Source organism: Numenius arquata, chromosome 3 (genome assembly GCF_964106895.1).
Source record: "Numenius arquata chromosome 3, bNumArq3.hap1.1, whole genome shotgun sequence".
NCBI classification, from domain to species: domain Eukaryota; kingdom Metazoa; phylum Chordata; class Aves; order Charadriiformes; family Scolopacidae; genus Numenius; species Numenius arquata.
In genome coordinates this window covers 56557812-56624780 of record NC_133578.1, presented here as the reverse complement: position 1 = coordinate 56624780, position 66969 = coordinate 56557812, and the positions used below count along the sequence as shown (strand labels likewise).

The 66969-nt window shown below is 40.2% G+C and overlaps 3 protein-coding genes across 3 annotated transcripts; 1 reads left to right on the top strand and 2 right to left on the bottom strand.

The window, feature by feature from the left end:
- Positions 1 to 13141: 13141 nt before the first annotated feature.
- On the bottom strand, positions 13142 to 40179 carry DCAF13 (DDB1 and CUL4 associated factor 13). The gene is made up of 11 exons (XM_074145311.1): positions 40065 to 40179; positions 38062 to 38261; positions 36678 to 36785; positions 34841 to 34930; positions 33774 to 33929; positions 32964 to 33041; positions 28477 to 28559; positions 26358 to 26522; positions 22735 to 22870; positions 14883 to 15046; positions 13142 to 14093 (listed from the first exon to the last, which is right to left on the bottom strand). The coding sequence occupies exons 1-11, from the start codon at positions 40132 to 40134 to the stop codon at positions 14006 to 14008; spliced, it is 1338 nt and encodes a 445-aa protein (XP_074001412.1). The 5' UTR covers positions 40135 to 40179; the 3' UTR covers positions 13142 to 14005.
- A 153-nt stretch (positions 40180 to 40332) lies between these two features.
- Positions 40333 to 57286, top strand: SLC25A32 (solute carrier family 25 member 32). Its single transcript, XM_074145210.1, has 7 exons — positions 40333 to 40520; positions 44329 to 44479; positions 45557 to 45642; positions 46740 to 46900; positions 53179 to 53292; positions 53842 to 53987; positions 55633 to 57286. Exons 1-7 carry the CDS (start codon positions 40349 to 40351, stop codon positions 55766 to 55768), a joined length of 966 nt encoding a protein of 321 aa, XP_074001311.1. The 5' UTR covers positions 40333 to 40348; the 3' UTR covers positions 55769 to 57286.
- A 2585-nt stretch (positions 57287 to 59871) lies between these two features.
- On the bottom strand, positions 59872 to 66484 carry CTHRC1 (collagen triple helix repeat containing 1). Its single transcript, XM_074145211.1, has 4 exons — positions 66332 to 66484; positions 62860 to 63081; positions 61726 to 61942; positions 59872 to 60317 (listed from the first exon to the last, which is right to left on the bottom strand). Exons 1-4 carry the CDS (start codon positions 66482 to 66484, stop codon positions 60175 to 60177), a joined length of 735 nt encoding a protein of 244 aa, XP_074001312.1. The 3' UTR covers positions 59872 to 60174.
- Positions 66485 to 66969: the final 485 nt, after the last annotated feature.

Below are 66969 nucleotides of genomic sequence, written 5' to 3'. Positions count from 1 at the left end.
AGGGAATCAAAACATTGAAAAGGGATTCATGTGCACAAAAGCTTGGCTATTTTTACTAGCAGCATTAGTCTAAGAAAATATACATTCTTTGGGTACAACTATTACCTTTCCTAGGCTACAGTATCTTACAAATTGACATGAAAAGTATGTTAGGATTCCTGACAGACAGCAAAGATGTTTAAGACATCAATGGATGATAACTTTATGTTTTTATTTTTATTTCCAGCTTTCCTGATGGTAGTGAGGTAGGAGAAGCAGCAGCTTGGACGCATTATCTGTTTTCACAGTGGACAGAGAATAAAAAGCATTCTCTATGAAGAACTGTCTTGCAAAGGAAGGGATAGAAGGGAAGAGGTAAGAAAATGTGAGCTAATTTTTGACATTTCATCTTGTACTTCAAAGAGGTATGTCAAAAAAAGTAAATGTAGTGAATTTCCTTCTTTGAATGTAAAGGGAGTTATTTCACTCTCAGTTTGCAAGGAATCTCTTAGTGAGACAATACTTTAGACTATCAGCTGTTAAAGCCTGCCTTGTCTCTTATAAAAGGGATCACATCCACTATGAAATTAGTGGTTGACGCTTTCAAAAGCAGGGGGTTTATGAGTTGGAAAGGAAAAGAACAGAACAGGTAACTACCCTAATACCTAGAAAGTACAAAACACCAAGCTAAAACTGCTGCTTAGCCTATATTTCATTAACCACTGTACTACAATTCAGATTAGTGCTACAAATCCCAAACAGGATACACTTGTGCAGAATGACTTCCCAGCCTCATCTCTACTTTTGCACAAGGAAGATTTCCACCGCAAATTTACGTGCTCTCCCACAGAGCAAAAGGAACAGGCATTGAAGATTTCTAGCACTGACCTCACAGTGGATTTAATTTGTTCTACACTTTAATTTAGGGGGGCAATAAATCCGTTGCGTGTGAAAAAATCAAGAAGGTATCCAGCTGCACTAAGAGTCAGATGTTTATAGTTGTCTCAGTAACGCAGTCCTGTCCTTACAATTCTTGTCTCATTACTGTGGTACTTCTCTCCATAACAATGGATACATTAATAATATTTTTTTATTTTCCACCAAGGTGTTAACAGTAAATATCCAAATAAATTCCCCTCGTTATCTATGTGCGTTCTTTCCTATATTTCTTTCTTGAATGTGAGCTGTTCTGATGAGTAGCTACCTTCCTGTGTGCAGATTCTTCCCCGTGCCAGCTATTTCAAAGGATAGCAAGCAAGAAACTATCAATAACAATTGATGGCATTTTGTTGGTGATATTATGGATTTCATAGGTATTTACCTGTCATTCACCATCATTTTCAAAAGCATTACTGCCTGTCAGCAGTTCAAAAACCATAGAGTAGCCTGTAACACACCCATATCCAAAACTCAGTCGTAAAGATATAGGAAAATGAGTTATATATGGAAATAAAGCATTGCTACTTATGTAAAAATCACTGCACCCCAAGAGGGGTGTAGGACAAGTCAACATTTCACAAGTCAGCATCAAAAGCGCGTACTTTTCTGATGATCTAGTTTTAATAAAACTGGCACCTTGCCTTCTCCAAGGAAATAACTATTTACAGCAGTGACCTAGGGGTTTTCCCTCCTTGCTTTCCCTAACTACACAGGCCATGGATCCAGTCTCCAGGTTGCAAGCTTTACTAATGATGTCTTTTGTAGAACAGAATAGACTATTTCAGTTGAAAGGGACCTAAAATGATCACCTAGCCCAATTGCCCAACCACTTCAGGGCCGACCAAAAGTTAAAGCATGTTGTTAAGGGCATTGTCCAAATGCCTCTTAAAGACTGACAAGCTTGGGGCATCAACCACCTCCCTAGGAAGCCTGTTCCAGTGATTGACCACCCTCTTGGTAAATAAATGCTTCCTAATGTCCAGTCTAAACTTCCTTAGCGCAGCTTTGAACCATTCCCATATCCTGTCACTAGATCCGAGGGAGAAGAGATCAGCACCTCCCTCTCCACTTCCCCTCCTCAGGAAGCTGGAGAGAGCAATGAGGCCACCCCTCATCATCCTTTTCTCCAAACACTAGACAAGCACGAAGTCCTTAGCCGCTCCTCATTGGACATTTCTTCCAGCCCTTTCACCAGCTTTGTTGCCCTTTATTGACCAACAGATGAGACATTTGATTTGACTTCAAAAGACAACCCACTTCCATACAAAAAAAAAAAAAAAAAAGTCATTTAGGCCATTGTCTGCAGCAGAACATCGACAATCTCATTTCAAAATAGGCAGTCAGATTTTGCTGATCTGGCTATTACTGAGAGCACTTCCATTGCTCAACACCTCAACCTTTCTGTTACAGAAGAAAAATGTACATTCTTTCTATCCTCCAGCAGATGCAGCCTAAGATTTACAGACAGAAGAGCTGCATCTAACCCATAGTAGCAGACAACCGCAGGCCAGCTAGGGACGACACTGCTGACTCACATCCCGAAGGCAACAAGGACATGTTGGGCACAAGGCTGCTTGCTTCTCTCACAAGGAACTGTTTCTCATTTCTAGTCAGAAAGTTGCCTCCTGTGACTTTTTCCACCCTATGTAGCACCTAAGGCTTTCATATACTCATCTGCTCTTGCCCTAAGTCTGCACTGTTACTGCCCATGATTTCATATCCAGCAACTATTTAACTCCATTGCTTTAGGTCATGTTTTTTTCTGATGAGAAGCATATGCAAAGATGTCTCAGCTTTGCTTTACTCATCAAAAAAATAGCTTAAAGAGGAAAAGATAAACCTCTTCAGTACCTGACCAAACCCTTTCATAGGGAGAAATATATTGTGTCTCTATCTGGTGATGCCCACACGTTCTCATCAATGATCTTTTGCTGCGTTCAGACCTTCATCCTCAGAAGCAGGATGAAGGTAGCATGAAGGAATTCTGTTTGTGTTTACATTGTTTTTTCCTATTTGGTTCTATACCATGTATATACTGATTGCCTCTTGTACTTCCCAGTTTTAGTACAATGAATTCTACATTATTTTTGAAAAAAAAAAAAAAAAAAAAAAAAAAAAAAGAAAAATCACTACTACTTTTTGTCCCCAAATTGAGTAAAAAAATACATGATGAGAGTAGGGTGCAACAGGGCTAATCACTGGAGAAAGCAAGATCTGGGGTGATAGGAGGCAACATTTGCATGACTCAAGGAGTAGAAATTTCTACAGGGCATAGATTCATGAGTCAGAACCACATATAGAAAATAAGCAACAGACAAATTTTGATTTATAGAGATATAATTCTATTGAGAGTTTCTGTTAACTGGACCATAAACCATCTGAAATTCACTCCTGTGGTTTATAACATCACTGAAACCTCTTGTTATAGTCCATTATGCATCTTTATTTTCCCTCATATTCTCATACGCACACAAATGTAGGAGTCTGCAGGACATGAAGGATTAGTTAAACACTGAAAGGACCTGCTTTATCAGATTTCTAATCACATGCTGTTTAGAAGCATTTTACTTCAAGACATTATGTGAAGAAAAAAGCATTTCAAAAAATCAATAATAAAATAGTCCACCAGTCAATATATAACAGTTGTAGTATTTTCTATGTAAATTAAATTAGCTGATGGCTGAGAATAGGATTTTCAAAATCCCCTAAGCACCAGAAAGGAACAAATAGAGGAAAAGCTAAATTAACCTGCTTAATTCTGAGTATACTAGAATACAAATTGCCAGAATTATGCAGAGTACACACGCGCACACACACGCACACCCCACACAGAAGCAAACCCATATTTCTTCCCCATTTATGAAATTAATACCTTGCTGTGTTGGGTTGCTTAGGAGACTCCGATCCAAAGAGTTAGCTCAGCAGGATTATGTAAACTCCCGACAGGTCTACCAAGGCTGGGTACATCAAAGATAGAGGCCAGACAGAAATTTCTCTCTCGATTCTTCAAGCGTGGGAGCTGGATGCAAGGCTGACCACCTTCCTCCTTCAAAAATATTACTGGCTAAGTCTTCACTTTGTCTCCATGACAATTTCCATCTGAGTTCCTTGGATTAGTGGATAGTCCCAAATCTGTGCAACAAGCATCAGTCCGATCCTGCCTCAGCAAGGAGCTTGAACCTTGAAGAAGCTGCTGCTCCAGAGTCACTCCATGTTACGTATAAGATCCTGGCATGTACATACAATGCTGCAAGCTGGAAAAATCAGCTCAAGTTATGAGGGAGATGGAAAATTACAGTATTGATATTCTCAGCATGAGTGGTACAGATGGTCAGGAACAGATTGTATCAAATTGAAGAACAATAATAAAATCATGAACTACTCAGGTTCCCCAGCTGGAGGGAAAGAGAGGGTTGCACTGATTGTGAGTGACACCGTGTAAAGAGCCCTGCGAGACAGACAAGGAACCAATTAACAGCAAAGGAGCAGGTACACTCTTCAAGGTAATAGGTGAGGATGAAAACCCTCCAAATGCTACCACGATACAAAACCACTTTCTGAAACATCTTACAGAACCTCATTAGCAGCAGCAGGCCCTCATTGATATGGCTGGGCACGAATGGGAGAGTCGGGACAACTAATTATGGATTGAACATGACTCGGATACCTGGAATTTGTTCACACAGCAGCACCAATGAAGAGCTCATCCAACTTTGATAACTAAATCATCCATTGATGGCAAGAACATGGTCTTCTCCCCCCAAAATCACATCAGGCTAATTGTAACAAAAACACAGGCATAGGTTTTAACCTAATGTTTGGGCATGTAAGTCGTACATGTCAACAGTGAGTACAACATATGTGCTGCCATCATGAAAATAAATTTAAAGAAAATACTTGCAGAAGCAGCAAATAAGAAAATCACCACCCAAATATATAGAATTCAAATGTCAACTGTTAAAGAACAAGTTTTCCACAGATAGGCATAATTTTCAGCTTTCACATAAATGAATTCTAGTAAAACATGTTAGTAGAAACAAGATTTTTCTGGTATTTTTCAATGGCTAGAAGAAAGGAGGGGTGTGTCACTGCAATGCTACAGAGTGGCATCATCAGAGATGGACCAACAAAGCAGAACCTCCCAAATGCTTAGGCCAAAATGCCATTAAAAATGGAAAAAGGGAATAAATGGTTATAAAGAAAAGACAATCACATTTGCAGGCAGCAAAAAGGGGGCTCCTGAGGATTGTCTTCCATCCACAAAGAGCTTGCAGGTGATTTTAATCATAGCTAGGATGAATTACTAAAAAAGAAATGAGGAAATATTACCATCCAAAAAAAGAAATTAAAGAGAAGGCTTTCACTGCATATTGAAATTGCTCTGTCACCTGTAAAAAAAATAATAATAATTAAAAAAAAAATCGATGATACAAATAAGACAATAACTGTGAGAAAATCATCTTACATTAAGCTGAAAGTAACTTAAAAATGAAGAACTGGAATGCACAGTGTAGGGAAAAACAGAACAGATCTGCTCAAAGAAGGCAGCAAAAAGGAACACAAAATGATGCTCTAAATCTTGAACTAAGCACAAGAGAATAAGTCCGTTGTAGAAGAACGTAAAGGAAAAAACATCAAAAAACTACCTGAAAGACACTTTTAGCGATTGTAAAACTGACATAGCATCACAGCCCTCTACAGAAAATTCTTCTACATACTTAAGCTGAATTGGATTTGCAACATCACTGCATCTTCAGGTGCTTTAAGAACAACAGGTAACTTTTGGCAGCCTGATCTTATGCTGACTGTGTTTTCAGGCTGTGCACTGTCACTGAACAACTGATGCACACCAGCAACGCGTGGCACATACCAAACATACCTAGATTATGTTGACTTTCATAAAGCTTTCAAGAGGAACTATGATTTTTTTTTTTTTTTTAACCCTTCACAATACCCAGAAAAATTTGTGGTTTTCATTAAGATACCAGGTGGCTCAAGATCTAACCAGTTATTTTGCAGTTAATAATGTATTTACTGTATTTTAGAGGTAACAGATCTTCCAGACAGTGAAATTCTGTGGTCAGGTCACGCACGTGTAGGTCTGGACATTGCTGATGGTATCTGGCTCCTGGAGACAGTGATAAAAAACACACCACTATGGAACTGTCAGAACTGAATAAAATGTCCTGAAGTCAGAAAGTCAAAAAACAAAGGTGGCGAAAACCAGCATGACCTCAGATGATTGTGTTGTTCCATGAGAGAGAAGTCTTTAAGAAGTGTTGTTTATTAGCTCACTTATTAAAATGGCAACTTTTGCACGGTTGCATCTGTGGGTGACTCAAGTGGAAAGCTTTGCTTTTCCATGGCTGGCCTCCAACAGGGAAATCTAACGCCCTCCACGACGAGCTGGGAGTCTTTTGTAGCTATGCATTAAACATACACCCGCAGGTCAGGACAGAATGGATGGAAAACTGCTTTCAGCATTAGTATCCCCCTTGGCTACTCAGAATAAGGCAGGCCCCGCGCGTGAGCTGGGCACGCCTTCACATCGTGCCTTTACAGAGGGACGTTTTCAGCAGAGTAGTAACCGAAGCAGCAGTTTTGCAAGAAGATTTGGAAAACTGTGAAGGCATTGGCCTGTGATAGCACATCTTAAAGTCAACTGAACTCTTCCACTTCTGGTGATATGACAAGTGGGTTGAATTGAGAAAGAAGATAACATGGGAACCTGACTGATCTGCAGTTTCTTCCTTCGGATACCTCTTGCTGAAAGACTTAACCACTGCACACCATTTCTGCTCTTCCCAACTTGTGAATAAAATTTTCAGTTACTAAACATTTTAAGAAAACTTTAATAGGTGGGGTTTCTTTGAGCGTTTAGTTCTGATCTGTTCTGCCACATCTTCCCATCTGCCACCATAAATGCATCCCTTAGCATGACTACTCAATTGAATTTTGACTCGGTCCAAAATTCACTATGACATTTTTTCAACGTACAGAGGTCAGTGGAAAATCTCTTATTCTCCACCTTATTCTGTGGAGAGTCTTTTGAAGCAATACCGTAAAGGTATTTGTCTTTTGAAGCAAATTACTATGCATTGTCCATAATTTAAGGAATTGTCACTGAGCCAGATTCCTGGTTTTATTCTTTTTATTCCTGGAGGGGAAAAAAAAAAAAAACCCTGACCCTCTTCTGATTAAACCCTAGTTTCAAATCACATTTAGACACCCAATTACTGTATTAAGTTTATTCCACAGTTTGACATCAATATCATAATCCAGTTACCTACTCCATGCTGCTTTAACTTGCGATAGTGAACATTTTCTGTTCAAGATATTGTACCGCAGCCACTGGACAGCCATAACTGACAGGATTATGTAAAAACAGTGGCTTATCATGAATGTCCTAACGTTTTCTGATGTTAAATACTCACTTGAGAGTGACGCAACTGCAAATATTGCCAGTGGTTTTGTTTGCCAAGGTTATATTTTGCCTTAAGTGATGCAAAAGAACACAGGCTCCATTCCTGAAATAGCTGGTCTATAAATATGATACCTTTAGATATCCAGCTGAGCCAATGAATCTTTTGCCTTCAGACTTAAATGTTGGATTATCCCATTTGTGGGGGAAAAAAAAAAAAAAAAAGTAGGCATTTTAGATACTTTGCCTTACATTCTTACAGCATAAGAGAGATTGATTTTTCCCTATTGTCTTTACTCAAGCTGAGTGAGAAAATTGCTGACACGCTCCTTCCTTTTCCATCTGTGCCTTGCAGATCCCCTGACTCCTGCCATGCCAAACCCCACCCCTTTGGCCAGTTTGAAAAACCTTGTTATATTCTGGTAATAATCCTTCCCCTTTGGCTCTCCTCTCTTCTCACCCTCCAAGCACTTTGGAGACCAGGTTTCCTTTCCCCCAATACATCCCAGACACTACACACACCATAGTGTGGATTCACAGCCATCTGCAGATTATTAAAGCCACCATAGGTCTTCCAGAGCTTAACGATCTTCCTTTTGAAGGGATTCAGGGTAACGTCCCACCAGATAATATTACCTGGCAGAAATAATCTCAAGAAAGAACTATTTCTGATTCCTGGTTAGCACAAGCTAAGGGATACAGCAAAGTCAATGATGACCATAGAGGAAGCAGGAATTTCTGAGGCGCTATTTCAGGAAGCAGGGATGTGAAAAGAACAAAACCAGAAGAGAAAGCAAGCCGTACTGCTGGGAAATCTGCAATCCTCTGACCAAACCATCTTTACAAATAGGAAGCAGCGGTTTCATCCTCAGGTACTAGTCAATCTCTACCCTAGATCTCAAAGTGCAGAAAGCCAGCAAACAGCTGTTCTTGCAGGACGGAGGGAAAGGGGAATGAGTAATGACCCAGTGCTGCTGCCTGGCTACCCAGGGCTGTTTGCCCCAGATAGTAAAAGCAGGAGCGCTCAGACCCAGACTCTGCAGCTGTTGACAAGGTCTGGCTCCACCATGAACCAGTGGACTTGCCTCCTGCAGGTGTTTGATGCAATGGCCCAACAGATCCCCTATCCCTTACTTCCTCCCGCCGTTCACTTGTACCTCACGCCATGACTGTTTTGCAAATTAATGGTAATTTTCAGGCTGCTGGAAAAAAAAAGTCAAATTCTACAATAAGGCTCTTAGAAAAAAAGTCATATCTTCAATAATTCCACTCTTCTTCAGCACGAGTTAAGAGACTTGGATGTCTGTCTTGTAATAAATACATGAGTGCAGCACGTCTACTAAATCTATATTAAATCTGTGGTTTTCTATCATATTGTGGTTTTTAATCACATTTTTACAATGGCAGTCAAAATACCATCTCCATCCATTTATCTTCTTAATAATCAGCAATGCTCCTTTGTCTGCTGAAAGATCTTTGGTTTTGCCCACACAAGCCCTAAAAGTAGAAAACATGATGCAACATGCTATAACTCCTGATCGCATCCATCTACCCACTGAGAACACATCGTTTGCATCTGCTGAAACTGCTCCAGACTTGGACAAAATGGAATCGTTAAGTAAACTAACATTTATTATTATAATAAGAACTTCAAAACCTAAGCTCTTCCACTTTATATCCTAAAATCCACAGAGATCCCAGATCAAACTTTCAAGGCACTGAAAAACAGCCGCTCTGCTTAAAGTCAATATAACTGTAATCACCTTGGAAAATAAGTCCTTAAGTTTGTTTCGAACTGTGTATAAAGAACACGATCTTCAACTTAGAGGAAATGTGTATTTTTTTTTTTCATTTAATATAGTAAGGAATGACACTTTTAGCAGTTTTTAGTTGGTGGTATTTGAACTATGATCTTTGATTTTGTCCTAGAGTTCTTCACGTACCTTCTAAAGCCCCAGAAGTCCTAGGTGAGCACATCACAGTCTTTTTCTTTCTAATTAAAGTCCCCCTTCTTCAAATGTCTTTCCATCTTTCTCTAGTGTAACATTGAGCTCTTGAAGTTTCCACAAGCTATTATCTGCAGAAATGTCTTTGTCCTCAGTTACAGAACCTCATTCATCTCCCTTCAAAAGTTTTTAGACTTTTACAACGCTGAATAGCAGACAGGAATTTCCGGAAGGTGTTCACTTGTCTCTGGTTTTGCTCATCTTAAACCTAATTGCCTCTGTGTGCGATTCTGTCCAAATCTAGATACATATGCAAGAGTTAACTAGCCACCCTTCATATCACAATGCTAATTATAAAATAGAACAAAGTTTGAAATCATAATATAAATGCCTGAAGTATAGGAGAAACGTCCCCTAAAATATCTATTTAACCCCACCGAGTACAGAGCAAGATCAGGTATGCAAAGCTCTTCACCCTGCCTGTGCCATAGACACCTATACCAACTTGGTCCACTCTTGGTCTACTCTTCTTGGTCCATTAGTTAGGCTCAGAAGGCACTGCAGATGTTTTTCCATATAACAGAGCACATTAGGTTATCTGACTAAAGGCTAAGCAAATTAAACACACGGCCATAGCAAGGATCAGAAGAACCATTAGTGAAACCTGAGCACACTAACTCACTAGTCCTAAAAACACCGGAGGGTGATTCAGATCATTGTCCCTGGTGCAGCGCCCACTAAAACAAGGGTAGGAAACTCCCCAGAGGAGGTTGTGCAAACTGAGGGATTACCTAAAGGGGTATGAGACTGCTTACAGGATACAGGAGAGTGAGAATTTAGGGACAGAACAGGGAGAATTTGGGGACTACATAAAAAAATTCCATAATAAATTTTAAGGGGATTGCAGCAATGTGCAAAACGTACTATGGGATGTTTAAGAAAAGCACCAAAGATGTGTAAAGGGAGGGACTAAGGCAGACTGGAGAGAAACAAACATGAAAAAACCCAGGATAAAGGGAGGCAGTCCCACACAACCAGCTTACCCATTACACATCAATGCATGAAACCTGCACTTCATGGCTGCAGTCCAGCTGATACTCTTATCACCCTATTTCTCACTGGTCTGGTGTGCACGCACGTGTCAAGGCCAGCAAACTTCAAGTGGGACTAGCCCATGAGTAGGGCAATAGGAGTACGAGCCACTGGAGCAGGAGATGTTTGAAGGACTTGAGGCTTAGAGGTAGGAAGAAGGTGGAGCTGTAACATCTGAGTGCAGCCTGTGTTCACACAGGTGCCAGGGAAGGCGCTGCCCTCTTTCCCCATGTTGGTTTGGGGCTGGCCATGGGTTTATTCTATGTGTGTGTAGGTGCACACAGGTGTTGTTTGTCTTGTTATGGGCTTGTGGATACAGAGTCACAGCAGCCTGGGATCCTTTGGATGGGGAGGGGAAAAATCCCCTGGTCCCAAAGGTCAGGGGATTCTGCTACCACAAACAAAATGAAGAACCCCTACATGGACACTGGCAAAAAAGCTCCTGCGGTATTTTTTACTTGTTCTAAAATTTTTATCTATTTCCATATAGACCTCAGAAACCCGAGTGGCAGTTTAGCTTGTTTTAGATACCTAGAATATACATAGAATAAAGAAATTAATTTATTCAAATATCTATTTCATTACATAGCCTGCCTATGGTAAAACAGGAATAAAGTGTTGATGACTCCATAGATGCTTTATCATGAAGCAGCTAAAATTCACCAAGGCTATGAATACTGATTTAAATATTTCTGTATAAAAGAAGTTATTTCTCTTTCAAAACAGTCTTTATAGATCTTCCCAAAATGCAAATACCTACAGAAATTATCTTTTTTTTAATCCACAGGGTATGTAGGCACTGCATTTGGTTTAGAAAAGAGTTCATCATCTCCCCTTTTTTTTTCCTTCCTTCAATCAACCATGCCAAAATTTTGAAGACAATCATTAACATTTTCCTTATATTTTCAGTATCTCATGTGATGCTAAGGATTTTATTTTACATACACTCAGGTATACATACATGCAGATGCATGTACCCATATTCTTTTTGCATATAATGATTTGATAAATCTAGGTAACCCCTTTAAGGTGGTTAAGATGAGGCCTGATTACACCTCTCAAATCACCGAGGGGAAAAAATAAAAAAAAAAACAACAAATAAAAAAAAAAATAATTAAGAGCTCCAGCTCCTTTAGTGTAATTTCTAAACCATTTCAGTGATGGCCTGTTACAGACTTGCACTTCTTGCAAGCAGAGCTACCTGTTGGCAACTACTGATACTTAAGTTTAGAAACCCTACTCTGGGTATCATGGCATTACATATTTTCGGTGGATGGCCACAAGAAGTGCTGGAGACCAACTGTAAGCGTTTCCAAAAGGGACAAATCAACAGCATACAAATCCATGACCAGGGATCCTCTGAACAGACACGACTCCAAACGCCACATGCAAAATTCCAAACAACTGACTTCCAACCAGAAAGCCCCAGCCCACACCTATACTGCTTTTACAACTAGAATGTTTCTAGAAGTCATAGCAAGACTTTGGAAAGCCGACTTTTTCCTGGCATGCTAAGAAGGTTCCCCACTTGATGACAAGACCAACATCTCTGAACAAGACCACACCCACTGAATTTGGAAAAGGAATTCACACCAAAATACACAGCCTCTGAGTACTCCTTAAAATTCCTTTTTTCAGCACGCTGTTACAATCTCTCTAGCAACATCTTTAGCCAACCCCGATCCTTTGAGTTGCTCCACTTGGAGGCCTGTCTGAAAGCAACAAAGGTCCTTGAACATAAAGAGATCCTTTGGACGCAGCAAATGCAGTAGAGCTCCACACCAACACCACACTGTCACCAAACTAACTTCAGAACTGAAAGCTCCCTAGTTATATTCAGAGTTCTACAACAAAAGCTAATAAATTCCAAGCGGCAGGACTTGTTCACACCAGAAGTTATCATGACTCAACAAATCCACAACCAACTACATCAACTCAAGCTAAACTGACAAGGCTGAAAATTTTTAATCACGTTCCAGAAGATTAGTCTGGTTTTGCAAATTGTGCAAGACTTGACTACAGCTGTGTCACAAGCCATACTTTGGACCGCACACTCTCCCTCAATTTTCTCAGTGTTTCAGGAAGGAAATAAACCATATTTGGCATGGAGTGCGCTGTATTAATACAACAGGCACACAGCCAGCACCAGTCTATTCCCTGATGTGTTCCACTGCTTCTCAGCAGCTCTTGAGATTGGTCTCTCTTCCTGCATCACCCCATAAGGCAAGTCATCCAGAGAGTAAAAGACACATTATGGCCTCTTACCACCAAACAGCCATAATTTTGCCATGATCATCCAGGAATCTTGCCCAAACAGTGCTGGAAGAGACAAGTGAAAGAGCAAGAACTAGAAATGCATATGGGTGTTAGTGCCAGTAGATACATTAAACAGGATGCTATATGAAGGCAAGTGATCAAAGTGCTCAATTTCCAGATTAAAAAAAAAATTACACTATAAGGTTTATTCTAATTAAGTTCATAAATTTTCTTGCACGTGAGCTCGCCAGAGGGTGGGGTGTAGTTACAGATTGCACAGCAATGCAAAGGCTTAAAAAAATCCTTTTATACAGAAGATGCTAAGGAACACTTAACGGTTATTAAATCTATCGTATTTCTGCAAGAGAAGCCTTCAGCCTAGAAGGCCTAGTCAAATTCCAGCAGAGTTTTCCGATCACCTTAGTGTCTAAAAGCGTGAGTCTATCCCACTGGAAGAGAAGCAGACCATTTCCCAGACAAACAGTAAAAGAAATCCAGGCTACAGGAACCTTGTGAAATGTGAAGCTTTTATTTTTTTATATATATAAACCCCAAATAGAAGGCTTGTAATAAATCTCACCTAAGGAAGTTTCTGGGTTTTATATAACTTGAGTCATTTCTATCCAGATTTTAGAAGTTTTAAATCAGCTAAAGAGAAAAGGTATTTATTCAACTATGTCATTATTAATATTAGCAACTTCAACAGTCTGAAGTTTTTTCCAAGTCATATAACAATAATTAAGACAGAAATTTATAAATATTTTTACAGATATCTGAAAATCCTGTTGAATTCCTTTTGGATAAAAAAAATAATATATTATACTGTAATAATTATAATGCAGTATACTTATCAGTTGGAATAATCATGATCTAGTCCGTTGCCTTAAGGTCACTTGTACTTTATTAGATTTGTTTAAAAAAACCAACCAGCCAAACCAACCCAACCCAACCAATATACGGACAACTGATTTTATAACTCTGTAAGGAACAAAGGTTTTTTTGCGTCTGACAAATCTGAATCTATTTCAGCCTTCTTTTGTAGTAACAGTACCAAGGAATAAGATTGGAACTACAGATATCCTCCACCAACTACCAAGTTATCTGCATATATCAAAAGGGTCAAACTCCAATACACAGCGTCGGGGCAGTAACCTCAGACATGCAAATGGCTATAAAAGATTACAGGGCCAATTCTTACAACTGCCCAAAGCAGATGATGGCTTGAGAAACCAGAGCATGTGTATACTTGGAAGAAAAAGCCATGTTTCTGGAGCCATGTGCTGTCTTACCAATGTCCATCAATTTTTTTACAGTAGATGCAGTCAATAATGATATTCTCTTTCATTGTGACATTTTGCACATGTGAAAACAATTATTTCACTACTGCCACAATATGTTTCTTCCTCTCTGGCACAAATGGCATAGATCCTGGTTTGCTGTGCTTACGACGATTCAGTTCCCTAGAAACAAAAAACAGAAGGGTGAAGTTCAGTAGTCAGCACAAAGATTTAACAAATACTAAATTCCTCCTTAAGTTACTAATGAGTTATACTACATTAAAAAAAAAAAGAATTGCTCTGCTTTTATTAATCAAAACCCACATCCTTCCTCTTTTAAGAAGGATTGTCCCTTTCAAAAATAATTTTAAAATTGGCTAATTTCGAAAAGTTTCAAACTGAACCTTTCTTGGGAGCTCAACGGGAACTCAACTTGGCTTTCATGTCAACAGGATTTACTGCTCAAGTTTGTAGAATCTTTCTAGCTGAGAAAGATGACTAAAACCTACCACTTTTTGGTTTTACTGTTAAATTTAATGGCTACAGCAAAGTATGCCACCTTCTGCTCCTAGAAATTCCAATATGGCCATGATCCAGCTGATGGAAAACACACTTAAACTCCACACACTTAAATCAGCCCATTCTGTTTCCATTGCAATGATGAATCATCTCATGCTTAACAGAGCACTGTGGCTTCTTCCAACATGGTATTTGCTCCCATTTCCTCAGTGAATTTTTGGGAAGCAGTCAGTCCTCACTGACACTGGCACTTGACTGCATTTTCCTTATAATCAGAGGTTAATCAATCCTGTACTTCATGAGGACTTATTCAGATGTTAAAAGTAGCTCATTGTTGTTCCTCCCACACACCGTAGCTCTATCACTCCCATACATTGCTGCTACAGCACTGCAGTGATGCGTTTTGTTAAGATCAAGAGAAAACAAAGCCAGAAGAGGAAGACAAAGACGTACTTTCGCCGACGAGCTTCTCTCATGATACGTTGCTCCTTGATTTGGCAAAATATACTCTTGGGCAAGTGACGGTGTTGAGCAATGCGTCTGATCTTCGGGTGATACTGGAACTTCTCCTTCAGCTTCTGATTGTAATTCATAGCTGCCTTCTCTCGTGGTGCAAGCTATGGGGAAAGCACCACAGACAAGCGTTATAAAAGAACAGGGATTTAACTGTCATGATTTTCTCTGCAAAACAAAATTTTAACTTTTCTTTCGAATGAATTCCTTCTAGCAAATGGCTGTAACCACATGAACATCAGAATTAGAGTAGGTAAGTATTAAAAAGTTACAATTTCAACAACACTCCTGTACTCCAACACAAAATATTATCATAATTTCAAAGTTCAATTAAGTAACTGAATTTACTCCCTGATAATCAGATTTTAATACGCTGTAGAGAAAAGGGGAATGGAAATAGCTGATAGTAAAACCTCTTTGATCAGAGTCTGCTTGCTTTCCTAACCTCTGATGATGATAAACTTTTGCTGTGAAATAAAGATTTGCAGGCATTTTAGTCACTAGACAGTGTAAATTAAAATGCTATAAATGAATTGTCTTCATTAACAGCTTTACAGACAGCTCTTTAGGTGGCTTAAATCTTACCCAGCGCCTTGATCCATTAGGAAGCACAGTGCATATATCAGATTTCAAGTATTAGCTTGACTATATGGCACACAGGGAGTTCCAACTTTCATCATGCAGCTAAAAATATCTTAGTATCAAACACATAAAATACAGGTAAGCTAGTATTACCACAAAAGACTTTAATTTTATCCATGTTTAAAAATCACGTATGAGCCAATATTAGCAGCCCTGAAAGTGACAAATGCCTTTTCTTGACAGCTACCTACAGAGGATATTTTTTTTTCCAACTAGGCATGTTTCCTTTGGTCCTAATATTTATTGAAAGGGGGAAAAAAATAATCTGTGTGTGCTGCATTTTTGTTAAAAGCATGCACTGCTTCGCAAGGAATATCAGTCTCTATGTATTTTGGATTTGCTTGGACCTCTGGGAATTTCAGCTGCCTTTCAGTCTAGTGAGCTTTCATATAAACAGAAAATCTGTTAACATTAAATATTAACAGAGGATAATCCTATCATCATCTTCCTACCCTCCTGTCCAAAATACACTCTAACTCTAGCATTTCAGACATGTTAAAACCCTTCATATTTTCAAACAAGCAGTGGCACAAGTCTTTTGCCCTCCCACATTCATTTCATCCACTACTACCTGCACCTAAAGTATTAAAAGCAAAACAATAGTTCAGACAACTTTATTTGTTAGTTTCTCGAGAAAAAACAGAACCTGACTTTCAGACACTAACAAAAAAGAAACAGTAACAAAACCAACAACTTTATTACACACACAAAAACTTGGAAATTCTACCTACATAATTATGAAACATGCTTTTCCCCAACTTTGAAATCAGCAATTGGCTATTCTCCACTCTGGAGGTCACTTTTAGAAGTGACTTCTATTAGAATATTCAATGAATTCTGAAAAAATAAATATCACACTCAGATAATTTTGGTCAGAAATACCATTTATGGTCTGAAAGCAAGTATTAATAAAACATATGGCAAAGGAGTTTCTCCTTCGGGACAATAAAGAAACCAGGTACCAGATGCAGAGTTGTTCATCGCTCAGAAAGTTCTTATTCAGGCATCAGAGATACATAATGGTCTTAATCTCTATTTCTCCACACCTTCTTATTCATAAAAACCAAATCCTTCTGCTTTACTTACGTTTATCATGATCTCTCAAATTGCAAGTGAGCAAATTTTACAGCCTTAACCCACTAAAACTATTCCCTCCCCCACCCCACTGAAATTCCTTCTAGTGAGCCAGCCTGAGTAGCTGGTTCACTCTTAATAAATCCCAGGTGTTTCCACTCTGCAGAAAACTGCCAACATAATCCAAATTAAAGAGGTTTTATTTTAATTAAATGCAATGATTTTCCTTTAATTTAAGAAGAGCAAATTGTTGCCGATTTCGTACAACCTTGATGATTCTACAGACAAGAGGTGAATCTGTAAATTAAAGACACATCCAGGATATCCTATTTAAAAAGTTAATATAGTTTAAGAGGTGGTTATGCTTGAGTCCGATTCCACTTTTATGTGTATGTGGTGTATAGAAAAGCATGAAGCTGGTGACTTTCCATCCAACTATGGAATGCCAACACCTCACATACCAGGCTGTGCTAAGTGCACCCTCATCTACATGATGGTAAAAGAAAATTTTGCAGTAATGACAAATTTCTGTCTATTTACGAGAGACAGCAGATAGCAAAGAAAGCAGACTGCAATAATGCACTGAATTCCAACCTCTCTCTTGCAAGTCATTTTACAAAGGTCAATGTAAAGAGCTGAAGAGAACAGCAGTACTTCCCATTCTGCTTTGAGCTGGAGAAGGTGCCATGAACAGAGCACAGTTTAGCAGGATTAGAGATTTTGCTTATAGAGACTAGAAACTACAATATAATAAATTAGGATTTCTATGACATCATGAGTGGAAGATACGCTCAAAGATGATGCATGACTCTTATCATACATTCCAAAAGTAAATGTGTAACTTTCTTCCTTTATCATGGAAATAGAAATTATGGGGCAGAAAGACAGCTGATTTGTGCCATTACCACAGCAACTTCACAGCACATATCTAGAGTGAAAAAGGGGGAAAAAAAGAACTCTAAAATGTAACCACGTTGTCAGCAATAGGAAAATGTGTCCTCGAGTAAACTGCTTATGCTTCTCTCCTCCCTCCAGATGACAGAGACTGGTTATTTTTCCCATCTAAGCAGAAGGAAGGTAAGCATTTTTCCAGAGCCCTGACTGAAGGGCTAAAATCACCTTTAACAAAAATTTCTCCTTTTAAAGAGGGCTGTATACGTACTGTACAGTATTTAAAACTCTACACTATTTAGACTCCTGTAATTCAGCATGAGTATATGAAATGGCTGTTTATCTATCCTGCCCAGCTTGCCCTTCTAGGTTAGGGCAGACAGAGCACAGATGCAACATTTTTAGAACACGAACATATCCCAGCAGTTTTCTACACCGTAGCTTATCTTTATTTCCTTTTTTTTTTCCCCATTGCTTTGCTGAAAACACATTTCTAAATTTATTGCCATAAAGTTTATTACTCATTGTTTCCTTGGACCAAAAACTTACAGCTTCTTTACATCTAAATGGATGACAAAAAAAAAGGTAATGCAAATGTTAAGAGCACAAAATTATAGCTAAAGGGATGAAGTTATATGCATGGAATCACAAACCCAAAATCACTATGAAAAGAATGACATGTCACACAATATCTGGTACTGCTTGTTATCAGCCTTATCTCACAAAATGGAACTGTATACTAGAAGCAGACTGAAAGGATATACAATTACTTACACAGTTTTGATGCACTCCTGCTAATGCACTTTGCTAGATCAAAACCATGACTTGTAACTGCACTTTTTCCTTTTTCAGTCCTCACTCAAAAGCTGCTATTTCTGCATCTTGTAAGAAAGCAGCAAACCTACGCTCCGCTGTTTCACTCACTCCTGACACCAATTTTACACTTACTGAAATATAAATCATTCCCAAGCAGAAAGTCGTCTTCTTCAGTTGTCCAGTGCTCTGCTCTAATACTACTTTGGAAACAAAACAGAGCCAAATTTTGGAGCTGTTACTCACAGAAGTGATGTTACTAAGCATTTACACTCTAAGAACTGCAGGTGTAGATTTTTTTTTAATAACACGTCAATAGATTGAAGAACAATACAGCTTTTTGAAGTTTTACTAATGGCTCATTGCTTTCACTACAATTCAAAAAACCCCAATCTATCACTTTCTTTGTATTAATTAGATTAATTCTACTCTATTAAAGCTGCTTTTCCAGCCTTGTCATTCAGATAAGGCTCTATTTTTCTCTTTTCCTCAGAAGCCAAAGTCATTTACCTATTTTAAAGCAACTTCTGCTGTAGCTCCAACAGCGAGATTTGGGGTTTGTTACCCCTATGCAAAACCCATGCAGACTTATTTGTCAGTGGAGTGGAGACACAGCATGCCTCTGGCTCCTCCAGAGACTCTTACTCTTACTTTAATGTTTCACTGATTTTGAATAATGAGTACGATGCCAAATACATTAAAAACCAAAAGAAACATGCATGTCAGAACTGATGACTGCTAGGGCAGCCAAGGTTCAGAAAGTACAACTTTCCAACTGCATAAATGTTCATCAGTCACAACATAAGCACAATATATTCACTATAACTTCCGTGGAACCCAGCAACACTAAAAACAAGTAAGACTAAGTACTCACCAAAGGAAAAAAAATAACATGTTTGATTGCGATTTTTCTTTCAGGATGCTGGTTTCTATCCATCCCCACCCCAAAAATATCCATCTTAAAATACAATGTATTACAAGATGTTAGCGTTATATCATAAATACAGTGACCTTTGGATGAGTCATTCAATCGAATCTTCTCAGCAAAGAAAAATAGCAGACCAAGCAACTAAGCATTTAAGACACATTCTGACACTTCCGACAGAATTACTGAATGTTCAGCTTTGAATATTCAAAATGTTCAAAAAATAGCTACAGACTATGGAAGAACTGGACATTTATAAAATGAGCAAGCATATGTCTATGAAGATAAGAACACCAATCCTCTACAAAAAGAGGGACCAGGTACTAAAGAAAAACAGTGGAACCAGATAGATAATCATTAACTGTTGCCGTGTTAAGAATCACAGGAATTACCAGGTTGGACTGAACAAGCATTGGCACAGTTGCCTGAATCCAAGCAACATTTTCAAGATATATACAAGAATGAGATAAGCCATAAAGCTTCCATTTTCAAGTCCTACTAGCAACAACTACTCTTGAAACATTTGAAAAGTAAAATTTCATAGTACTTCTGAAAAAAAAAAGTTTAACAAAACTATAGCAGCTTCAGTTACTAATTTAATATCTACATTGTGTCTTGCTAAATTCAAGGCTTCAACATCATAATGCTTAAACACATTTCCACACAAGAGATGAAGATGTGAAACATTACCTCTTCTTATTACAACATAATTCTTTACAAGGTCATTAGCATCGTCCATGTGAAATGAGAGCAGTTTTTCTACATAATTCTCTATGTCCCTTGTAAGTTCTTCCTGTAATTCGAAATAATTTTGCTTTCTTACAATATCTTTTGATGTTGCAAGGTGGTTTTTTGAAGATAGGAAGACAAGTTCTGTATTCTAAATGATGGGATGATTTCTGACAGTAAAAAGAAACCAAACACAAATCCAACAAAACCCAAAAAAAAACCCAAAACAAAAAAAAACACCAACCACATACCACTTGACCTGTGCTATAGGTAGCTATTGACTTAGTTCTCTTGAGAGCCAATAGCCAAAGAGCTTTGACAGAAATGCTTACAAACGCTTACGCATATGCATGCCACAAAAGTTGCATTTGTATGACCCCACAACAGAACTGAATTGTATGCACAGTCTCCAAGAGGCATGTTAAGCAGCAATAACATTTACAAACAGGAAAAAAAAAAAAGGCAGGTTCTTTTATGTAGGATTCACTGTCAGGTCAAGGAAGACAAGGGTATTAATGTCCAATACCCGATAGTCATAATTGGTAGCACCTTTTTTAGGCCCATCCATGGCCAGTTTTCAGGGATGCAAATAGTACAGAAAACAGCAGAATGTCATTTACCACTCTACATTTTGAACACTTAAATATCTAAGTTGTCCTTCTGGTACACAGTATTTCTACGATGCAGGAGTAGTTGGGTTTGCCCATTACTTCCCAGAGCCAAGTATCCTTACTCTTTCATAAGAAAAAGAGCCGAAGACATCTAATAGTCAATAGAGTGAATTTGCTGTTCACACCTGAAAATACTAGGAATCATTCTATATGAAAATAATATTTTCTACATTCTTTTTACCCACTTGTCCTTCATCCATAGGGCAAAGGGTAAAGATGCACGTCAAAAACACCAGACAATTCTGTAACAGAACAACATCTTAGAGAGAGACAGCATGCTCTCTCACTAAGAATATAGTAAATAAAGACAGAAAATTTCAGTTAATACTGTAGAACCAGGTGAAAAGGGCATTGCTATGAGCATATGGATATGACAAGAAGAAAACAGGCATTATTTCTGCCCAACACCACACCATCTAAGCAAATTCAACAAAAAAGTTAAATCAAAAAGTAAAGTCTATAATGAGCTTTGCAGCGTCCTTGGAATTAGCAAGTACGGGACAGATATTTAAACGCTTGACTGAAGACCTACATGGGAAAATACTAAGAATCAATTCAGAACAGAAAAAAAAAAAAAAAAATCAAAAAAAAGCATCCTCAACAGAAGAGTTATTCCATTATAGAAATTAAGCTTAAATACTAGTTTACAACCACAAATACTGTGCAGGCTACAAAGCTGTGTTTTGTTGTTTTGGGGTTTTTTTGGGGTAGGTTTTTTTTGTTGGTGGTGGTTTTTTGTTTGGTTGGTGTTAGGTGGTTTTTTGGTTTTTTTTTAAATCTATTGCTCTATAGCAAAGATGAGAAAAACAGTAAGACTTCCAAATACCTATGGTAGACCATAGCTAATGATATCCACATTGTTTTAGCTGTGCTACTCCACACCCAGTGCACAACAGTCCATGAATTATCCCATTCCGCACTGTAGCCCTAAGTACTCCTGCCACTCCCATGCACCTCCACCTCTCCCAGCTCTGCTCCACTTCCCTCCTACTAAGATGCTATCACTTGATGGAGCTTCAGGTTACCACAAGCAGCCCTAGACATGACTATGCAATAAATCCATCCCCTTAACTGTACAATATTCTTCCCTGAACTACAGCTTCCCTTTCCTCCCCCCTCAATCTTCCACAAGATCAAGCAGAAATTCCCTCAAGCATTGTTTGGCAGCTATGCTGATGGACTCAGAAAAAGCAATGTCAGCACCTCCAAAATATCCTAACAATATAAAGCTACATAAAGGGATTACTCCCAGCTGACAAAGTATCAAATTCATTCAATACTTAAACACAACTGTGCAGATGAATATATGCAAGGGGTAACTGTAACAGAATGTTTTGGCCTTGTCTATACGTAAACGTTTGAACAAGTGTAAGGGAACAGACATGCATCTAATTAGACTGATGTCTGCTCCTACTAGGAACACTTCAACCAAACTGACTTACATTGAATTAGATGGACTTCAGACACCATACTAGTTTGCACACTTGATATCGGAGAACTGTATAAGTTAACGGCAATCTAAGTTACGCATCGATGCAAATGGCCTATTTTACAATGCATACGTTTATCACAGTATGAACCCCACATGAACCAGTCACATTCCAGTCAAAGTTTTTAAACGTGGTAACCCTAAGCTTCAGCAGAACGACTTATGCACAGCAAACCAGAACTTACTGCTTTTTCTTTAGTGCAAAGGGATGAATTCTCACCTGTAGCACCCAGGTAAAAAATTCTAATCTATTTAGAACTGATGATTATTGTTAACATTAAACAAGACTGAAAAAAAAAAAACCCCTCACCTCACCTAGCCAATTCTATGATTGTGTAGCAATAACAAGGCATGTAATTTTTTTATTATTATTGTAAGTTGCAGTAAATGCAATGAGCTACACTGTGCGTGTCAGTTTTCAAATTAAATAAAAACTACCATTTTACATTTTCCCCTTTAGAAACAAGGTTTTAGAAGCTGAATAGGCTGACCAGTTGTAATAACAAAAAAGCCTCAAACGTCGTCTTATGGTAACAAAAGGCAAAATGCAACTCTTACCACTCCCAGTTTTTCAGAAGCATTAGCTTTCCACAGACGAATATTCATCTCATCTGAGCCACAGAGAATATATTTGTTATCTGAAGTCCATTTTACAGTGATGACGTGCTGCATTCGCTTCGTGTGATATACCTCCCTAAAGCAAAGAAAAACATTTTGAAATGATCTATCATCACTTTTCCCATCAACATTACCTTTCAAATAGCAGAAAGCATTCTGTTCAAGGCAAAATATAATTTTTACTTTTGTAGTTTTTTTGAAATCTTTGATAAGATACTGTGCTGATGCTAAATCTAGAGAGAGAGATATTAAAAGAAACGATGGCTAGACTGATAAAGTACCAGCTAGAATAAAATGCTTTTAAAGTAAGTGTTTTCATAGAAGTTACAGTAAATAGCTAAAGAATAACTCCTTTTGCAAAACATGCCACAGATGTACAATATGATATGCATCATATGCACAATATAATGTGCATACCATTCCCGAAATAATTTAAATTAATATGCTGTTGCACTGATCAGGCATTACAGAATGGGACTGCAGAAAAATGGGTGCCAAGGAATCTGACAGCACCACTATGAACAAGAAAAAAAAACAGTTACTAAACACCTCCAGCTATCCATTTATGAAATGGCAATGGACTGGCTATTCTTCATTGTGATTTCCCTCCTTTCCCCAAAAATGGACTTCCTTATCATTGTCTAAAGGACTCCTAGGAAAAATTTTATAACCCTGAAAACTCAGAGGAAAGTCTCCAGTCCTGCAAACAAAAACTCAACAAGAAATATCAGCTAGTATAAGAGGATCCAGAACAGGTATGTGGCTATTAAAGCATAAATTACATTTAATTTCTGCCAATTAGGCTCCTGCTCAACAAGTACTGTCACTTGTTGAAAAATGTTTCTTGCTGTTACATTTAAACCAATATTTAAAGGAAACTCATCTAATTTTCATTAAGTATGAATAATATTGTTCTGCTTGATACATAAAGTTATTCTTTTATTTCTGCTATAAAAATATAGGACTAAGTATAATTGTTGGTAATTTTAATTATTTATTAGCATTCTAAAGACAAAGAACAAGTAAGGCCTACTTACTGTCCACTAATACCCACTCCTTTGGTATATCAGTCATGTACTGCAGCTTATAGACCCTTCTCTTTCTTCTACCTAGTTATTTTTACAAGTAAAATCCAAGTAGTAAGGGAAAGGAAATATGGAAACAACACCTATTCAAGAGCCGTGGAAAAACTAGACTGGGGTCAAGCTTGAGGGGTTGTGAGAAAAACAACAGTAATCAATATACTACCTTAAATAAGCTCTGATAAGCTTAACCACCTCTCGTAATTCACAGTTAAGTGATGCTCTACAAGAACAACTGTGCGGAAGAGTGAGCACGAGTACTTTCAGAAAACATTAATACTCACATCAGCATTTTACTGATGTTGCTGTTTAATAGCATGTGTGCACAGATGCATTTTCACAAGCATTCCTATGTTTACTTTTATTTTACTATTTGGCTCAATAACAAAGCTTTTCTTCACCCACCTTTGGGGAACAAACTACTTTTCCTCTCCTTGCTCTGAATTTTTAGCCTTTGCCTCTCCTGTTGCTGCCATCACAAGTTATTAAATATCATTCTCAGGGAAGTTATTAAATATCATTCTCAGGGAAAGAAAAAACACAAAACGTGGCCAAATAACCAGGATCTGTCATTTAAAAAGTTCACATAGACATCCAGTTCCATTTACTAAGAATTTACTAAATTTAATCAACTTCATAATAAATCTTATTTCTTATGGCTAATCAATTTCCTAATTTAAATTTTCATTTTAAAATACAATAGAAAGCAATGGAAGTTAGGAGTTTTTCAGATTGGCAGGAGATCAAAAGTCAAAACCGGAGTACTGTCAGGATCCTTGTTCACAGATAATCTTAACTGCCCCCTCACTCTTCCAAGTGGGATCAGACCTTCCATTTGAAGACATTTCATGGGATTAATTTCAACTGTGTAACTCTGAAAAAACCCAGCTTCTAAAGAATTTTAAGTGTCCCAGTTAGCTTATATGAAGCTAAGTTCTTCACTTGTAAGGCTCTTCCTCACTACATTTATGGCCATCACACAGAAGAGGAAAAAAAAGAGGGGGATAAAGAGGATAATTCCTTCCACAGACTTTGGCAACAAACTGCTATAATGTGGAATAAAGCCTTTTACTGCTGCATTATGGGGTCTGCAAGCTTCCCCTCAATGATGTACTTTAACTTCACATATCTCCACTTTTGTGAGCAGAACTATTGCATAGAAAGGAAAATCTGCAGAACACAAGAACTGCTTAATACAAGAATTATAAAAAAAACTCAAACCAAAACAACCCAACCCACAAAGGAACTGTAATACTTAATTACATTTAAAATATTATTGCAAGACAGGAAGAAAATAAAAACTACTCTTAGATTAGTTATAAAGAAAAATGTAAACAGACAGACCCTGTCAATCTTTAATGCAGTATAGGAGCATACAAACAGTTACACTGAATAATGCATACATAACTGCATCAATCAATAATAAAAACATACTCCTCCTCTTATCAATATTTCAACATTGCCACCTCCTAAACCACCTAGAACTTGACCTAGTAGCAACTTTTTGAGAAACCAAGTTTGCAGAGAGGAAGGCAACTAGAAGTAAAATAAAGTTAAGAATAAAGAAAAAAGGGGAAGAACCGACAGAGAATAACAAAGGTAGGTTTATGAAGAACAAATGATACCAGACAGATCTGATAACTTCAATTTTCACCAAATTGAAAAAAAAAAAATAGTAACAATGCACACACAGTAGATCAAATCTGAACCTCAGCAAAATATTTAATACAGTGCCTTATGAAATCTTACATGAAAAACTAATTCAAAGTGAATTGTATTCAAAGCATTGCCACATGAATCAAAACCTGGTTAAGAAAATATGAACAAAAGGTAATAAGCAGACAAATAGATCACAAAAGTGTCCCAAACTGATCCTCAGGAACTCATACAACAATGAATTGTCTTTAGCAATCATCTACAGAGGACAAAGACAGTCCTTAGATAACCAAATGCTACAATGTTGTAAGGCACTGCAAACTTAAGTGGTGACAGATACAGTACAATGTAACCTAAAAACATTAAAGATATATAAAGAGGGAAATAAGATGGGATTCATCTTGGTAAAATACAAATGAGTATGCCCAAGAACAATAATCCACTGTAATTTTAATCCAAAACTGCCTAAGTATTGGTAAAATACAAATGAGTATGCCCAAGAACAATAATCCACTGTAATTTTAATCCAAAACTGCCTAAGTATTGGTAAAATACAAATGAGTATGCCCAAGAACAATAATCCACTGTAATTTTAATCCAAAACTGCCTAAGTATTGCTATCTCTTAAGCAGTTCTACTCTAATGCACACTCCAGAATTATCTGTCAACTACGTGACCTGCCAACCTCAAGTCATATACAGAATAAGATTTCAATATTCACAGGAAGTGAATGCCCCAATGAAGATATCAATGAATGAATTAAGAACTTTGAGGGAGGTCACAAGAATGAATGACAGCAAGAGAGAAAGGTGTAAAATCACTCACCTGCTGTGACCTTTGTCTACAGGAAAAATGCGGACAGACTTATCAAAGCTGGCAGAGACAAATTCTTTCCCAGTGGGTGAATAATCCACATCAAGAACAGCAGACACGTGATCCATATGCACCATCACAGGTGATTCAAGAAAGCGCATATCAAAAGTATATAAGCTTTAAAATAAATACACCAACAGCTTAATATCTTAACAGCTCCTAAGTAAATAGTACATTTTTGCTGAACAGCTACTTTAATCATACATAAAACACACTTAAGGACAGATGCATATTACAGAGGGAACTCTTTAAAACTGCTCATTACACATGAAAACAAAGAATGATGCATTGTTTAGGGCTTGAAAAAAAGTTTATTAATCAGAGGCTTTAGTTATTGGATCAGACCTAGATATCTTGCTCACTGTCAAAGAACAGATGGTCTCCACTAATCCCTTCATCATGTCTTCATGGGTCACTGACCAAACCCATTTCTCCAACCACCACACTGTCCTCCCTTACTCCATCTTTAGCTGTAAGTATAACCTGAACTTTGACAAGCAGCTCTGAATCATTACAACGAGCCTATCAGCTCTCCAAGGTTTCTAGATATTCCCATATTGGGAACTCCTACTAGTTCAAAATCTTCTGTGAAGTTCCCATTTGGTTGGTACCCTCTCCTACTGCCTAATTGTCTTTAAACCAGACAAGGAAAGCAAAGCTCGGTCCTTCACTACATGGAGCTACTAGTTCAGTAGATCACACTACCTGCGAAAAAGCATTACATTAAAAATGAACACACAGCTTGTGGACCACAGCTGGTTTGCTCTTAAGCACTTCAAAGCTCGGGTGAGGTCTACCTGTACCGCCTTTGAATCAGTAAGCCCACTGACACACAGCAAGGCATAATGACCAAGCAGATCATTAATTTGCCTAGGGCCAATAAGAAAACGTGCTTTACAGACAAAGCATTTAATGAAACCTGCTTAAGATATACAGTTCAGTAGAACTACTATACAAAACACTTGTGATTTAGCTGGTTCCTCACACTCCTTGCTGCAGATGAATACATAACTAGAATTAATTCTATGTCTCTTATTCAAGAGACACTCACTAGTCTCACTGGCAACTATTGCTTTTTCCTTCTAAATTCCCCAAGAAAAAGTATGCTAGCATCATATTCAAAACCACTACTCCATGTAATCAGGTAACACTTGCATATGTGTTGCTGATACATCTATTTGCCATTGCACTTACATGAACTGTAATAATTTGCAAGAGGACAGTTGCCCCTGACAGTAACAGCTACCATTTTCAGTTTAGCAGGGCAAAGGGGAAAGATTTATACACAAACAGACTAGATAACCTGTTAGCCTTAACACACCATAACCAAAGTAAGTGAAAAGCAGGACATTAAATACAACACCCACTTTCAAGGTCTGAGCCAGATCTCATTTCCTTGGAAAAAGAGCCTTAAGTGATAAAATTCCTATGTTCTAGAAGAAAACAGTGATCTATTGTTAGATTGCTGACTTCCTGGAAAAAAGGATGGGAAGCACATTTTGCACTGGCCTAGTTTTGAAGAGAGAGATTTTTCAATATCAGATTAGCTGTTCACATGAACAGTATTGTTCAAAAGTGAAAAAAACTGCTCTGAGACACTGAAAGGATATTGCAGTCTCTGGAACTGTTTCACAAAAGACTAGTTTACTTTTTTTTTCTTTTTTTAAGAAAGGGTTTCATTAAAATAGCTTATCAGTACAATATATCAAGCTTCACAAGAGCTGGCATGAAAATAAACACTTATATTGCCCCAGACTAGACCAACAATATTTATTTTCCAGGTCCCATTGCAAGTTACACTTGCATTGGTTCAGCTGCATTTTTGGTAATTAACACTGCTTTTTTTTCCCTGGGTACTGAAATTCAGAGGAAGAGGCAGTCTACTATCAATTTTTTTATTATTATTTTTTTAAATCAGTGAGCCTATAATTATCTAGTTATTACTTAAATGATTCAAATTTAGAATTTAGATAGGTTTTTAAAAACGTATTTTAGCATGATGATAAATCACTAAAATACAGATTAAAAACGTAACATGATCAGGATTATCAGAAAGCAAGGTCACACTTACTTGTAATCTTCATTTGCTGCAGTAAAAATGAAAGCTTCCATGGGGTTCCAACATATTGTGTTTGTCCTCATATTCAAGATTACCTGAAAGATATTTACACATTGCTACCTTGTTATAGGCAGTAAAATACTCGCTATATGCAAAGCTTCCTATATCACTGGAGACAAGCACTATTTAGATATAGAATTATGGCAGAGGAATAGTGACATGACAGAATGTTTCCTTCAGAGTGTTAGAACTGGGACTTAAGACTCCCTGTCCCTCATCATATGCTCACTGCTTTGTGCTACACTGCGTCCAGCTCTGCAACGCCCAACATAAGAACAAGGACCTGTTGGAGCAGGTCTGGAGGAGGGCCATGAAGATGATCAGAGGGCTGGAGCACCTCTGCTATGAGGACAGGCTGAGAGATGGGGTTGTTCAGCCTGGAGACGAGAAGGTTCTGGGGAGACCTTATAGCAGCCTTCCAGCACCTCAAGGGGGCCTACAGGAAAGATGAGGAGGGATTCTTATCAGGGAGTGTAGGGATAGGATGAGGGGTAATGGTTTTAAACTGGAAGAGGGGAGATTTAGGTTAGATATTAGGAAGAAATTCTTTACTGTGAGGGTGGCAAGACACTGGAACAGGTTGCCCAGAGACACTGTGGATGCCCCATCCCTGGAAGTGTTCAAGGCCAGACTGGATGGAGCTTTGAGCAATCTGGTCTAGTGGAGGTGTCTTTGCCCATGGCAGGGGGTTGGGACTAGGTGATCTTTAAGGTCCCTTCCAATCCAAACCATTCCATGACTCTATGAATTAAATTTTCCTCTGTAAGTCATCTTAGAAGCAAATTCTTCTAAAGCGGTCATTTAACACGTAAACATGTTGGCAGTGAACATGTAAACAAGAAACTTCTGAAAAATTTCACTTCATCATATTTACAAGAACCTTTAGTTAAGTAATCTATAAACATGCCTAATTAAAGGGTTATTTCAAAGGATATAGTCATTAATTGATGCTGTGAACCAGCATTTGTAAAGCTAATATAACATTTTGATATTCTCCCCAGTTACTACCAACCCTTCATTATTTTATCTCTGAAATTGCAGTTCATGAGTTCTCCAGGACAGTTGCCGTTTCTTGTTGAAGCCCTAAGCAATGTGTGTAGAAGTTATTGCATTGTAATCTACTCACCACCACCACTGTATTAGCAGCGAGTCATTTGCTACACATTGATAAGATTTGCTTGCTGCTAGTAAGCAGATGGCTAGAAAGGGGCCAGCTTGCCTTCAAGTGGGAGGAAGGCAGCCGACGACAGCCTAGTAAGACCCTTCTTTACTAACAGTGGATTAGACATGAAGTATTAAGAAGCTATATGTTGGATGCCCCCACCTTGGAGGACAGCTGTGGCTGTAACAGCTGGGCTCCTGTGGGAGAAGGGGAGGCAGGGAGGAGGTCATCAGATACCCCGTACGACACCACAGCTTTGGCTTCTGCAGAGTCTTAGATGAGCTTTCAAGCATTGTATTTAAAAATAAATCCCATACAGTACGCCTGACACGAAGCAGATGCATAATTACAGAGCAACTTATTAACAAACTGAACAACTCTAAACAGGATTTTCCACAATGCTCCAGGCCAGCCATAATCCTACTTGAAAATCCTGAAGTTTGGGTGTTTAATGCCATGGTACTCCAAACTCATTTTTGTTCTCAGCTTACTATACCAAACACCATAAATTTACATACATATACCAAAATGTAGTTGTACAATTACAACTTTTACAATAATGAACACAATCTCAAAGCAAGTTAGTAGTGAGACCCCTACTAAACTCCCCCCCCCCCCCAAAAGATCGTTAATTTTATGAGTATGTGCATATTCTCATTCTCCTGAAGTCCTCATTTCCCAGGTGACATTACCCTGCTCAACAGGAAGTCTGTGCTGCAAAACACCGCTCATTGTCAGAAACTACATGCAGTCAGAACTGAATGTTATCAGAATCTAAAGTGATCTCTGCTTTAAAAAGTGACTTTACTGAAAGGATAGGCCACCGAAAGGCCCTATGTTTACAGTAATGTGACAACTAGAATTTTTTTCAGATTTCAGTATTGTTCTTTATAAATTTGTTTGTTTTTATAGTTATAAACCTTGCACATATCTGGGAAGCTAATAATCAAGGAGCGTTCTTTATTCTTCCCTGTCCAAGTTTTTCAGCCGCTGCAAAATGAGTACACAATTAATGTTAAAATATAACGTGTTAAATCATGCCACAAAATAACTCTGATATTGCTGAAAAATCCAGCTCTTCTTCAAAAGGGGTCAGGTTTGGTCAAAGACCATGCTGCACACGTTGCTTCACTATTTTTTCATCCAAATTTGCAACCATTCAGTTTATTTCAGCAGTGGCATTTGGAATTAAAATGGGACCTAAGGAAAGGATTCTCTGAACAGTTCTAGCATTATATTCAGTAACAACTACATACAGCAACCTGGGCTGGGAGCGATTTAAGTTACTGTAAATATGTTAATAACAGCATTTCAGAACTATCTAAAGCAGAGCCATCTCCTGACACTATTTTTTAATCAACTGTAGATACACTTTGGCATTTCATAAGAAAAAGTCGTTATTAAGACAAGACAAAGTTGTGAAGCCCCTGAAGACTTGGCTATCTTGGTTTATCTATTTTAACTGTGAGCGCTTACTTACAAAGAGCATCACCCCAGAGATTGAGGTTAATTATTTGTGTGATCCAGTTTTGTGTTAATCTGTTCTCCTTTACTACCTACCAAAGAATGTTAAAAGCAATAGAAAACACAGTTCCTTTCAGCTGTTTAAATGCTAACGTCTATGTTTAAAACACCCTAAGCTCTCCTGATCCCACAGGTTGCACAAGAATGACTTTTAAAGTGTACCAACTTTTATTAAATCACCTTCCTCTTGTCATGCAACAGGAGTGTTTCCCTTCATCTTTTCCCAGCTTTTTTATACTAGTTTTATTTTGCACTTAGGCAGCATCTCACCATCTCATCCGTTCCTCTTTGAAACTTAAGACTGCGAAACTCACAGACAGGACAAATGAGCGAGACAGCTACTGCTTCATGTGTACAGAAGCTGAACTCCTATTTCCTGCTGAGTGGGAAGGGACTCCCACTGAGTTCCAAACTCAGGGTAGCATGAGCTGCTTTGCGATCAAACACCAGAAACACAGCTGTGCTAGGAGCCAGCGCCCATACAGAGGTACGGTGCCTCTAATAAGCAGCACTGTTCTCTTGGGAGTTACAGAGCTCTTGGCTCTCAATGCAGAAAGGGACATTCAACCTGCCTCTCCGCAGCAGAATCATCCCTATCCCAGCAGGAAACCCAGCACTATATCCACATATGTAAGGAAGTATTCATCAATATTTTACTCCTATAGCAGAAAATGAACATAAGCATGCTGCTTACTACACGAGATACACATATATAGAAGCACATGTATGTATACTTTTATATATTTGGCATATATACATATTTAAAATCCTATTAGATTCAAACTTAGCTCAAAGGCTCAAACCACATCCTATTAACTTGTAACTACAGATCTATAGCACTGGCAGTGTTCATTTTGATATTCAGGTCTCCAACCGGCATCACTGACAGTAAACAAGCACTGTCTCAGTGGCCCAAATGAAATATCACTAAAAATTGTTGGGGCACAGGGAGAGAAAGAAATACTGCTAAGTAAGTAAAGTATCATTATAGTGTTCTAGTGTCTATCAGTCCAGTGTCATTGCAGACAGTACATAACATACCAGGACACCGAGTGTATACTCACAAGCCAGAATATCATACTTCAAGAAAATTGTTAAAATAATTCTGGAGCTCAAAAACACTGAACTTGGTTGAGGTTAATATGTGTGTATGAATTACTGGCTTCTTGTTTCAAGTAAATACATACATTCTTTTAAAAATAAATAGGAATCTTTATGTCATTAGTAAATTCCACATATAAATACAATTTTGATTCACTGCAAAGGACTTCTGAGTGTTTATACTAGGTGCATCGTGGGGGGTTATCTCCATGCAAAAGAAAAACACCTTTTCAAATGCAGAGCAAGGCTCTCCAATGGTGGAAAGGAAATGCCTTAGAAGTTACCTTGTTTGCTTCTGGCAAGGAGAAGAAAAAAATTATATAAAAAAAAAAAAAGAGTCACACATACACAGACAGAACACAATATAGGAACATAAAGTTCTTATTGTGAAATTGCTGTCAGGTCAGGCACTTTATCAAGAATTACAACAGAGTAAGCATGACAGCTCGCTTGAATGCAGAAAAGGGCCCTTCTAACTCTGCATGGTTTAAATCCCAACATTAATTCAAACTCAGTTAAAAGACTCAAAATTAGGCAATGAAAACTCAGTGAACTCACAGTTCAGAACTTTCCTTTATCATCATGAACAGACTATTTACATATTCATATGATTATTAGTGCCATTAGCTTCTGTTAAAAAGAAAAAGATTACCTTCTTTAATGGAGTTGATTTTCTCATATCATATAACACAATATTTCTGTCAGAAGCACAGCTTCCCAAAAGGTACGTCTGAAAAAAGAAAAACAAAAAACAAACCACAGAAAATCAGTGTGTAGGGTGTTCTAAACACTTCTAGAGCATGGCTAACAGCTTACATTAGATACCTAAGCTATTTCACAAAGCTGGTAGTCAAATAGTTCATTTTTCAGTCAAGGAAATACATTCATTGTTCCTTCTGTGCAGCTATTTATTCAGCACAAACATTTTAAATAGCTTCCCCTATAAAACTGTGAATCCACCCAGTCCTCCCTACTTCAAAAGTAACAAGCAATTCCTTGTAAACACTTAATTGACAAGCAGAGTCCAGCCAAGAAGCATATAGAAATTGCTGTAGAAGACCAGATGCAATTGTTTTGCCATAGAGAGGCGGAGAAGTTTTGGTTATGGGGGTATAGTACTGGAACAGATGAGAGCTCCACAGCCACATAACCACTACATTGTATGGCTGAGGTACAGGATTTGGATTGCTGTGGGCAGGACGGAGACCATCCCACATTTCTTTCTCCTCTCCCCCATTGTTAGAGACAAAAGATAAAAAGATGACAATATATGGTACTACATTCCAAAGCAATATAGCCATAGGGAAAAAAAATAATAATATGCATACACCTCCCTAAAGGTTACGTTAAAACATGTCAAAAACTAAACTTGGAAAAAGCCATTAAAGATTATGCTAGTTGAGTTTAGATCTTATATTGGAAAGCAATATTTTTCTTGATCAGTATATAACAGAAACATTACCTCAACAGGATTAAATTTTACACTGCTTATGCTATCAAAACCCCATGTCAAAGAACACATGGGACTTGTCCTTTGCTCATCCCAAATGTCCACTTGATGGCCACAGGTGGCAAAAACAGCATCCTTCCAGTGGTGATCAATTCCTGTATACACTGTCTTTAAAAGAAAATACAACATCAACAAAAAAAAAAAAAAACCAAAACAAATTTACAAAAGCAATTGTATAAGTAAATATGCAACTGTGTCCCGTTACAGAAAAGATCAACACATCATTGCATATCAGGTCTCCCATGTTTTTATTCATTTATATTTCTGAAAACCAAGTCACCACTGCTACCAGAAACTCTTATCAGATGTACCCTTACACAATAGACTAGCTTTCTGTGTACTCACTTAATGAGCGTGCATGTCCTTCTTGTTAATTTACAATGGAGTCAGTATTAGAAGCTCCTTCACAAGGTCCTGGTTGACTTTTAAGCAAATGGAAGTTTTAAGGGTACAACTACAAATTTTCAGTGGGAACCTGAACAGATTCCATAGTTTGAAACTCTTTAATTATTATATTGTCTATCTACTTACAAAAAGCATTTAATGGCATTCTTAAAATAAGCTATCATAAATTGAAGGTGCTGAAGTATCTATTTTTAGTCTGCTTTGGTCAAAAAGAAAAACGTGCAGTTAAAATTTTTCATTGAATGGCTGTGATGTATTGGCAGGAAAAGAAAGTTGTTTAATGCAGACTAAGCACTGACAACACACATCCAAAGAGATGTGTGAAAAGAAAGATCTGACCAGATCACAGAAAAGGGATGATTAGTAGAGACAGATCTAAGCAGTCTCTGATGGCATTTGAGAGACCCCTTTCTGGTTACATGTAAAATAAATGTAATAAAAGCTTGAAGATACTTTAAAAGTACCATTATAAAATTTGATGCCATCACCTTACAACCCATTATAGTAACAGGTGACCTAAAATTATTTCTCTCTCCTCCAAAAGCTAGATAAGAATTGGTTCAAAGTTAATTCAAAAGAAGAGATGTGGGAAAATCGAAACTTAGATTTACTACCTTTCCAAGAATTGTGTGAATAGGTTCTTCTTCTTCTCCATATTCCGGGCTCTCCATTTTCCACTGCTTCACAGTTTTGTCATCGCCAACCTGAAAATATTGGAGAAAGCATGCACAGTTTTACATAAGCATATTCTGTTTATTTTACTAGATGTGCTTTGCTGTTAAGTACAGGCAGACTTTCAAAAGATAATTATCTATGACATACACAGAAGTAAAGTGCTGCCTATTCACTGTTCTTTTTCATACCTCTAAGCTGAAGATTAGTTCTCCTTGTCATAATATTTCACTAGAAACTGAGAAGGTACACGTACATCATCTGGCTGGAATGAAGTCAACATTCTTCATAGCAGCCCATATGGCACTGTGTTTTGGATTTGTGGCTGATAAGGCACCAATGTCTTGGCTACTTCTGAACAGTGCTTGTGCAGTGTCAAGGCATTTCCCTGCCCCAGCCCCAACTCTGTCAATCATCATCCCTGCTTCCCTGGTGTGGGCAATAGACAGGAGGGGACACAGGCGCGACAGATGACCTGAACTGGCCGAAGGAATATTCCATTTCATGTAACATCATGCCCAGCAATAAAAACTGGGGTAGTGGAAGAAGAAAGGGGAGGTGGGCTTCCAAAGTGGCTGCTGCTCCAAGACTGTCTGAGGATGTCTGCTTGTGAAAAGAGGTGACCGATTTCCTGTTTGCCACCGTTTCCCCCACCACCACCTCTCCTTTACCTATTCAACCATCTTTATCTCGATCCACACATCTTTTCCAGTTTCCAAGAAATACTTCCAGGGTCGAATAAGAAAAAGGTGAACTGGAACAATGACTATTTTTTTAGGGTACATTTTGTGATTCTTAATCAAATAGCACCTTAAACTGCAAATTATCTACTGGATGTCATTTTGATGAGCATTCAAAGAGTTAAAAGGCACTTTCGCCCTCAGTTGCTCCAGTTACCTGGTCCTAACACCGTGCTACCTCTTGCACTATGGCAACGCACGCTTTTGCATGGCTGTGCAGTGACCTGGATCAAGCAACCTGGCCAAAAAAAAATGTTAGCTATACAAGTTTAAATTCCTGTTCTGACAGCACTATTTCTGTTTCTTTTTCCTCCTCTCAATTTTCAGGCAAAGGGATTGTCAAAAGGGCATTCTAATTTGGAGTCACTCAGAATTTTTTGCTGTTACTTCCCCTACATCCTAACTACTGTCCTCACGTATGTACTTCATGTATGTCCTGGTATGTACTTCAGAAAAGATATAGTACTGAAAATAGCTCTTCTATGCCCAGCTAAAAAAAAGCAAAACCTCAGGACACTCTAGTCTTCAAAACCAATTCTTTTTCTTGTATCATCTTACAATTGTTTTAATGCAAACAGGAAGATATACTATTTCCAGACAGTTTACACGCAACTAAATCAGGTGTGGTTGATATAAGTTAATAAAGTTTAATTAACGTGGAACCATCTTGACTTAATCAGTTTATCTTTAATCATAGTATATACAAATGGTTACTTTTTAAAGTGTTTGTATGTCTTTCAATGGACATAATCTATCTACTACTTTAATGAAAACTAGTTTACTTAAGTTTTAGTTACATGACCATCTGTTAGCAATTTTCTGGTATTTATCCCTTCCACAGTCTTGAATAACATCTATATCACAGCATCAAAAAAAATTCATCAGAAACAGAATTGTCAGGTTCACTGACAAATTTAATAAACGTATTCATACACTATTTAAATACTGTATGGCAGAGACTAAGCTGCTCATTGGAAAACCGATGGTGAACAGGCACCCCGTACTGCTACACTGTACTAAGGAGACACATTATACTTACAGTAAAGAATGATGTACCACAGAAACGAGCACACATGCCTCGAACAAAGCCTTCATGGGCTTGTATAGTACGAATACACTGTCGTTTGGTCAAGTTCCAAATTTTAACCTGTTAAAACCAGAAAGTATTCTGTTGTTATTCAAGTCTTCTACAGCCCACAACTGCAGCTCACAATTCAAGTATAACAGATCACACATGTTGTAATGAAATGGCATAGCTTGCTTGAACACCGGCCAGATTTTAAGTTAAACTACTTTTTCAAGAAGGGAATAAATAAGTATTTTAACAGTGCGGCTCTTTCCTTCTTACCCCTTCCCCCCACCCAAGCTATATACTTACTGTAGTTTTGCATTCCCTATTTTTGAACTAGAATTCTTGCTAAGAGACAGCAACAGTGATAATTTTTGCAAAAATATCCCTCTAAAGAGAAAAGCACAAGGAAACAGCCTTTGGAACCAACAGAACATTTTCAGTCCAGCTGCAGTAGTACATTTTATATAGATGTCCACCTCTCACAGAGGTTTCAGTTTCAAAGTGTTCGGGCCCATTTAAAAAACAAAGAAATGCAGATTTTTTTTTAATATTTGTATGTATTTATAAGTACACAGTACTTCATGTGCTCTATCAGTGGATAAGAAATCTGGTTAATCTTCCATATCAACCCTGGAAAGGTTAATCTCCTTTATACTACTGCATGACCTCCTATGCACCTTCTATAAAAAGCAGAAAGCAACGAGCTACCCAGAAGACACCTTTAAAATATGCAAGTACTTTCAAACAAACAACATAAGGCTGAGAGAGGACAGAAAAGAGGCAATTTTTTTCTGCAATTGACTCCAATTAAAATGCTCTTGCTTGCTATTTGTAATATTTATGCAAAATAATAAAACAAATAGAGGGTTAGCATTTTTAGGCAACATGGTAAAGTATTATTCCACAAAGTTTTTGGTTGTGTGCCCCTTCCCCCTAGCTCATCTGACTTCATATAATCTTCTGAACCTGCAGCAGTTTAGGGAGGGGGAAAGGGAGGGTCACACGGGCAGCAAAAAGCAATCACCATGGACTGTAAATACTAACATTCACTGCTCCAACCTGAGGAGCTGAACGTCACACCCTCTGCTCACAGATGAACAGCTAAAAGCTGCTATCTAAAGGTTTTTGAAACCCTTTCAGTGCTGGGAGGTTATAACCTGCAGTTTGAGAAAAACTACCCCAAAGTGGGTAGAGTTGTACCTTCTTATCAAAGACACAGGATCATGCTGAACAAAGACATAAAAGAAAGATAAGCAGGGGGTATTTAAAACAAGAAAACAAACAAACAAAAAAAAAACCACACAAAAGAGGAAGAAAGGTACCTTGTTTGTTGTTTGCAACTGCAGCTTACCTCTCCATCACAAGCTCCAGACAGCACTGTGGACAAACTCTTTGGATGTTTGGCCATGCAATTAACTCCATCTCTGTGGCCATCAAGTGAGCTAAGAAAGGGTTTTGCAAACACACGTTCTAGCTTTGTTGCATTCAGAGCTCTCGTGTACTCTCGCGGAACTTCAAATGGATGCAATACAGGGTCGTAGTTTCTTGGAACTGCAGTAAGAGCAACACAGACATTAGAAACGCATGCTATGTAGCGTAGCTTAAGGTAAAGCGAATTCAGAAACTTTCCTCTTTGCTTTTCCTGCTATGGGAGAATTTTTGACAACACTTAAGATTTTTGCCATTCCTACTGTTTTGAAATTGATCCATGGGTTCATTAGTACGCTCCCTTAACAAGCTCAAAGTTAATAAAGTCTGAAATAACTCTGAAATTATTTTATGTCCTTTTCAAGAGTATACTGCTAAGCTACTGAAGATATAAATATATGCAATCAACTGGAAGTTGCAAATATCTTGCAATTATTATTTAAAAGAACAAACACCACAAAGAAAAAAAAGAAAAAGGCAAAAACCCCCACACCACCAACCTCTGACTGCTAAACTAACATCCACAGAAAGGAAATGGGTACATGGACATGCACAGAGAGGCAACCTAGCCCTCTTTGTGTTTAGTCAGCTGCCAGCCAGACCTGGATCAGAAATGACACTCCTTAGTGTCCTTAGCTTTGTCCTCTGCTAATGCTATCTGGTTTCTCAGACAAAAGTGTTTACATCCAACAAACTTCAAGCAAGGGTCTCTCTGTATTCACCTGCATCACTACACCTTCGAACAAATTGAGAAATAGAGTGGATACTGACATTGTGTTTCTGGGTTTTGTCTCTTTCATTCTGTCAGAAAGGTTGGAAAGTCAGCAGAGCAACTGACAACAGACCACTCATTAAAAACTGGTACTTAGTTCAGTCTGCTGGTTTCCAAAAACTACTTGATGCATATCAAAACCTCTAAAATCTCTGATGGAGCAGGGTATCACTCTGTAATATGACAGACAATTTGAATCAACAGCTTACACACAAATCACACTTGGAAAATTAACATGTATAACTACTATCCCTGTGGGTAACTTCAATAATACTTTTCCATGTTATGCTACCACAATTAAATAACTAGAGGATGCTACTTATGGTGCTACTTCACACAACACAGCCACTTACCTTCCATTCAACCAAATAATAAAGTATATGCAATTTAAAATATTATAGGTGCGTTGCCCTGATAAAAGTAGTTTGATTTAGTGCATCCAAAACACCCAGAGTTTTATTCCTGCTTTTTTTGTCAAAGGGTGGATATTTCTCAAACTTTACTTCTGACACCAGGTAGAAACTAAACCTCATTTCTATCATGTGGCAGGAGTGGAACTGCACGGCTGCGTGGGACCAAGGAGGATAGATGGAGCATGGGAAGTCACAGTCTCATCAACCAGGCTACAGCTGTTGCATCTAAGAATAATGTGAAAATCCACACGAATGTTGCCGCTTTTAATAAGGGATATGCAAGAAGAGGATGAGATGCACCAGGAAAGAAACAGTACAAAATTGCTCAGAGTAACCCGGGTAATACCAAGAGAAATCTCGGAGTACCAGCGGGGTGACCAACCCCCGCCCCCAGCCGCTCCAGACCACGCTCTGGCACCCCTAGAGCCAGACTCCGGCTCCCACCAGGCCGGCTGACGGGACAGCGAGCCGCCTTCTCCGCCCGCCCGCCCACCACCGCCGGGGACGGACCCCCGCAGCTCCTGCCGGTGGGCGGAACGCACCCCGCACCCCGCTCGGCACCCCTAGGCCCCTCCGCCGCCTCACGGACGGGACAGACCCCGGCGGGCAGGCCCACACCCCGCCCAGCGCCCCTAGCCCCCCCCCGCCGCCTCACAGACAGGCCACGGCCACCGTTATCGCCGCCGGGGGGTGGGGAACGGCAGGGCCGGGGGAGAAGGCGGCGGGCGGGGGGGTGCTCACCGCGCTGCAGGTCCAGCTTGGTCTCCCGCACGTAGTCGTCGGGGTTGCGGCTCAGCACCTTCACCCGCATCCTAACCGCCGCCTTCCCCACGCGCCGCTGCCGCTTCCGCCTGGCCTGCGCGGGCGTGACCGGATGCGGCGGGCGGGCTGTTCTCGCGAGACGCTGCTCCCCGCGGCGCCGGGACCGGCGGGAGGGCGAGGGACGGAGGGAGGGAGGGAGCGGAGCACCGCCCCCTGCCCCGCCCCTTGCCCACGCGCTGCCGCCGCCGCCGCCGCCGCAGGCGATGAGCGCCCGGGGCCCCGCCTGCCCCGCGGAGGTGCCGGTGGCGGCGCCGCCGCCCCTGCGGTCCCTCCTCCGCCATGTGCAGCTGGAGAACCTGGCGGCGGGGCTGAGCGGCGGCGTCATCTCCACCCTGGTGCTCCACCCGCTCGACCTGGTCAAGATCCGCTTCGCAGGTGAGGCCGGGCCGGGGGAGGCTGCGGAGCTTCGGGGGCGGGGGGTGGTGGTGGTGCTGCCGTGGCTGCCGGAGGCGGCGGCTGCCCCCGCGGGTTGCGCGCCCCCGCGGCAGGCTCCCTCCGGTGCTGGCCGCGGAGGGCCGCGCTGAGCGTGTGCGGGGCCCGCCGATCCCTCCCCGGGGGGAGCCCGGCCGGGCCCAGCCTGCCCGTGTGTCCCCAGGGCTGACAACGGGCGCTGGCAGGGGGAGCCCCGGGGCTGGAATAAGCAGGCCTTGGGCTGAGGGGGACGGTCTGCGGTTCTTTTCCCACCGATCCCAAAGCTTAATCTTTCTCTCGTTTCTGGGGACTATAAAACGTGCTGTTTTCAGGCGGATCAGAGCTGACCAGGCTGTGCCCTCCCCGTCACGGCCGCCAGTGCCATAGGATGCAGCGAGGCTGTCTGGTTTTAATGGGCAGATTGTCTCAAGCCAACGGTCAAAGTTCACCTTGATGCCAAAGATTTTCAGCCCTCAAAGCGTGACAGTGGTTTTACAATAATCCTGGTTGCTAACAGTAGCGGTATTGTTTTACACAGAACTCTGACTCTTACCGGTTTTTAATTGGAAGAGGGGAGATTTAGACTAGATACCAGAAAGAAATTCTTTACTGTGAGGGTGGTGAGGCACTGGAACAGGTTGCCCAGGGAAGTTGTGGATGCCCCATCCCTGGAAGTGTTCAAGGCCAGGCTGGATGGGGCTTTGAGCAACCTGCTCTAGTGGAGGTGTCCCTGCCCATGGCAGGGGGGCTGGAACTCCATGATCCTTAAGGTCCCTTCCAACTCTAACCATTCTGTGATTCTATGATTCATTCTATGACTTGTTTGTTTTTCTGCAGGGAAGCGTGTCAGCTTCTCCCTGGTGATTTTGCTGTTAATACAGGAAACACCTTGCCCTTTTATCATGTTCTTTTGAATATGATACATTCTGAAATACGTTTTTGATACAGGTTGAAACATTTTGCTGTATCTTTGGATTGTTATCTTAAGTGAATACATGCGTGTTTAAGATACCCAACGCAAGTAGTGAACTATCACAGGGAAGTTTTACACAATTTAAAGCGTTACGTTTCCAAACAGACTTTTTTGCAACGTTGAATTTAAACACTTTCCTACCTGTCCTAGAGTGGGCACATCCTGGGCTGTGTTATGAAGAGTGTAGCTAGCAGAAGTGCTCCTTTATTTCGCACTTGTAAGACTACATCTGAAGCACTGTGTCTAGTTTGGGGCTCACCACTACAAAGAAGACATTGACATACTGGCGTGATTACAGTGGAGGCCACCAGGCTGGTGAGGGGGCCGGAGTAGGCGACATAGGAGGACGGGGTCATAGGAGGACGGGGTCATAGGAGAAGAGGATCGGTTTGGCCTCACCAAGAGAAAGCTGAGGGGAGATCCTATTGCAGTCTATGCCCGTGTGATTGGAGAACACAGAGAAGGTGGAGCCAGATCCATCTTTGAGGTGACTAGTGATAGGACAGGAGGGAACAGGCACAAGTGGGAAGATGGAAAGTTCCAGTTATTTATTAGGAAAAAGGATTTTTGCTGTGAGAGTGGCCAAGTACTGGAAGCGGTTACCCAGAGAGGCTGTACTCTCTTCAGCCTTGGAAATGTACAGGAATCCACTGGACACGTCCCTGAGTAACCTGATCTAATTAGACCTTTTGAGCAGGGGGTTGGGTTAGATGACCTCTGAAGGTCAGTGCCAGCCTGAATTACTCTGTGATTCTGTATGATGGTTTCAATTTTGTTTCTGATTTCCATCTGTCAGGTTTTGGTTGGACTCACCAACACTCGTGGCTTTTTTGTAAAAGTTTGTTCTGAATCATTGAGATCTGAAGTCCATCTTTTAACAGAATAGCTCATGTATTGATTCTTCATACCTGGAGAATATACCTTTTGGCACAGGAGAGAATTAGACGCTGATGTGCTTTGAGTTTAGATGTCATTTAAGGATGCAGGCTCTTCCTCCCTGCTGCATGTAAGTGTCGTTAACAGCCCTTTCCATTGCTGGAGGCAGCACTGGTGTGTTTTTGAACTATACCCAAGTTATTTGCTGGTACTTCAATGTTAGACTTACTCTGCCTTACCTCCAGGTAGCTTTTTTAGTCAGACTGTACAGAGACAAGGAAAGGGATAGTTTCATACGCTTGTTTGGGTTTAAAATAACGATTCCTATGTTTTGTCTTCAATCAGGAAGGAAGAACTGAGATCAGAAATCAAATGCTGTGAAGATTCTCGGCAGCGTCTTTAGCAGACAGACTTGCATTCATGTCTCTGATTTCCCACCTTGTTTAATATGTTTATACACCTGATTTAACGACAGCATGGTAAAAAATTCAGATAGGTCTTTGGGAAAGGTCTGGCAACGCTCATTCAGGATGGAGAAAAGAGGCATTCAGTTTGTGTTCGAATTTTCAGTGATTGTCAAGGTGTTGAGGCCTTGTCACAGTGTGCTCAGAAAAAGCATTTTGTCTTTAGTCCTGAAGTCACAGTGTACAGTACCGTACAGAAAGTACAAAGGAGAATGAGTAATAAATGTGTCACTGAACGGGAAACATCTGAAATTAACGATTACCAGGATTAATGTTGATGGGGACACAGAAACTATGCTGACTGTAAACCTTTGAGATTAATTTTCAGTAAAATTGCAATCTAGCTTTATGTCTGTATTAAGAATGAAAGCTGCTGCTGTGTTGGCAGCAGAGAGTAATTTAGGTCGGAAGAGATCTGTGGAGTTCACCCCCTACTCGGATGAGGTCTGCTCAGATAGGATTTTCAGGGTCTTGTCTGCTGGAGTTCTGAGTAGGTCCAAAGATGCCTCTTCAGACAACTTTTTCCAGTATTTGACCGTTCTGATGGAGAAAATGTTCTGGTTGGAATTCCCTCTCTTCCAGTTTGTGTCTGTTACCTCTTGGCATCTCACGATGCGCCGTGTCACACGTGTCATCAGCAACCAACTTACTCTCTTGCTGTTATGGTAGGAGCAATAGTAGTTACCACTGTAAGTTGCACGGATATCTGTGTTCTCGGTGAAATCTGTCAAACAAAATCTTGCATGTTTTTTATCTTTTTGACAGTGATATTTTCTGAGTATTTGGACAACCAGCTGTTTGGTTATTGGATGGGAGAAGTGTACGCTTTTGGTGTTTTCCTGCAAATCCGTTCAGTAAGAGTAGAAGGAGAACACAGGAATTTTTGATGGAAACAACCTTTGAGTGTTCTGATAAAAACTGACTTTGGAATCAATAAGATATGACGTATTGAAAATACTCAGATATTTATGGAACATTTTAAAGAGGAAGATTGAATTTAAGAATTGTTATTTGGAACTTGTCTAAACTCCTAATAGAGATGTGTTGTCAAAGACCCAACATGTATCACTTGAAATATGATATGAAATTGCTGGGGCGCTAAAAAGAAGAGACAAAAAGCTTCAATTCAAAGCTGCTGGTTACCAAAAATGCACAGCAGTGCATTTATTTAGCCTTGTCAGATCGGTGGGAACTTTCTTCTTGCAGATATCTTAAAAGTTCTTTTTCTTTTTTTTTTTTTTTCCCCTTTTTTTTCTTAAGTTCTTTAACTAGACTTACAAAGCAGTAAACCCCAACTCTTGCATACTTCTAAAAGAATGCTTTTAAAATACAGGTGATCACTTAGGTTTCATATTTGATTGCAACTTGCTTTGGGGCTGTGTATTTCTGTGGTGGCTCTTACACAGCTGAACTTCATGCTTCCTGAAATGTTATCCAGTATAATTTCTTTCTTTTGTAGTAAGCGATGGATTGGAGCTGAGGCCAAAATACAATGGGATTCTCCACTGTATGACCACTGTCTGGAAGCATGAAGGACTACGAGGCTTATATCAAGGGGTAACTCCAAACATGGTGGGAGCAGGGGCGTCCTGGGGACTTTACTTTTTCTTGTAAGTAGAACTGTAAAATGTGTCATATCCTGTGCAATGCAATGTACGGATACACACTGCATCTTCTTTGGGGAGTATAAAAATGTGCTAAGTGGCTTATAAACTTGTGATTCTTTTAGTAAGTCCAGGTCTGTTACCCTTTATTACGGTTTGTAGTTTTAGAACTTAAGCAGTTTGAGTCAGAGACTTGTTATTTTGTCAAGTACAGTGCATTCCCTTGATGCTGTGAAAATACTAAGGAACTTGAGAGATGGTGACATCATTCATGAAGAATCCTCTAAAAGTGCTTAAACCTCACAAGAAATAAAAACCTAAACTGATGTGTTAAGAATTAGAGAACATGATAAAGTTTTTTACTAAAGCTAAATGTTTAACTGATTTTTAACAATTGTTGTGGCACTTGGTTCTTTCATTGTTTCTGTGAGTTGACGGGCCTTGCTTATAAAGCCTGTTTTTTAACACTCAATCTTTTCTACTTTATTAGCTGTGTAACTGACCTGATTTACGGCTGATCCCTATTAATTGAAACACTTTAGGGAATAGTTAGTTGGTGTGCCTATGCAAACCTCACTTGTCAGGTGTCTAGACTCTGTTATTGTTGTCCTTCAGTCCCCAAGCTTTGCTATAGGTTCCTATTGACCGTTCAGCTCCTGTTGACAGTTGACAAATCCACAAAGACTGGAAACTGGATCAAGAGAAGAAAGCTCAGTGCATTTCTGGGCGAGAAGATACCTGCCACTGTTGCTCTCAATAAAAAGGAGGCTACCTCATTGGTTTCTTTTTGAAGTTAATTCTGGAGATTCCATAGCTATTTCAAGATGTAGTCCCGTTGATACTGACAGTAGTACTTGATAAATTTAAATATGTATTACCATAGTTCAGTTCACTTTTAAGAGCTAACTCCACAGAGATCAATTAATCAACTAAACAAAGATCATTTGCTTAGATAGCTGTTTTCAAAGGCTGTGTACCGCCTAATGTTTTCCATGATCTCAAGTGAGGTGTTTTGTTGTTTGGGGGTTTTTTAGTGATGTAGGTTCGTTTTCGCCTTTACCAAAATATATTTTATATTTCCAGTTACAATGCCATCAAGGCTTACAAGAAGGAAGGGAAGCTGGAAAGTCTCAGTGCAACCGAACACTTAGTGTCAGCTGCAGAGGCTGGTGAGTTTAAATGCAAAGAAGATTAATGTTTGCTTCTAGCCCTCCCATATGTTGCTTGCTGCCTTTGTGTGTCACTGCTGCTTTTTCTTACAGGTGGCAAGTGTAAGTGTTCGATTCCAAATGCAATCATTTATTGTCTGCAAATAAATTAGTGATGTCTAAGATGAATAGATGGATCACTGGGGTCTTTTCAGTTTTGCTCAGAAATAGCAGTTGTCAAAATACCTTTTGGCCTTGTTTTCATTGTGTATAAGCATTTTCCGTATTTAGTACTATATTGAGTACCAAAATAAAACTATATAAATCTGCTGCTGTCAGCTTGTTAACTCGTTAAATGTTTAACACTTAGACCTGGATAAGAGAAGGCCTATCGAAGGTAAAAAATATGTGAATTGGTCATTGGTCTTTGAAAATCTTTATCTTTGGTCCAAGGTTTCTTAGAAGCTAAAGATCTGAAATAAAAATACATCTTCTATGAGCAAGACTTTTAATATGTTGTTTCTAACATATTTTCTTGTACGTGAGTCTGTGCTGTATTTAATCTAGGCAGTTGAGAAGACTTCTTATTAGGAAGTTGGAGCATTCATTTAATGTTGAAATATAAGGCATATTGTTTGATGTGAAAAATAGCGATGGGTTATTTTACAATGGTATTTTTAATAACCTATAATGCTATAACAAGTTGCTTCTATTAACCTGTCAATATGATGAAGCAAATTTCTCATTACTGAGGTGTCCATTAAATTTTGAACAGTTGTATACCCAAAGAATACTTGGATAATCAGGAGCAGGTTAAGAAGTTACACCACTGACTGTGGAAAGGCAAGGCAAAAAATGGGATTAAATAGGAATATGCAAAAAGCTGTATGCTCAGCAGAAGTACCCCCAGCAATTCTGGTTTGGACTTGATTGTGAGCTTTGAAGGCAGAGAGAGGGAACAACGATGGGCATAAAGTTCACTTGTTTTAAGTAATATGAGTACTCTTGTAGGATAAGTAGTTTTGTCATTGTAGAAGCCTGTGTTACACTGGACTGAACAAACTGGGACAAGCTTTGGAGATGGCATAACAACCAGTCTAACTTCCATCTGTTCTCAGGAGCCATGACTCTCTGTATTACAAACCCAATATGGGTAACGAAGACACGACTTGTGCTACAATATAACGCTGGTGTTGATCCATCAAAGCGGCAATACAGAGGAATGTTTGATGCTCTTATAAAGATATACAAGATGGAGGGCATACGTGGCTTATATAAGGTAATAAAATTGAAGAGAAATTCCAGAATTGGCTGGCACCACTCAGTAACATGGTGAGACTTGTAAATACTTATCTACAGAAAAGTAATTTTTTGTATTGACTGGCTCACTCTTACTCTGTGAGTCTTCTTTCCCACTGAAGCGCTGCAGTGAAAAGGCTTAATCAGAAGAAAAGCTATTATACTGTTGAAATTTAGGAAATCACTGAAGAATAGAGTATAAGCTTTATGGCTAAGACATCTTCTATTAGGTGATAATGCTGAAATGAGAGTAAACTACAAACTGCTTTTTAATTTTTTGGAGTCTTCCTATAATTAGAATTTGGATAAGGAGGGCAGCAATAGCGTAATCTATCTTGCTGCTAGTGCTGTCTTCCACTTCATTCCTTATCTCTGTCTTTCTAACATCTTGTGGAACATAACATATGACTAAAATAGTTGCTAATTTTTTCTGCCACAATGGACGGTTTCACAACTGCTCATTTGCCCTCTAGTTATTGAGGTCTGTAATCTGTCATCTCTAGATCCATAAAATTTGCAGACTTCTAAATATGGTCTGTGTATGTGTGGGGTTTTTTTTCTTTTTAATTTAGGGAAACAGATGGCAACTGGATTTGGACTTTTTGCCTCCTCCTTCCTTCAGGGCATGACATCAAGATGCATTCATCAGTGCCTGGAAGGTGTGAAGAAACCTATTTTAGTTCAGTCTGGCTCTTCTACAAGTAATGCTATAGAAGAAGAACACTCTCTCTTAGGAATTGTGCTGATTACTGAACATTAACTTCTTTTATTTGCAGTAAAAAATATAATCCTTCCTGTACTGAAAGACTAGTACACTACATACTGATGAATGCCGAATTCTGACACCTTACTTATTCCTAAATGGAAATTGTCAGGATTTCCGATTTGCCTGACTGGATGTCTGCTCTGTTCCACGTAGATAAGTTTTAATTTCTTGCATCTGTTAGGGTTTAAAGTGTCCTTCCATTGAGTCACTTCTCAGATTATTCCTGCATGTAGCATGTGTTGCCTTTGGCACTAGACACTTCTTTGTAGTGTTAATCTGCAAGTGGAGAACTAAACCAGGTACTTCCTTTAAAAGAGCAAATTACTTGCTTAAATCTGCAGAGAAGGTGACCTAGATAGGTCCTGAGTGACCTATATAACTATGCACACTGAGCAACTTTCATTTGACGTCAAGATTCTCTCATCCTTGTCTGTACTGGGGAAAAAGGCACCTCTTCAGGTGGCTCTTTGGTTTGTCCATACTTTAGTCTTCCTCCATTTTCTGTTTTGGTGGGACTTTTCATTTTCAGTCTTTCTTGCTTTATTTGAAATTTGATGACTGAAGTTTTGTTAATTGCCCTGAGTTGCAGGAACCGTAGCGCACACGAATGTCTTCATTTTCCTCGCAATCTTAATTTCAGATAGAGTTCCTTATAGCAAATAAGAGGATCTTGGAGAATACCACCACGAGTTGGAAATAAAATCCGGCAGTAGTTTCTTTCTGATTAATTTGAGATTAGTCTTCTAAAGAATGGTATTTCTGTCCAAGCAATTCCATATCTAGCCCTCTGTTGCACAAGATGCTGTTACTGGACTGAGGAATTCCTTTCAGTCGTCTGGGGCACAAGACTAGCATCATCAGGATGCATCGGTCTTTCTAGCAGGGTTCAAAGCTGTCTTTATTAGCTCTCATAGGTATTGTTCGTTCATTTAACTATAGTTCATCTGAAGTTGGTTTCCTCAATAACCTGTTCTTCTTGAACTTGGCCTGGCTTTGGAAAGACAGGAGCCTTTCTTTCACTGATTATCCCACTAATCATCTAGTCAGTGATCATCCCCACCCTCCATCCATTAGGCTTTGTCCTTCGGTCTCCATCACTGAGGTGACTGGGGACAGAGCTGCTCTGCTGCACACCAGGCTGAGGAAAAAACCAGCTTGGGGTTATTTAATTTGAACACACCTATAGATCTGATGGACATCCGAGCTCTAAAAATTACTTTGCCATAAAGTTGAATGTCATGCAACTATCTCCACTGTAAGAGTGCTGTAGGGTTCTTTTCAAGTGTAAGTGCTGAGAGACCAGACATGGCAAATTCATTGTTACATTGTAGGAGTTGGCACTTTTAGAAAAGCATAAAATATCTCTGAGCCGTTGAGAAACTGTTAAATGTCTAGTCTGGAGTGACTGAGTACTAAAAAATCAATCAAGAATGCAACTAACGTTCTTCCTGGCCTCCATGTTTCTCTATTTGTATTTTCAGTTTTGTTCTCTTTCAGCAATGATGTAGGAGTAGCAATTAGAAATAAAGCAATGCTTAAGAGAGAGCAGTAAAATAAAAAGGAAGTGCAGAAAAATTAAGGAGATTAAAGGAAAACAGGAAAACACAAATTTTTGTAAGCTAGTGACTTTTCTGTGTCTTTGTACTTGTATAGAGCAAAATCCACTGAGATTTGGCCATCTTGATTTTAGCTTTAGTCCCAGGCTCTATAGAGAGACAAAAGCGTAAATAACTTTCACATAAAAGACAGTATCATTTTTCACCATAAAGGAATCAAGATGCTTAGGGAGATAACAACATACTTCCAGTGTTTTTCTGCACAAGTTGTCAGAGCAGGGCACTCTGATACTGCTGCTCTTTGGCACACTGAGAACCTAAATGAAGACAACACTAAACAGGTTACAAGGGGAATCTGCTGCGTTAGTTTGAAACATAGAGGAGAGGCTGCTCAGGCGTGACCGCTCTCAGACACTTCAGGCAGCGATGTGAGTACCACGTCACCAAATGAACCTTGTGCCTTACTTTACTAAGAAGCACAGACTTTCCACTATATACATTTGCTTATGTTCCTTTTCATTGTTATGAGTGACCTTTGAAACACAAACCAACAGGATGTTTTTCTCTTGTCCTGGATCTTCAGCACTTAAGGCTCTTTAAACCAACTTTAATTTTTATTTTTTTTCCCACTGTCTGCTGTTCAGAATTATATGCTTTACCTTCTAGATTTCTAATTGTATATTTAATTCTGTCTATTGTTCTAATCCTCCAAAAGAGAATTCAAACAAGACTTCTTTGAGCAGCCATTGATCTTGTCAAGCCCTCATGGCAAAAATCTTCTAAAGATATACTTTGAATATTAAAGTAAAAAATAACAAGAAGTACATAAAGTGAAATGATTTTAAAATCAATCTTCACAGTCATGTTACAGATGAAGAATAAATTTCAAATTCTGTTAAATTTTCTAGCAAGGAAGATTTTTGTGTAAAATAGTAAGAATAAGAAAATAGAGTAGGAATATATTTCAAATACTTCCTCAGCCAAGATATTTCATTACTGTGAAGAAACTAGTTTTGCTTTGAAATATTTTCCATAAGAACACGTTGTTTTGTATGATCAATAGAAGCCTGGGTCAGCTCATATTGTACTGAGGCACATTGGCTGACAGTTGCCTCACTCCCTTCTTGGATTTTTTAATATTGGCCCAACGTTAAAAGTCCTTCAATCTTTGGAAGCTTTCCCCATCAGCACAAGACTTAGAGCGTGCTGGTACTCATGTAGCAAGTATCAGCAGTAGATGCTTTAGGACCCTTGGGTGCAAGTTATCCAAATCTGCTGGCTTAAATTTAAGAGTTCAGCACTCTTAAATGTTGTTTAACATTCTTCTTTTGTTGGTGGGGAAAATATTACCTCATTCTTCTATGATATAAAAACACCATTCTAATTCTTTCCAAGTAGAGAGCAGTTACTTCCTCTGTCTTTTAACGGTTTTGCTGTCTAATCATGGGCATGTTTGTGAAGATTTTCTCTGCGGTCACTATACATACGTTTCATACTGTTCCTTGCTGTGCTGACCCAGATGATTTTTTCTTTGATACTTTCAATAATTTTGTTTTTCTCTGTTCCTCTTCTTCTGTTTTTTATATTACTGGTTATTTTATTTCCTGATCCAGGATTTCTGAAAACCCAAGTTGTCCTTTTCCCTCTGTTGTGGCCCTTTAGCTTCAAAATAAACAAAATTCTATGATTATACTTGCAGTTGATGAAATATAGATGTTTGGTTTAATTCCACTTGTCCTTATTTGGGGAAATGTATTTTCCGGAACTTTAGCTAGTCCTTAATGCATTTCATCAGTTAATGGTCACTGATGATTCGTTTATGACCATCATTTTCTACTGTGAGAAGAAAATCCTCCTCATTTATCAAAGATATCCTAAAAATAATTTCCTGAATGGCTGTAATATAAACTTAAGAAATCTATAGGATGCAGAGAGCTAATCTCTGAAGTGGTAGAAGCTATGTGCAATTTTTATACCTGCTGTTGGTTTAGGGTTGGGTTGGTTTTTTTCTGCAAGTTAGGAGTTTATGACGTAATCTATCATTTTGTCCTATTACACTATTCCAGTGGACTCCTACCAAGATTCCCTCTCTTTTTCTTCTCCAGGCTCTTAACTGGTAAGTCTTTGTTCAACATTCTGGGCTTCCAGTTTAGTCTAATACAGAGTTTTGTGTCTGGACACATCTTTTAATTCCTCTGTCCTACCTGAATGGAGCATGGGAAATAAGATAAAACTTTTCGATATCAGTATTTTTGGGGAAATGTTGGTTCCTTGAGTCCTTTTACCCACATTTTGATCACTTACTCCATTATAATTGTCCTTTTGCAGTAGTTTCCAGCAAGCTTTTGGCTCCCTTCAGTCATTTCTGGCCAAGATGATTAATTCCCCCTTTATTTGTATTTTTCCAGTGTAAGTGACCAACTCTTCAAAAAGAGAATTAGTGCTTCTCAGAACCCATGCAGCTGTTAGCTCATTTTCGACTGAGCTAATCCTGCTCCTGAAGGAACTCCTGCCCTCTCTTTCTTGTAGAGACACTTCAGAAAATACCTGTTTTCCCCCTTCATTTCAACATTTTTAAGATAAAAGATTTCTGTATATTTTCCAATTATACTCTTGCTGTCCGTTACTGCCTCTTACAAATGGGGAACGTTTCCCAGACTGCTTTGTTACTGTGTCGGTCGCATCTTTGGTGTTACTGTGGTGGTCACCTTTGGTCACTTCTGCTGGGCTGCCTTGGGATGTGCTCTGAGTAGGGTGAGGAATGCACTCAAACCGATTCAAGTCTTAAGATTTATTTTCTTAATGTAAATCATCCATAAGCTCTTGTATGAGTTAGCTTTCCATCTGTGCCCTTCAACTTTCCACTCTGCAAGTGTCTGTGCATATGTGTGAAAGACATTGAGGTGCTGGAGCGTGTCCAGAGAAGGATGATGAAGCTGGTGAAGGGTCTAGGGCACAAGTCTTATGAGGAGCAGCTGAGGGAGCTGGGATTGTTCAGTCTGGAGAAGAGGTGGCTCAGGGGACACCTTATCGCTCTTTACAACTACCTGAAAGGTTCTAGCCAGGTGAGGGTTGGTCTCCCAAGTAAAAAGTGATAGGACAAGAGGAAATGGCCTCAAGTTGTGCCAGGGAGGTTTAGATTGGATATTAGGAAAAATTTCTTCACTGAAAAGGTGGTCAAGCATTGGAACAGGCTGCCCAGGGAAGTGGTTGAGTCACCATCCCTGGAGGTACTTAAAAGATGTGTAGGTGTGGCATTTAGGGTCATGGTTTAGTGGTGGACTTGGCAGTGTCAGGTTTATGGTTGGACTGGATGATCTTAAAGGTCTTTTGAAACCTAAACAATTCTATGATTCTATATACTCACACATATTTTTTATATAGAAATGTATATATATCATAGATACACTTTTATATATACACACACATATGCACATATGTAAATACCTATCTCCAAGACTTGATCGAAAGAATTTATTTGTACCTCTGCTCCTGATGGTCGTCCTCACTGAAGTGATGCCAGCTTCTGTCATTGCTCTTACCAGTCTCAGGTGGGAACTAAACAGCATTGTGGCAGTCCCTGGAAAGGGGCAGGCACTGAGCAGCACGTTTGCAAGACTGCAGCTTGATTTGTGTTCTTACAATCCTTATTCATATTACCAGCTTTTTAAGACCCGTGCTTGTGCTCTGGTGAGGTGGGGTCCCTCACGCATTAGGTGTCTTTAGCCATTTGGAGAAAAGTAACATTTATTACACTTTTGTGCGATGCCTGCCATTAAGAATACCAACCCATCTTTAGGTCGTACTGCACAGTGACAGTTGTGCAGTCACAATTTGTAAAGTAATGGAGGACATTCATATGTGTGTAAGCTGCCCTCTGTCAAGTTGCATGGGTTTGGTGCATTGTTGTTTAACCCTGCTTTATGCCTTTTTTAGGGATTTGTGCCTGGTCTGTTTGGAACTTCACATGGAGCACTTCAGTTCATGGCATATGAGGATTTGAAACTGAGATACAACAAATACAGAAACAGAGTAGCAGATGCAAAACTGGTATGATTCTTGAGACTAAAAATGTGTTGTGGCATGTGAGTAAGCGGAAATTTATTCCATTTGTCTAGGTTGAAGAACATCCAAATGTACAAAGTATTGATACATTAATTGGAACACAGAATATATAGAAGGAAATAATACTTTTTCACTTTTTAGGAATGAGCAACTGGTTAGTGCTGTTTTCCTGTAGGGAAACCAACTTCTTATTTTGGCAAATGTTTTGAGAATTTTAGAGGGAGGAAAGCTTTTTTTTCCTTTGTGGAACCATACATGGTGGTCTTAAACACTTACGTGGGAAACTGGTCACGTGCAAGTTGGGCAAAGGTAGTCACTTTTGGAAGAAGTGTTTCACTGCACAGTGTGTTTTACAATGAATTACTTGTAGCACTTTATATAGTAAATGTTGCCATTTTTTTAATTGTGTGTATTATAAGGGGGGAAAATCTAGAGTATTGTTTAGTTTAACATTTAAAAATCAAATAAGATTTTGGGAAATCAGCTAATTTAAACCATACTTAAGGCAAGCCTGGTAATTTTTGTTGCTTTTAGAACACTGTGGAATACATAGTGATGGCAGCTATATCCAAAATATTCGCTGTGTCAGCAACGTATCCCTATCAAGTGGTGCGAGCTCGTCTTCAAGATCAGCATAATACATATTCTGGTGTATTTGATGTGATCTGCAGGACATGGAGGTAGGCACGCAGAATTAAAACCTTACGGCTTGGAAAGTGAGTCTTACAGAATCAGAACGATGTTTACTGGCTGCCGTGCTGACTTGCAGAACCAGTGCAGCTCAGAGCAAACAAAGCGTTAGCTGTGCAAAGTCGTTTTGTGCAAGATGCCGCTAATAGAAAATCTAAGGAGAAGCAAAGGAGGAGACAGGAGAGGGCCAGTGCTGGCCCGCGCGCTGCTGTTGTTTATTCTGTCTCCCTTCACTCTTCACCAGCAAATTTCACTTACAGGCTAAAATGTAACTTTGAGTTGTCTGTTTTGGGGTTCTTAAACAATGAAATCTCACATGAACTGGTTTAGATTATCGCATGTGATGGGAGTGTTGTGCTGCTGGGAGTTGTGGCTAATACAAATTCCTGGCAAGAGGAAGTGAGCTTGCCAGAGCTGTTCATACTGATGTCCCTGGGTTACCCTGGGGCCTGACTGCACTTCTAGCCTAGTCCCAGCTTCCCGTAGGACCTTTAGAGCTCACACCTATGCACATCTTCTCACAAACCCTCTTCCCTCAGCTCCACAGGGCGTGTGAGCGTTCTCACACAGAACTGTGTAGTTACTAAGGTTGGTAACCAATGGCTTTGGACAATGTTTCTGGGATGCCGCATATTGCTCGAGAGATGTGAATGGAGTCAGCTGACTCCTGGGGTACTAAGAGGTGCCACCTGCACAAGTGAATGGGGCTTTGTTGTTCCAGGACCACCCCTGGCTCAGGGGCAGTACAACCAGTTTGACTGAAGCTGATTCAAAGTGAAAATAGCTCTGATGTCTCAACACTGCGCCCTTCGGTGCTGCAGTCTATAGGAAGGCTTATTAGTTCTGATAAAGTATGAATGTATATTTTGGGGCCACTACGGTACTCTTTATGAAGCAAATGCAACCTAGGCTTCTAAGAAGGGTAGTGTAAATCACACCCAAGCACTTTCCAGGATCTGCGTTAACTGTACTCATCGCTCCAGGTGTCCTAGGCCTCTATGAAGCTGGAAAATAGGGAGCTGAGATTAAGAGTCTTTGAAACTTTTTAACAGCCCTACCATGAATACTCTGATTCAAATTGGGAGAAATTAGATTCTCATTTATTGGCCAGTGGAAGCAAAATTCTGGAGGAGGTGCTTTAATTCTCTGAAAATAAATGCTGACTTTCCTTAGTTATGTTCACCCTCAGCTCACTTGCTGTTAAATGACCCAAAACCACCAAGCCTTTCAGCCCTGCTGGCTTCAGTGAGATTAAATATCTAAATGGTTTTTTGAACAGGCTGCAGAAATTTTAAGTTATTTTAACCAGTTCTTGTGGCACGAAGAAAGATAGCAAATTGCCTCCTACATAGACAATACAAAAAACAAAAATCGCTACAAAAAACCACCCAAACCCTATGCTAAATAACTGATCTACAGAATACTGTTGTATGTTCAGAAAAGAAAATCATGGGTTAAGACTTGATATATTGTGGCTCTTAAAACACTATAGTAAGAAATTATTCTGAAATTGTTACTCCTAACCTAAAGTACCTCTCTTAGTTCCAGCACAAAAAGAAAAAGGCCAGGCTTTTTTTTTATGTCTGATTTCTATTAAAAGACAATTAAAACTAATGTTTTTCTGTGTCTTTAAAGGAAAGAAGGAATTCATGGATTTTACAAAGGAATTATCCCCAATGTGATCAGAGTGACTCCTGCCTGCTGTATTACCTTTGTCGTTTATGAAAATGTGTCTGGTTTTTTACTTGGGTTTAGAAAAGAAAATCATTAAAGGTACGAGCTTGAGTTCATAAGGAATCTATTCTTTATTTTTTATATTTATGATCTGGAGAGATTTTGTTCGGCGCTTTTTTTTTTTTTTTGGCACTGTGAATTGGTCTAGTATTTTGAGGAAAGAACCTGGAGACAACAGAACCCTGCCAACATCTCTTCTGCTGAATGTTCCTGTGTTGCTGCCTTCCTCCCTGGATCAGCTGCGTCTGCTTGAAACAGATGTCTTTGCAACTGTGAAATAATAGCACTGTGACTGGGTGAAGGCAGCTGTGCAGCAATTCAGTTCATCCTGGCCTGCCTGGAATAGCGGACTAATCTGTTTTGACAAGTCTCAAGATAACAATTGGTCAGATTCTACTCCTACAGAAGTGGGAAACTTCATACGAAAGCAACTCTGGGGTCTGTCAAAACTTTCTTAAATCTTTATCTAAATCTCATGAAGAAAGTATGTAGGTAGTTGTTTACAGCAATGTCTTCTGAATCCACCTCTGTGTTATTTGTCAGATTTTAGGATATGGAATGCTCCAAATTCCATTGCTCATCCAACACAAAAATGCTGCCTCAGTGGGGTGCAGTTTGGAAACTCAGATTGTTTTGTAAAACATCTGTCCGTTCTTGGGTTTGAATAATTGCCAATCTGATGAAACCCAGTTCTTGTCTCATACCAGGACAGACATGCATTGTGGTTTTTGGCTTGCTTTTAGCACCAGACCAAACTGTATGTTGTGTGCATCGCTGACACTTACTTAATTCATTTTCTCTCTCTTCCCTGTCTGCCCTCTCTTTCTCTCTGAGCAAGATTCTGTCTCCGTTACTGATACTGGTTTACTGACCAAATATTACTAAGTAAATGCGTATTTGAAAGTTGGCAAACATTTTAAAAATGAGGGTTTTTTCTAGTAATCCTATAGTGATGCAGTTTTCAAACTACTGTAACAAGAAATATGACCATGCTTATTTTCAATAATATTCTCTGGGAAAAAAAATAATTCCGTAAGTCATCTAAAAAATATTGTGCCCAGGACTTTATTTAAAGAAAAAAAAAACCAAAACAATCCATTAATGTCTTCTGATTTGGTCTAAGGAAAGGACCGTAAGAATATATTGATTGCTAACAGTGATAAACTAAATTAGAGTACATCTCAGTAAATTTGTATAATAATGATGTTTATTTGCGTGCCAGTAATTGCTGTCAAGGAGATGTACTTTTTGGACATCTGGGTTTGGTGTATTTTTTTAGTTCTTCTTTAAGAAAATACATTACTGGCCATAACATCTGTCTTCTGGTGTTAGTAAGAAGGTATTAAGAAGCATCTAGAAAGTATCACTTAACTAAGGAGGAAGTAAGTTAGCAAAAATTATTCAACAGTGTTGTGGTTTCGGCCGAATTTACCAAAACCAGACCGACAGATGGCCCTTCCCTCCCCCTTCCCAAAAGAGGAGAGAGGAAGAGAAAGAGATAAGGAAATTTAGAAGTTTAGAATGAACTAAACTACTTTAATGAAGAATTAATATTAAAATAAAAATAAAGAAGAAAATAATGAAATAGATACAGTATATACAAAACCGTTTCAAGCTCCCAGGATGACAGTCACGTCACCGGCAGGCACTGGGGAAGTCCCAGACTGGACTCAGTGACGGATGGGAACTGGATTCCAGCTCTGGAGTCAGGAACACATGGATCGGGATCAAAGGCAGATGAACAGACAGAGTCCTCTCTGGACGTCGGCCATCGCAGGAAGAGGTCTGACCCTTTGACCCCTCAGCTTTTGTACTGAGCGTGGGGCAGATGGGATGGAATACCCCAGTTGGTCAGGTTTGGGTCACCTGTCCTGTCCACTCCTCCCCACCGATGTGACCCCTCTACGTTTTTCCATTTCTGACCCTCTGAGGGGGCAAATAACGAAATGGGCTGACCTTGGTTATGGCAGTAAGTATAAGCAAGGGCCTCCCTGCATACCATTCCTTGGCATGGAGCACAAACATTGGTCTTATCATTCTGGGAACGAGCAGTTTTCTCCACAATATGCCGTTAATTTCAGAGAGTTAGAGGAGGCCTAGCTAGGATGTAAAGTTACAGAACAGAAAATTGGTTCGGTTTTACTTCAAACCGGGACAAACAGGTAGGGGGGAAGAATCAGTTTCTAAGGAGGAGAGAATGCTACCCAGAAAAACATCTGAGTAATCACTTAGAGAAGTTTCCAGTTTAACAGAAGACTAACCTAAAGCAGAAATAAGACTTTTTTTAAATAAAAATTTAACAGATTAGGGAATTGGTTTCAATTTTAAGTTAAAATCTGGAAGACTACAGAAACTGCTCAATTTTTTAAATCTTAAGTCATCAATGCACTTCTTTCTGTTGATACTGTTGCCACATACCACATTTTGTGTATACTTAACTTTATTAATAATTTACATTTTCTCCACGATTCCATCCCCTCTAATAATACAGTTGATAATCTCATCTGAATAGGGCATGTGGCCATTATGGTTTGGTTTTTGTTATGAAAGTTTCCGTGCGTACTTAAGCTGAAGATCAAATTCACTGGAAGTTCACTGTGCGAATGACTGTACAGATCCCTGACAGCTACTGACTTCTGCCTTAGGAGGCTGTTTACTTGGTTTTGTGTGTTTTCTAGTACGCAGAATGAATTTAATGTAACACCGAGTTAACTCTGCCACCCAGGCTCCAAAAAATATTGTGAAGACATATGAATATATCATAAGAAAAGAATAAAAGTTGTGCACTTACTACCTTGGAGTGGTGTGCTCTAGACCCAGAACAGCTCACTCGTGCTCCAGGGTAAATGCAGAGACAGGCTACACGCATGTACACAATCAGTTACTGTACGGTAACTGACATTCTGTAAATTCACACCATAGCTTAGCTCATAGTAACTTGTTTGTGTCCAGATACCTTAAAACCCGTCGTCCAAGCCAGTGAAAACAGTACAGTTCTTCAGAGATGAAATAGCAGCTGTATAATTTGCTGGCTTGCAGCAGTAGCACACATAAGCTTGCAGTTGGGAAAGCCTGAATGCTCCCCTCGCTGCAGGTGTGTCCCTCCGGCATTCTTAACAAAAGCTGCAGGCAAGAGCTACCGATTTGAGAGATGCATGGGGAAATCTTATAACCTCTTCAGAAAAAAAAGAATGAGATTTAATCCTAAATAGCTGAAATAAATTCCTCATCTCCAATTCAATGTTTTTTCCTTTTAATTTCTGGGAAGAGTGTAGATTTCTGCATGTTGTACATGCTTTTTCTTGGGTTTTTTATTTCATTAATGTAAAATTGATTTTGTAATATAAACATGACTATTGTTTCTCTTTAGAACCTCCAATTTAAAAAAAAAAAGATATTTGAGTATATCACTCACTGCATTTGGAAAAAAACACTTAAGACACTGAAGCTAATGCTGTGCTGGAACGATCAGTGTTGTCACTTGTCCAGTCTGGAGGCTGCAGGAAAATAGCTGTGACATCATTTTTTCACTTTACCAGTACACTTTTTGAAAGCCAAGGCGTTTCAACCTGCCTTATTTCTAAGAATAAAAGTTGTGCACTTACTACCCTGGACTAGTGTGCTCCCAAACTATTTAATATATCTAACTTTTAATTAACACCAAAGTGATTGTATATATCTGAAAGGCTAAATCCAGGAGAATTCTTTTATTGGGGCAATAAAATTAAGATTTGTAACTGTAAAATTATTTTCTATCTGCATGCTAAGAGTGGAGATCAGTAATAGATGTTTATACTGACATCCAGTCTATCAAGAAGCGAAAGAGGGAAGGAGAGCTAAGATGATAGTCTGTTTTATACTTAGTTATTCAGAACAAGGTCTTTAAAACTTACCACATCATCTAGGTCACAGTTAAGTCACCAGGAGTTTGTTGGGAGACTTAAGGGCATCCTGTTGTGTGGTCAAGTTCACAGGAGTAGATATTACATATGTTTTCTGAAGGCTAAAGCCAAGACATGGGTTTACTTTCTTTGAAATTTCTATGAAGCCTTCTAAAAAATTTGTGTATCGTAACACCATGTAAAATACCTTAAACAGTTTGATGATCAATAAATAGCTGGGAATTTTTTTTTTTTTTTTGTAAAAGGTCTTATTTATTTGATAGAAAAAGTTACAGTTCATTCTTAAAATGGTGGTGGTGTATTTTCATACATTAAACAAGGAATTAAAAAAGTTAATGAACTTGGTCTTGATGTTTATATTCTAAAATGATTATTATAAAAAGCCTCCTCAAAGTGCAAAAAAAGGCTTGACAAACACTACAGATGCAAGAGTTTGGTGCCTTTCAGTCAAACACTTGCATCCAACTCTAGAAATAAATTCTTAAGAAAATTGTACAAAATAAAAAAAAAAAAATAGGGAGATATAAAAAGGGAGGGAAAGTTATTTTGGCAGCTCTTCAATGATGATTCGGGAGACTGAGTTCCATCCAGTAGAAGCATCTCCCCTTGGATAATCTGAGCAAGTCCCGACCCAGATGGCAATATCCACCAAGCCGGCATTGATCCCTTCACACAGACCTTCCACTGGTTAAAGACAAAAATCAGGTTACCTGGGCAATTGCAATTGCTTTGCATTTCACAACTGAAGATGGACACAAGTACTTCAGAACTGCAGTTCATTGCAAGCTCATGCTATTTAGTTAAACCTGAACGGCACTTTTAGAAATAAAAACTATTACTTAGAGATGTAGCAACATCGGTTACGGAGTCATGCACTGCCTTTATCCATGGTGCTTCCTGACGCCTGTGGCAGTACCTGAAGCAGATCACAACCCACGGGATGGCTAAATGGGAGGTATGCCTGCTTCTTTAAATGTCCAAATTTACATTTGCTAGCTGGGATGTGGCTTCAGTCCCATCCAGCCATCTTTTTAGCAGTGATAGGGAGGGGGGACAGGGACACAGCCATACCTGGCTTCTATAGCTGAGCCCTGCAAAGGTGATTGCCACCCTGTAATCTTTTCCACTCCTAATTCACTGCTTCTGTATAAAATTCCACTTAAGTTGCCCTTTCTGTTTCCCCACTAGCACGGCTAGCTGGAGGTGGGTTAATGAGGACAGGTGGGACCTACCCCTTGATGGGAAAAACCTATCGTATCTCTAGATGTTGGGTTTCACGCAGTTGTGGAATAGTACAGGGAGAAAAATGGCCTTTTGCAAAGAGCTGGGCTGCTGGCATCACCGTGCTTCAGCTCTGCTCAAAGCTAAGAACAAAATACAGCTTAAACCACTGATGTAACGTGGAGAGTATTCATAGCCAGAAGCCTGTTAAATTAATGCAACCTTTCTGGTTTTACAAATATTTCTCAGAGCGTAAGTATCAGCCATCAGAAAGGAGACAGAGTACAGACTTGACGTTTGTCCCCTTTTCCTGGTATCAGCTTCTTTGATGTTAAACAACTTCACTAATCTGCCTTTTGCTTAGCAATGGAGTAATTGTTCCTAGATATTTCACTTCGGAGGTACTTCTGTGCCCCACCTGAAAATTACAGTAGTAATTCCAGGAGACATAAGTCTTGCTTCATGCACAGATAATGCAAAATATCAGTATTTTAAACCGGGATGACACCGTCTATTTGGCAGCAAGGCCGTTTCTCCATATGGTAGTACAGCACAGAGTGTCTCTCTATCCATGTTGTAGCAGAGAGCAGTAGAACTGTCTGGATAGAAATCTATCCCATTTCTAAATCGCAGGATGTTAAGTACCATGAAATACCACAGTAATAAAGCATCACTTAGTAAACAATTCTACCTCTGTTGCTATTGCTAGTCAGCTGTGGGACCGCGGAGTCCCAAGGGTTAGCCGGCCGCTCCTCTGCCTCTTCCTTCAGCCTTTCGGCTTTCTGTGGCAGCTTGTACTCTCCACACTTGGTAACTCAATTTGCTACTGGCTTCTACTCCATCTCTGTTCACACAGTCTCGGCATACATACCTGAAGAAGTTCGATGTATATTAATGGTAGAATTCAGCTCCGGGCTTCCTTGATCTAAATATATTATGGCTTCAATAGGAAGTGGCCCGGCACATTCTGCTCCATTAAAAGTGAAGTACCAGCGCTGACAACAGGCATTTTTGCATTTTAGCCGAAGCGATCCACTGAAGAGAACGCGGAGAGCACTGTTCGAGCGCATCTTTGTAAACGTACATTCCTAAGAAGAGACAAAAATGCTTTAGCAGCAATCTGTTTTTCAACCTATTTAACAGTGCTCACAAGATTTATCTGGGTTAAAAACAACAACAACAATAACAACAAAATAAAAAAAGAGGCCTAACAGCCTAAAAGCTCCACAACAGAATAAGAAACATTCTCAGGTTTTTAAGAGGTTGTTATTCTGCCTTTAAAATGCTGGATATTGTAGGGGAAAAAAGAGCTAGAGACAGTTCTGCAAGTACAAGGCAGTGAGGAAGAAGAGTTGGTTCTCACTCTAGCCACAGCAATAGCAGTTAAATCACTTCAACCAATCTGGGCTTCATTGCTTCATAGCTGGGATTGAGCTGGGATTTCTTCCCCTCGACTAGGTTTGCACCATTGTATTTAAAACTTTTATACCCAGGGCTGCGGCGGAGGACAGACTGTTTGGGTTAGCCTGGGTAACGCTTGTTACCTCTGCTCCTGAACAGTGCTCGTCCTTTCTGCAGTAGCATCCTGCAACTGAGTTTCAGTGAACAGCCGTTCTGAAGCAGGAAGTATAAAGACATGTAAAATTGACCGATTACAGACGTACATCTCCCCCGTTCCTTACAAACAAAATGGCAAGAACCTTGCCCTACTTTGGGCAAGCTGGAGGTACTTTATCAATGGTGTGACTTTCAGCCTTGCAGTTACAGATCTGGTCCTCTAAATGTAGTCTTACACCAGCCACATCACTCTTTTGAAACTAATACAGAAATGAAATGGGCACGTAGCTGTAAAACACAGCTGAGATGGATCTGAGATAGCTAAACCTTTGCGAAGTTCACCCTTACATGTAGAAAAAAGCTTCAATAGGAAATCTGTATGACTGGTGCTACCCAGCTCACAGAGGCGAATCCAGAGCCTGCGGCAGCCTGGGCAAAGCTAACTTACTGCAATCTTCCCAAGATCGATGCCGTAATTAAGTGCGCTCCATGAACACTGCTTGAAGTTGGGCGTCCAGGACTCCTCGATGCTCTCGCGCATGCACTCCCCCTTCTCCCCCTTCAGACCGTCTCGTCCTGGGATTCCAGGTGTCCCAGGGATCCCGTTGGTTCCGGGGTTTCCATCCCGTCCAGGAACGCCACTGGGGCCTTGCAAGCAAACGCCATTGTACTGAAACACAGAACAGATCTTGCTGCTTCCATCCACTAGCTCCAAGGCTAACCAAGTTAAACACCAGTAACAACAACGAAACACAAAAACCCTGCTGTGACACAAGCTCATGGGCTATTTCTGGATCACCAAGGAAATGGTTCCATAGAGGAGAAAAAAAAGGAAAAATAAAATTTCAAAGATAAGCAGTGCCAACAGATTTTGCTGTAAATTAAGATGCCAATTATTATATGAAAGATGCATAAATCCTAGAATTAAAAATGGGCCTAGTCTGACTCAAACCTGTTGGAAAACCTCAGAAGATTCAAGCCATTCCAATAGAGAAACAAAAAAAAGATTTATATGTTAATAGTTACCTTCTCCTAACCCACCATTACTTGTATAACTGTCTTAGCTAATAAGCTTTCATTATTATTTTTTCCTTTTTATTTTTTAAAGCAGAGAAACTTTTGCATTTCACAGAGATGGAGGTTAACACTGGTTTTCTCCTGTCACCACTCCTCTGGACCAGAATGACACTGTGATAGTGAAGCCACACAAGTCAGACTCCAGAGCACACACAGCGTGTCAGTGTTGGTGTGGATGTGGGAAGCTGCACCCTGGCATAATCCTGAACTCGGGATTGCCATCCATAGTGGTGACGGAAAGGGAATCATGGGAGGACAGCACACTAACATCCTCCCTAACATCACAACACTATGAAAGGTCAAATGTTTCTCTCCCAAACTGCACAGTAACACACGTTGCCTCCATACCATATGAGATTTGGGGTTGCCCTCCTTGGGGCATAGGTTTGTGCAGCCCAAAGCTCCCTCCCACAGTGGCATGAGTGCTGGATGCTGAGGGGAGCAGATGCGTATGGAGCCGATGGAGCAGGCACAGAAACATTGAGCAGGAACCTGCAGGGGCTGGTGACAGCAGAGCTTTTACTTTAAACGCTCTGGTGATTGACTGCTTCCTCCAGTCTTTATCCCAGATCCTCACAGGATTATGCTCTTCATATTCCACTCTTCCCCTATTTCTCTTCATCCATTTAAAACCACCTAATTTCCACCCATTTCAAGAAGAAACTATCATGCGGCTATTCCCCCTCCTGCAAGCCATGCCACCATCTGCACCACGAGAGCTGTAAACTACCTGCCCTCTCTCCTTGGTCAGACTGGTGAACTTTCTTCTTCTGGGGTTGTTCCTTTTCCTGTGCTTTGATGCAAAAACCAGTACGGGCATCACAGGCTCAGTGACTCAGTGACTTCACGATGAGGTCTAGTAAGAAGTAAGATGAGAGCTGGACCAATGGATGCTGGCATTCCCTTACTACTTTCACCAAAGAAAACACTGTTGGCAAATGGCAGTGGAAACAGTGGGATATTATAGTCAAGCAGGCCAAGTTAGCTGGAGAGAAGGCTGCTGGGCAAAGCACACACCGACCTAGGGACCATGAGAATGATGCAAAGACATTTCTATCTCACACATCACTGGTCAGCTGCTTTTGCTGCTCTTTTCCTGTTAGACTCTATTTATTTGTAACAGTGACTAGCTCTGGTTCTATGTGTGGTTACTCACCACAGAAATTCTGAGGACGTGGAAATCAGCAAGACTTGGGGGCAGGCCAAAGTTCAGACCCACCACCACCCTGTCCCCTGGGGTCATCAGCGGCACCAGGAGGGGACAGGACTGCCCCGAATGAGGAACTGCCATCCTGAGCTGCACTGCTTCCTGCCAGAGACAGCAGCTTAGCCACTGCACACCTGAAAAACCTGATGTGAACGAAAGAATTTCCTGGGCTTCAGGCTCTGCTCCAACTAAATTCAGCTACGCTTGCCAAATCAAGTCTTTTTTATGCTTTCTTAAGATAGAAATGCATAAAACATCTTTGAAAATGTCTGCTGAAGGCAGGATCCCCTCTCGGGAATGCCTTCAGTCTGCCTTGGAAGGACTTTAGCTGAAGGACTACAGCTGAAGCCTGTACAAACTGGCTGTGCCTGACTTGGCTGCCGTCGAATTACCTGTGCTTTGCTGCTCACTCTGCTGCACCAAAGGTACGGAGCAATGCAAGAGAAATGGGGGACCTTAAAACACCACTCCAACAGAAAACATAAGCTCCTCCATGTGTGCAGACTCCTTATTCTCAATAGAATTCAATTTCCACAATAAAAGTGAAAGGGTAAGGAGGTGGTGTGAAAGGGAAGGAGCTTTGCTACCAATGGTGCTTCCAGCACATCACTTTGGGGGATCTCTCAGGAGATGATGGAAGAAGGGGCCAGGCCACTGATTTTCTATAGGAGGTGATCGGCAGTCCAGCAACTCGTGGAAATAGCTTCACATCTGCTTTCTGCATTCCAAGGACTGGAAAATCTCCCTCCTTTCTTCTATCCCTGAGACGGGATAGTCCCAACGCATTCAGGTTTCTAGTTGCAACGGAATTGGAAACAGCAGTATGCAGTCCCAAGTGCCACAGGGAATAGCACATTAATGCAAGTCCAAGGAAAAGTGGGTTCAGTATGGGTTCAGATGCAGTTTTCACGAGACATAACAGCTGCTAAAGAGCAGTCCTTTTATTTCTCTTTTTGTAGTTTATTATTCATCCACTAACCTTTCAGGAACTAAGCAGCATTTACCACTTATGTTGCAAGGGTTGTAAGATTTCGCGTTGCCCCTGCGATCTGCAGAGGGCAGGGATCAGCTCACAGAGCTGCCTTTATTCCCGCCGCGATGCCCCCCTCTTTCCCTCCCTCCCTCCCTCCTTCCCTCCCTCCTTCCCTCCCTCCTTCCCTCCCTCTTTCCCCTCCGGCGCGGCCCCGCTTGCCCGTGGGGCGATGCCGGAGAGCGGGGGCTCTGCCGCCTGCAGCCGCAAACCCCACAGCCGATGTAAAAAACACGAAGACGCGCATCCACCCGCCGAAATCCAGCGGTTTCTGCCCAAGCCCGTCCAACCCTTCCTCAGCATTTTCCTGATTCAGCACAACCGAGGCTTTAATCAAGACGCGACGAGAGAAGTCCAGCGGCGCCGGCAGACACGATGCGAGCCCGGCGCTGCCCTGCCCGCAGCGGCAGCGAGTTTTTCGAAAAACGGTGTTTTCTGGGTTTTTGGATATTTTTTCCCCCCAATCTTTGCAATCAAAAAGCATTCCAGCGGCCACTCCAGCCGCCCCCCTGCTCCCCCTCCATCACCCCGCCAGACGTCCCCCGTCCCCGCCGCCGCGGGACCGGCCGCCCCCAGCCCCGCGCCCCGTCCCGCCGCCGCTCTCACCATGTCCACCACCTCCCGCTGCCGAAGCGCCTTCTGCTTCCCCTTCGGGCTCTCCGAGCCGCCGGGCGGCGGGGCCGCCGCCAGCAGCAGCGCCAGCAGCAGCAGCGGGGCGGCGGCGGCGGCGGCGGCGGGGGCGGCCGGGGTGCGGGGCATGGTGCGGGCGGGGGGATGCGCCGGGGCCGGGGGCCGGGGGAGGACGGAGCCCGTGTCCGCCGCTCTGGGCGGCAGCGCGGGGATAAATGAGCCTTTCAGAGCGCGGAGCCCGAGCTCCCTCCCCGGGGAGGCCGGGAATTTCCATCCTGTAACCGAGCGGGAACGTCCAGGCAGAGCCACCACCCCCCCCGCAGCCATTGGCACGGGGGCCGGGGGGCTCCCGCCCCCTCGGGCCAGGCCCCGTCGAGCTCGCCCCGGGGCGATGCCGGCACCCCCGGGCCGTGTCGCGCCGTGCGGGGCTGCGGGGGGCGCGGGCACCGCAGGGTCGCCCTCCCGGCCCCCTCGGAGCACCCTCTTCCAAGTCTGCCAGAATTTGCTCTGTGGATGATAACACCTTTCTGATGGAAGAGCTGTTTTGCCAAGAAATCTCATCACGTCGCAGCGGGAGCCTGATGCACCGTGAGTGGAAACAGTGATTAAATACC

Excerpts from the sequence above, each read along its gene's own strand:
- SLC25A32 (XM_074145210.1), top strand. The coding sequence starts at position 40,349 with ATGAGCGCCCGGGGCCCCGCCTGCCCCGCGGAGGTGCCGGTGGCGGCG. Across the intron at positions 40,521-44,328 it reads GGTCAAGATCCGCTTCGCAG|TAAGCGATGGATTGGAGCTG; the intron begins GTGAGGCCGGGC and ends TTTCTTTTGTAG. Across the intron at positions 46,901-53,178 it reads GCATACGTGGCTTATATAAG|GGATTTGTGCCTGGTCTGTT; the intron begins GTAATAAAATTG and ends TGCCTTTTTTAG.
- CTHRC1 (XM_074145211.1), bottom strand. The coding sequence starts at position 66,484 with ATGCCCCGCACCCCGGCCGCCCCCGCCGCCGCCGCCGCCGCCGCCCCG. Across the intron at positions 61,943-62,859 it reads TCGATCTTGGGAAGATTGCA|GAATGTACGTTTACAAAGAT; the intron begins GTAAGTTAGCTT and ends GTCTCTTCTTAG. Across the intron at positions 60,318-61,725 it reads TATACATCGAACTTCTTCAG|TGGAAGGTCTGTGTGAAGGG; the intron begins GTATGTATGCCG and ends GTCTTTAACCAG.
- DCAF13 (XM_074145311.1), bottom strand. The coding sequence starts at position 40,134 with ATGCGGGTGAAGGTGCTGAGCCGCAACCCCGACGACTACGTGCGGGAG. Across the intron at positions 38,262-40,064 it reads CAAGCTGGACCTGCAGCGCG|TTCCAAGAAACTACGACCCT; the intron begins GTGAGCACCCCC and ends CTCTTACTGCAG. Across the intron at positions 34,931-36,677 it reads GTGGTACATCATTCTTTACT|GTTGGCGATGACAAAACTGT; the intron begins GTAAGTATAATG and ends CAATATTTTCAG.